Here is a 72,089-nt window from a genome sequence, read left to right on the forward strand (position 1 = left end):
CTTTGTTAACCCTATAACAAAAAAATTTCTTTAAAATCCCAAAATTGTCCTTAACAACAATTATTAACAGAAAACAATGAAAATGAGAAATCAATTTTTTTTTTAATTAAAACTTTACCCAACAGACATCCTAATTATTAATTATCATAACAACTTTCTATACCAAAAAAAAAAAATTATCATCTAAGCGTAGTAAAAAGAAACTAGTAGGCATGGGGTTGATAGTGTGCTAATTTTCTTTTTCTTTTTTCTTTTCCGATTTCACATTTTCAATGGTAATATCTTTTTTTCTTTTTAAAATTATTTGAGGGTGAAATTGGAAATTTCATATAAAAATTTTGGTAGGGTGGAAATAGCCTCACCCTTCTTTATTTATTTATGGGATCTTGAGTCTTCCAAGTTTGTTCGTTTTGGAATAATGTACGTATCCTTCCTAAACTTTAGAGTTGTCATTCTCTAAAGTCTAAACACTAATGTGTATATCATGTTTTTCAGAGCTTCGGGCCACGCATCTTCTAAGCCTGCTAAACATAATTGAGCTCGGCGCGTATAACCGCATGTTAGCAGTTATATAGGACCTATTTTGTTAGATGCCACACATCCGTTGTAGTCTAGTTGGTCAGGATACTCTGCTCTCTCCCGAAAGACCCGCGTTCAAGTCCCGGCTTGTGATAAGCTTATTGATAAATTACAATGCTCCATTCTATACCTTGCAGGGTGTTGTTGATCCTGGCTGCAAGCAAACAAGAACAACAATTATCAATGTTGTTATCTTCATGAACATACTTTTGCTCACCAAAAACTCAATTAGGCCAGATGATGAAATGGAATATATGATGAAGAATCATATTTCATAGCTTACCACACATGCATGGACATCGTTACATCCACATATGAGTTCTCCATTGAGAGTGTCTGTAGGTTGAAACGATCCCCCTTCTCCACTCCTCTACATCACAAAACCAACAGAAATGTAATTAATTCCAATTACATTGTCGATTTTCCAGTGGTTAATTACTAAACCAAGAGAAGAAGTATGTGCATTACCATGTAAAAATCAACCGCAACAAAATTTGCCCATCGGTTTCCAGTAGCACCATAGCAAGTGTTAAGCATGCTAACCAAATCCTCATAATTGAATTGACATGAGAGCTGCTTAATGGGAACTGACCCAAAATAGTTAACCAACACCAATGATTTAGTCTTGTCATTTAGAGGCGACGATTCAACTTTGTTTGAACAGCTTCCCGCTTTCATTCCATCATTTCCATCTGCAAAATTGTGTGCTCTCCAATAATTAAGAGACAAAAATAACACAACATTTCTGAAACAACGAAAAAAAAAATCCAATGTTGCTTAATTTAGTTGGTTCTTTGCACTGGTTTTCAACCATGTAGTTCCACTGGTATGCAATCCCTTCGGATTGTTCCTTCTCTTGTTTTGAAGTGAATACAAGTAGCCTTTGGTTCTTAGTGACCATATCGCTAACCAACGGCCAATCCTGACCACCTTTGGGCATGTTTGATACCGGAAACTAGTATTTCATCAATCCAGCAGCTTTGAAAACATTTGTCAATCCGTTTGGAGCTTCAACATAGTCCTCTAATATCAATGTCACAATTTCTCCTGGGTTTGCTGATAAAAATGCTTGGATTTCATTCAATGTATCTATAGCTGGCTCCTGCAATTTTGAGGTAATAGGCAACATATTTTGGCAACATCTGTAATGAAAAGAAGTGAAATAGGGAAGTTGGTTTGCTTACAAATGCAGTGTAGTCATGGCATTTTCCTTTGAAGGAATGGCACAACCAGACATCTCCTTTAAAATCGTAGGTATCGAGCATTAGGGCTCTAACTCCATTGTTAAGTTGTTGAGTGACAGTGTCTTCTTGATTCATGAAGGTAACATGAGGGACTCCGGTATGAGATGGCTCTCCTTCAATAGCAAAAGCATTGTGTGGGTTGTCAAAAATGCATATTTGTTGAATGGTAGAGAATTATTCTGTAGAACCACAAATAAGCAAATCTTACTTAAATCGCATTTGAGATTAGCAATGCTACTGGAAAAAAAGTACCAAGTTTGTGTAGCAAGTGATGAGGTGACATTCCATGTCTTCATATCTCACAAATCAATTTCAACAACGAAGTTAGATCGTATACACTATCATATCATTTGACAAACAAATTCTTATCTCTATTTGATAAATCATATAAAAGTACAAGTTCAACTCAAACGTCACCATGTGATGAAACAAAACAAGTGACTGCGAAATCCATAGTTTTTATTTTAAAGTTTAAGGACTATATAAACAAAAAAAAAAAAAACACATGTATTAACATTTGAATGCATTGATGCAATGACACATCACCTTAACCCATATATATTGGCCGGAGCCAATGAATAGTCTGTCCGAAGGTCTAACCTCACTGACCAGAAAGTCAGAAACTCTTCAATCAGGGTGGCCTAACAAAGATGCTTGTATGTGATTGACAATTCTACCCATATAGTGTTCACGATTTCAAAGGATAAGAGACTGAGAGAGTATCTTAGGTGTATGGCACGACAAACATGAGGTAGTTTAATTGTTAAACTTTATGCTTATAAAATCTAATTGGTAATTTTGACGTGTGAAAGAGTGAAATAGTGGCTCACCCAAGATTTTGAGTCCTACTGAAGTAACAGAGATGACTACGAGTCCATTTCCATCAAGGCCTATATGACGAGAAGTCGTTATGACTTATGACTCTAAGCCCTGACAGCAGTTAGCCCCTTTAAAATTACTGGTGGACACTTTCCCCGAAAAATTGCTGTTTCGTCATGGAGAGTTGGAAACTTCACATAGTAAAGTGCGTGACTCACTGATCGTCGTGTGTCTGTATCTGTGGAGAGAGAGAGAGAGAGAGAGAGAGGGTAACGTACCAAAAGCTGGAATTGGTTGGTGGTGGTTGATCTCACACATCTGGAGCCAGAAAACTCCAAAGGGCAACCGAAACAGTAAAGCCCCGCCTCACAATCTCCGTCCGTCGAGCACTGATCTAAGAGCTACGTACACCACATTCGAACCAAGTTATATCCTTCGAAAAATTATCATTACATATGATTGACACCAAGAAGAATAAGAAGATCGATTAGCTAGGGAGGCGCAAACCTTGCACTGTCCATCGGAGCAAGCTATGACGACACATGAAAACACAGCAAGAGCCATAACCAGAACTAGAACCAGAAGGAAGCCGTGCCGAGTCGTCTTCATGTTAGAAGGGAAATGACAGGGAGTGGCTGCTGGCCGGGTTTTGATTTTTGAAGCGGCCAATTAATTAACTTGGGTTTCTCAGTTTTTGATATGGCTGAGAAAACGAAGGAGCTAACCGTACTGGTCTGCAGATGTTCATTTGAAGTTGACAAATATAAAGTGCGAGCTAGCTAGAGAGAATCCATATAAAGTTTATGGATAGAAATGCTGTAAGCTAAAGGAGGAGTCAAAATTCAAATACATTGACAACAAAAGTGTCGAAGACGTTTGGAAGACGAAGGAGATGAAATTTTATGATTAAATTAGAATGTTAATTAATAGGTTTTGATTTTGGCCATGAGGGGTATTACCAAAAATCAAATGGAATCGTTACGGAACATTCATCGCTCCTATAGCACATCATTGTTTGTTTTTGATTTTTAAAGTAGGAATTGGATTCATGAATCCAAATTTTAGAGGATATGCAATTTATGAAGATGTCCTCTGTTTTTTTTTTTTTTTTTTCAAATAGGGCTGGTATATTCTCTTTAGCATTTGTAAATGGATAATCAAACCAACTCTTGCAATCAAACATGTATATAAGCAACTAGCAAAAGTCCCCGTGCGATGCTGCGGGATTTGTTATGGTTACCAATTTTGTATGTAAAGCTATGTTGATGTGAACAATTGGGACAATTACAATCACGCATATATGGTTAATAAAACCATTCAATTCTTAAGAAATAAAATAAAAAAGGACCAATTCAGGTATCATATTTAGTTGTTCACTACTTGAAGAAAAAGAAGAATAATCAAATGGTGCTTAAAATTGATTTGTCAATACGTCAACCAATCTAAAATTGAAATTAGCACCAAGTAAATAATTGTTTAGCTTTCTTTGGAGAATCTCGAATAACGCATATCAATCTTTGAAGTCTTCTTACCCACTTGAAGATCTCAGTTATCTGCAAGACCAAGAGAAAAGGCTGAATTATTACAGTGCTTTAAACTGTACATGTATACAAACAATTGGGACTTCATAGTCATACTACTATGTTACATTAAAGTGTACATGTTAACCTGTATTATAAAGTATTATACTATATTAGGGGTTGTCAACGGGCCGGGCCGGGCCCGGCCCATTCATAGCGGGCTTGGGCCGGGCAGGGCCGGGCCTTGCTATATTTTTAAATAATTGCGGGCCGGGCTTTATTAAAAATCAAAGGATCCAAGCCCGTCCATATAAAGCGGGCCTTGTGGACTTTTTCGGGCAGGGCCGGGCTTGGCCTTGCGGGCTTTTTTGGGCCGGGCCTTACGGGTTTTATTTATAAATAAATATTTAAAGACACAAGTATTTTTTTTTTTTTAATCAAGCTTTGGAAATTCAATGGATAATGAACAAATACAACCAAAGATAATAGATTTATATAACTATATTGTACCAAAAAAAATCTATATTTATATATAGATACTAATTTATTGATAAATAAATTTTTAAAGACACTAATTTTTTATAAATCTATATTTATAATTTTATACATCATACACTCCAAAGAGCAACATATAGCAATTCAAAGAAAACGAGAAACCGACCGTTGGATGAGTTTATTACATTAAATTATGAGTGTGGTAAAAAATTTAGCCAATTTCACCATATTTTCGAATCCGATCGGATTGGTCAACCGTAGTCACTTATATGTTTTATTGGTTGACCGATGCCGTGACAACTGCGAAACGTGCTTATTTTTTCACATCACGTTTGTATATATTCCATCAATGGATGTGCGTGGACATAAGATTAAAAAAATTAATTTTAATTATAAACACATTGGTCTATACCAATTTTATTCCTAAAGTTGTATGACTTATACATTGCATTTAAATTGTTTAGGTTCATTCTAAAGCAACCATGAAGTAGAAAATGAATTCGGAGAAACCAACCGCTCGATGGAGAGATTGTAATGTTTTATGGTGGTTGTAGAAAATCCAGCCAATTTGGTTCTCGTTTCGAATTCGATCAACTAGGTCAAACGTAGTTACTCTTATAAACCTATATTTATATATCATACACTCCAAAGAGCAACCCCCTATCAATTCAAAGAAAATGTAAAAAGGGACCGTTGGATGAGTTTATTACAATAAATTATGAGTGTGGTAAAAAATTTAGCCAATTTCACCATATTTTCGAATCCGATCGGATTGGTCAACCGCAGTCACTTATATGTTTTATTGGTTGACCGATGGCGTGGCAAAGGCGAAACGTGCTTATTTTTTCACATCACGTTTGTATATATTCAATCGATGGATGTGCGTGGACATAAGATTAAAAAAATTAATTTTAATTACAAACACATTGGACTATACCTATTTTATTCCTAAAGTTGTATGACTTATACATTGCATTTAAATTGTTTAAGTTCATTCTAAAGCAACCATGAAGTGGAAAATGAATTCGGAGAAACCAACCGCTCGATGGAGAGATTGTAATGTTTTATGGTGGTTGTAGAAAATCCAGCCAATTTGGTTCTCGTTTCGAATTCGATCAACTAGATCAAACGTAGTTACTCTTATAAACCTATATTTATATATCATACACTCCAAAGAGCAACCCCTATCAATTCAAAGAAAATGGAAAAACGACCGTTGGATGAGTTTATTACAATAAATTATGAGTGTGGTAAAAAATTTAGCCAATTTCATCATATTTTCGAATCCGTTCAGATTGGTCAACCGTAGTCACTTATATGTTTTATTGGTTGACCGATGGCGTGACAACCGCAAAACGTGCTTATTTTTTCACATCACGTTTGTATATTTTCCATCGATGGATGTGCGTGGACATAAGATAAAAAAAATTAATTTTAATTACAAACACATTGGACTATACCAATTTTATTCCTAAATTTGTATGACTTATACATTGCATTTAAATTGTTTAAGTTCATTCTAAAGCAACCATGAAGTGGAAAATGAATTCAGACAAACCAACCGCTCGATGGAGAGATTGTAATGTTTTATGGTGGTTGTAGAAAATCCAGCCAATTTGGTTCTCGTTTCGAATTCGATCAACTAGGTCAAACGTAGTTACTCTTATAAACCTATATTTATATATCAAACACTCCAAAGAGAAACCCCTATCAATTCAAAGAAAATGGAAAAACCGACCGTTGGATGAGTTTATTACAATAAATTATAAGTGTGGTAAAAAATTTAGCCAATTTCACCATATTTTCGAATCCGATCGGATTGGTAAACCGATATTTAGAATATATATATGCACATATTTTATATAGAAGTATAATAGTATAAGAACTTCCACACACACACACACACACATATATATAAACACACACACACACACACAGATATATATATAAACACACACACACATATATGATATATTGATATATATATATATATATATCTCTATAAACACACACACAAATATATATCTATATGTGTCTATATATATATATATTTATAAACACACACACACACACACACACATATATATATATAATATTTTGCGGGCTTTTACGGGCCGGGCCGGGTTTTTGCGGGCTTTTTTTGCCGGCCTCCATCGGCCCACTTGATCCGCAGGCTTTTTGATGAGGCCTATACTATATAACAATGCCAGTGTAATGAATTTTGCTCATTTGTTTATGTCTGTGCGAATTATAAAGTATATGTACTAATCTGTACATTTCTCTCTTTGATTTGATAAATGATGAAGTTTCCTTTTCTGATTTGATATGCATTGTTGTGGATAAATTTATATGACCATGCTGTAAAATATTGAATCTTTGTGAATGTGAACGATTTGGTGCTTCAATCAGTGGTCTTTGTAATGAGGAAGTTCTGGCCATTGACATAATATTATTTCTAATATAAAGGCAGCTAGCACACATAAATTTTTATATTCCTAAATAACTCTAGCTTCCATGATTTTTCTTCTGCTTAGGAATGAACGTGTTCTTCAGTATGTGTGAAATGAGGAAATGCAATAAACAAAAGTTTTCAGCTTCTCTTTCCTTATAACTTTTGCTCCAAATCTTCAAATGAGAGATAAAAATGTTGTTTGTTGATAAAAACCACCCCTAGCCATATCATAAATTCTCACTCCACAGTAGTATCTTTCATGCAGTATGGTTTTCTAAAAATTGCAAGTAGATATAAGACAGAAAGAATTGATAAGAAACTCTGGGTATGTGCTTCATAAGTAGTAATGTTGGATCCAGTAAGCTTATTTCATAAGAAATCTGTTTCAAAGGAAAGACGCATTTAGTATCCTATTATTCTTAATTTGGTTTGGTCTAATAAAAAGGACATTGTAAGGCTCCACAACACCTCAGAGCTGAACAACCAAAGTCCACAGAAAACTCAACCAAATCAGACTAAGAGACGAAGAAATATACCTAAAAGTTAATGATAAACTAAAATTGCATAGGGTTTTCATCAAACCATAAAACAGGACAGCAATAATACAATCAGTACATCTACTGGCCAATTAGTCATTCATCAACTTATATATATATCAAACACAACTACATCCTCTGGCTCTACAATTTTGATCAAGTTTCAAAAAGCAATTTGTAATAAAAAGAAGACAGCCGTAACTAATTTATTGGAAACTCAAGCTACAAAAATAGGAGATACAGAGAAAGTTATAAAAGGGAGAATCCGTCAAAACCGAGCCATCAAAAACATTTGCTATAGCTTTCTTTTTCAATCACGCAATAGTCTAATAATCACAATTCACACAACCCTAATTCCTAATTTGAAAAAAATAGATATAGCATAGTGTAGAGAATACCTTGGGATGATCAGTTGACTGAATTCATGCACAAATCACTTGAATGACACTGATTCAGCAAAAGTCCCAACTGGTTCATTCTTGCATGCGCTTGATCGATCTCTCCAAGGCGTTCTAATCAGATGGTTAAATCTTACCTTTGAAGTTATTGAATGGGAGTGGACTCCCTGAGATGCGACTCGTGCCGGTCACCTGGCGGCGTCGCTTACCATGCACCACGTTCCTCTGGTTCCGTTTTTCTCCAGTCTAATGGGTATTGGATTGGAGAGATCATGTCGGGAACCTCCAATGTTTTCCTCTCTCGCCGTTGAGTCCGCTCACTGCGTGCAGGCGACTTTCACTTGAGCTATTGTGGTAGAACTAAAAGAGACTCTTCGCTCTTACAATCTCTTTCGACCTCTGTCACCGTCATTGTTTTTGATGGAAGCAAGCATGGACTGCCACGACTTAAAAAGCCACAGAAATTTAACGGCAGAAGATGCACACCTGTCTGGGTAAAGTAGGTAAAACAGAAGATGCTTCAAGGGCAAAACCAGAACAACACTGTTACTAAGAGAGCTACTGTTCATCTCCTACTTTGTTTTAGTATATAGTAAATTTTGATACCCCTGGCTTCCTCCTGGAATTCGAGTCCCTCAATGAGTCCCGTTTGATCTAAACACATGTTTAATCACTACCCCAAAAAAAAAAAAAAACCAAAACAAAAACAAAAGGCCATTGACTACGAATTTGATTCATGGATATTGGCCCACTTAGCCACAATTATTCGTAGGGCTGGGCACGGGCCGAGACTGGCCGGTTACTGACTGATACCGATCCTGGTACCGAAAATATTATTCGGGACGGGACGGGACAATGTTTTTCAAAGTTGGTACCGAAGGTACTGAAACCGATCTGGATCGGGTCGGAACCGGGCCCAATTCGGGATACCCGATTCCTTTTTTCTTTGTTTTCCCCACGCTTAAAAGCTTAACAGCTATGCAAAATTTCCAGATTTCAATCATTCCAGCAAATTACAAATTATGACAGGAAACAAATGCAATGTGCAACACAGCAAATAGCCAATTCAATAGACCAACAATAAGTTCAATAAATGAATAAACACATAAACCAATTCATGAATTCAACAATAAGTTCAGTAGGTCTTAAACAAGAAATTTAAAGTCTGAAATAAGAAATTTTGAAGTATGAACAACAGTAAAAGCTAAAAGCCTAAAATTGAAGAAGAAAAAAGACCAAATGTCCATGAACTTGCCGAGCGGCGAGTAGTAGATCTTGTCGAGGGCCACCATGAGGAACAAGAACTGGACAGTCTGGATAGGCAGGGTCAGGTCGAAGTTGAAGAGCGCCGCCTTCTCGATCTCGGCGGCAAGGGACAGCGGGGCGACGGGAGGGAGGTAGCGGCGATTAGGGAGAGGGATTCGAGGGATTAGAGGGGGTGAGTTTTGGTGAGCTTGGGGATGGAGATTTGGACGCGGCGAGCTTGGGCTTGGAAATGGGGGAAGGGGCTGAGGAGGAGATTGGGACTTTGGAGGAGGCCATTATCATGTTGGCCATGGCGAGATGATCTTCTTCTTCTTCTTCTTCTTCTTCAATAGAGGGGATTAGATTTGGCTTAGTTTGTTTTGATATTATGGATTTTTTTGAGGGTGTGTGTAATCTGCATGAGTGGAAATGTTGGAGAGGGAGAAATGGTTTCTATAGAGAAATAGAAAATTGGGGATAATGGAGAGAATCAGAGAATGACTGAATGAGAGAGAATGGGGGAGATCGGGTTTAGGTGTTTAGGGCTGAAAGATCAAGTGTGGTAGAGTATATGTGAAACCTTAGACTTGACTACATGGACCAATTACACTCAGCCACATTGAATAAATAATGCAAGATTTTATTTATGTAATAATTCGGTACGGGCCGGGCCCTAAAGGGATTTCTTGGGCTGGTACCGATCCGGGCCCGTTTCTCTCTGGACGGTACGGGACGGGCCCAAACAGGAAATTTTTTATTTTAATCCCGGCCCTTCCCGACATTTTTCGGGACTGTTTCGGTACGGTATCGGGCTTTCGGTTTTGGGTACCCAGCCCTAATTATTCGTGTGCAACTGTGCATTGCGTTCAACGATGGTGCAGAGACAATTAAAGATTACGTGCCCATAGGTGCAGTGACTATCGGCCCCTTGCTCACGCTCCGTTATGTGTCCCCACCATCATACAAACATCTCACAAATAGACCTGACAAAATACGTGTTGTGTTATGTTCGTATCGTGTTAAGTTCGTTTTGTATATCTTATCATGGAACATGATAATGAACCGTTAAACTAACTTGTGTAGGATGCTAAAATCAAAACCGAACTATTAAATTTCTTGTCAATCGTTAAAACCATTAAGAAAATAACTAAATCTTTACTCACAACATTTTTTAGACTTAGAGTAACATAAGAAACACACGTAAATCTTATACAGTCAAGGTACCTTTTCCTTTTTGAAAATTGAGAGTTAAGGTTATTGTCATGAAAATTGAGAAAGAGATTACGATGAATTAGAGAGATGCATTAGAGATTCTAATGTATATTAGACAGAGAAACTCAAAATTTACAAGAATACTCTTATGTTAATGATTTTTATCGTGTTAACAGATTAACACTAAACTGAACCATTAAAATTCGTGTTCTTATCGTGGTGACCCTATATGGAACCAAACCAATAAACTTCAAACCAAATCCTTATAATTCCATTCGTGTTCATGTCGTATTATCATATCGTGTGCAATTTGCCAGGTCTACTCACGATTTAGTCTGTTTGTGAATGACCAACATATATAAATAAATAAAAAACCATTGAAATTCTTTTTATATTAAATTCCTTACAAATTATTACTTTTACTCTGCTGTGCTATATCAAAATTCCCGCCCAGAACCCAGTAGTCGTGCTATTTTAAAGAGACACTAACCAAATAAGGAATTGGGTCATTGACCCAAAGCACAAAAATAAGCAAAAATTATCTCACTTGCCTCAACAACAGATTTTTGTTCCCACATACACAATTTAACATCAAATAACTATTTTGTCCTTAACTCAATTAAAGAATTACAACCACTGCCACTCAAAATCTCTCTCTCTCTCTCTCTCTCTCTCTCTCTCTCTCTCTCTCTCTCTCTCTCTCTCTCTCTCTCTCTCGATCATCCATCTCACTGGAGCCACCACTCTCATCGGACCCTTCCTTGGAGGATCCAACAAGCCCCCGATTCTGATTCCCACCAGCTCCACGTCTGAGGCTCCTAGACGGATTCCAACGAATTGGAGGCTCCCTGAATCGGAGTCCAACGCCTCTGATTCCAGCTCGAAGACTGAAGCCGAGATTGGGAAGATCGCTGGCGACGGCGTCGTTCAAGTCACAGGTTAAAATCCATCTTTGGACAAGAGAATTAATAATCATCTCTATGTTATCTCTTACATCACAGGTCGCTAGGCATCCAGTGAGCCTCATTCTGTTCATTAATTGTAGCACGCGCGAACTTGCCGGAATTGAGAAGTTTGTGGTATGGTCTCTTCGTTGTTAGTCCTCTCACCTATTTTGAATCCATTAACTTTTGTTCCATCCTTTCATGAGTTTTACGCTGGATGTTGGTGTACTTGTATAACTGTGGTTTTACAACTTCAATTCGTCAATGAACTTTCTATCTTTGTGATAAGTTTTGGATGTTAATTACAAAATTCACATTTCTGTTGTTATATTTCTGCAAAAATGAGTTTCATATAAGCTAGCTGATCTTTTTATGCTGTACATTTATTTATTGGAATCTAAAAACTACGGTTGTTTTATCTACAAAGTCCAGAAGTAGGGTGACAGGACCCACCTCGAATTTTACCACGAAATCTGAAGTGGCCTTGTGGGGTTCACCTTAGAAGAAATTCTACAAAAAATTTGGCAGAACTTCCCCTACGAGTGGACTACCCAAGACCTGTAGAAAGACATTTACACTTCTAAACAATCCATCATTATTCTCCTGGAGCCACCATGCTCCTTAAATCTCAACATCTCCCATTTCACATTACACGAATCTCAACTTAATAACATTAATCTCACATGTTATTAGAACAATTCTAAAACAAAAGGTATGCCAGAATAAAAAGTAAAGAGGGTAAAGGATTGATGGATCCTACAATGCGGAAGCAATGACAATTATACCTCAACTCCATATATGCCTGACTTCAACTAATCTAGTGTACAAACTGGGCATTTGAAACCGAAGGTCCCAGGGGAAAGTAATTGGAAAACGTGTTAGTGTGAGTGGACACAAATAAATAATCTAGATAATTTAAATGAAGAAAACTTTAATACTTTCCTACGTACTTAAACTTATAAAACCTCGATGCATGTAACGTTTATAAAACATATTTCTTTAAACTCAAAATCCCCGTTGGTTAAGAGAAATCGGACTAGCCCTGCTAGTTAAGTAACAGTAGGATATGAGGAAGAAGAAATCACCGTACAACAAAGGAGCCTCCCAGACTCTATCCTCGACTTCGACCCACAAACACAAAGTAAGTGAGGAGGAGCCTCGACAGCAACTCACGTGAGGAGGAGAACTAAAAATAAAGCTACCTAAGTATGATGAAGGAAACATTCGAAAACCAGTAAATACATAAAGCTTCCCCAAATCTCGGAATAGAAAACACGAGTACGATTCCCAACCGTACTCGGTAAATCTCAAGAAAAAAATAAAGTAAATCAACGATGTGCCCCACACGTCAAAAGCTAGTATTTCCAAATCGATACCAAATAGTCGGGATTAAAGTAGATTCATAAACAATAACCCAAAACCGAAATCATCGCTAAAGCATTCCCAAAGCCAAAACCTAAACCCGATAAATAATCAAGAAATATAATTCCATCGAAAATCTTTCAGAAATGTCAATAACACCACATATAATCAATTCCGAAAATCACATCGGAAACTAAATCGTCGAAAATCAATAAAAATCGTAAATTCAAATTCGAACGTAGAAAACTCTCATTCGAAAATCATGATGGAAAATCCGATCAATATTTCAAATATATATTCCATTTCATTCCATGCATGGAGGTCTTGCAAGGAGCCTCTAGACATTAATTTTTTATTTATTTAAATAACAAAAATTGATTGAACTTCCTGGGTAATTTTGGTTTGGGCCAACTAATGGAGGTGGAGAATTTTCATGGCCATTTAATGTGACGAGAAGAGATTAGGTGCTTGCAACCCATTTAAATGTGGACAAGATGAGATTAGGTTGGTTTTGTTGCGTAAAATATCATAATGGGTTCCTAATCAAGAAATGGGTGATCAGAGGAGAAGCAACTCGATTTATTCAAGAAATTTTCACAAGGACGAATCTACTGAGTAAGAAAGAATTGGTCAGCTCAAGGTGAAATCTCTTTGAGGTGGATTTCGATAAGGCGGAATTGAATTTTAATCAAGAAACAGATAGAGAGAGGTGGCCCAACCTATTTGAGAAATTGCTGATACGCTCGAAATGAGTGTCAATTTAACCCTGTAAAATGTAGTTGTCAGTATAGAATAAGTACGGATCGTTCAAGCCGGGATTGAGAGTACACATGTAATTGCATAACAAATAAAGAAATTAAACAATAAGAAGTACTATTTATGAAAATAAAACAAAGAAAAGAAATATATACAAGTAAATACAAATAAATACAACACAAACACAATGGGGTTTGGAATGAAAATTTCAGAAAAAAAAAAACAAAAGAAAATGTTGAAGATGAATGGAATCATGAACGGAAACTTTTGGTAACAATTCATCCACCACAATTCAAGATCAATTTGTTACATGCATCCTTAATCCTTTACTAATGCCATGAAAAGTTATCAACCAAGAAACAAAGTTAAAAGCAAACAATATCTCTTATTTTACTTCCCTTTACACAATTGATCAAGCAAAGCACCTAACCAATATATTTCGAAAACAGGTTTCACACAATCAAAGCAATAATGCAAACTCAAGTTTCAAATCATTAAGTTCATGTGAAAGTTTAATTTGGTTAATAATTATGCAAATCCAAGTACACAAAGCATGTCAATTCAATGCATAAACAATCTGATTTCGACTTATGTCCTAAGCCTTTACTACTTATTTGAATTAGGATTACAAAGCATAAACCTAATTACTAGCTCCAATTACATGCAATCACTCTATGTTTCGAACCAAAGAACAAAAACATGTAAACGTTTTCTTTAAAACAAAATCAGATTATCTTTTCATATAAATGAAGCACACAAAGATCAAGAGCACATAAAATAATATTACACGAAAAGAGAATCAAATTTGTTCCAAAAATAAGATTATGAACTCATAATTTCAGTTTACACAAAGAAAATAAAAAGCAAAATTTTCTATCTACAATTACACAAAACCGTGAAGATATGATAATAAGATGGTATGAACAACCCTTGATTACATCCCAAAGATCCAAAGCAGCTCCAAGGTGGCGGTACAAGGTGGTGATCACAGCTAGGAGGGTGGATGGCACGGCTAAGCTCCTTGAAGATATGAACACTGCTATGCAAGAAGACTAGAGAATGGGAAGAAAATGGAGAGACAAAGAAGATTAAATGGATGAAGGAATGTGTTGTTACTTCTTTGTAGCCTCTATATATAGGCTACCAAGCCATAGTGGTTGGCCTTAAACAAATAATGATGGAGCACTATTAGGATTATGGTGGGTTAAGCACTTAAGTTTTGGAGTGGCTTTGAGTCACTTTCTGCCCCTTTATTCCTTCAATTAATTCTCCACCAAGACTTTAGAATGGGCCTCCTATTTATTCATATCAAATGTTCCTCTATGAGTGTAGATCATCATGATAAAATTTCAGAGTTAAATTCAATGTGGTTGGTCCGTAAATGCTTGTGAAATACGTACAGGTCAGGTTTTCCAGTTTTCGTCTTTCAGAACATTGGACTGATTGTTTGAAGGCTTTCCACTCAAAACTATCTCTGGCAGTCTTCAGAATAAATGATCCTTGGGATGTATAGAATGAAAATGGAAAGTTTCAACTCATTCGGAGTTCGTTTGGTCAGGCGGATACCCCTCCTTTCTTGTCTAGCTCACTTTCTCCTAGTCGGAATAGGAAAATGTGTAAAGTTGACCTTTTTAGAGCATTTCCATTTTTCTCCATCATTTCTAGGTAATTATGGACCTAACACTCATTTCTTCTTCATCTATTCTAATGTACCTAAAAATAGAAATTCAGTTAAAAATCGATTCGGTTAAGGAATTAACTAAGCAAAATATGAGGAATTAACTACTAAAATATTATATTAAAATGCTCCTATCAATTGCTCAAGGCGAAATCCCTTCGAAGTGGATCTAGATAACGCAGAATCGGTCAGCTCGATTGAATCCGTAGCAAGAGGAAAATACTCCCCAACGTCATCTTAAGAGTGGTGTCATGGACCCACAAACGCGTGACTTGCGGAAGTTACACACCACTACGCGCACTAACCATGATATCTGCTTAGGCTATGTTATAAATACTTAGTAAGGTGATTAGGTGAACACTCGAGGTAAGCAATGAATAACCTAGATAGACACTCGAGCTACATTGCTATTGTGGAGGTGTGACAGTATCTCGTAGGGAGGTTACCCTTCCATACTCTTCAAAATTCTTCAAGGCTAAAAATTCTACTCTACATATGCCACATTGAAAGCATGTAATAGAGAGGAGACTTCCCTTATCTATAATGGAGAGTAGGCTTCCCTTATCTATAAAAGAGACTTTCTCTCCCTTTCATCTAGCTAGGGGGGCTTGATCCATGATCTCCCCACACTTCAAGTACCATAATGGCTACTTAGACACTCTTATAGTGAAACATTCTAAGTGGACATAACCTCCCTACAAGAATGAGGTGAACCACTATACATCTTACTTAATCTCCGTCTTACGACAAAAACATTCGGCACCATTTATGGAAATACCATACATGAAGTCATCTTACTTGCCCAAGCTCTCTTCATCACCTTACTGTGATATCATGGCACCTCTGCATGATCTCAAGGCCTTTTTTGCGAGATCGATCTCAATGCCTATCAAATGAGATTCAAGGCCTCTGTCCGATCTCAAGCCCTCCTTTGCGGGATCTCAGTAGCTCTTGTATAGAATTCAGGTTTCCTCTGCATGATCTCACGACCTCCTAGATTTCATGGCTTTCCCGGTGAGATTCATTACCTCCCGGGCTAGATTCATGGCCTCATAGGCACATTTACATGATCTCATTATCTTTTATGATCGAGATTTTATGGCTTCTTAGTCAAGATTTAAGGCATCTTTGGCATGATCTCAGAGCTTCCTTGTCAATATTCATGGTCTCATGACCACCTTTTGCAAAATACTTAATAAGATGATTAGTTGAACAGTCGAGGTGAGTAATGAATTACCTAAATAAGTAATTAGACACTCGAGCTACATCGCCATGGTGGACATTGGATGATATCTAGCTAACATGGAGGCTATCTTCCCATGCTCTCTAAAAGTCTTCAAGATAAGCAATTCTACTATACATATCCCACATCGGAAATATGTAATGGTGAGGAGACTTCTCTTATCTATGAAAGATATCCTCTCCCTCTTATCTAGGGGGCTTGATCTAGGATCTCCCCATGGCTACTTAGACATTCTTATATTGAAACATTCTAAGTGGACGTAACCTCTATTCAGGAGCGAGGTGAACCATTATGGATTTTGTGTCTCATGCATCTTACTTAATTTTCATGTTATAACAGAAATATTTGGTGCCATCTGTGAGAATCCCATACATGAAGTCATCTTACATTCTTACTTACCCAAGCTCTCTTCGTCACCTTACCATGACACCATGGCACCTCTGCATGATCTTAAGGCCTCCTTGTGAGATCTCAGTGCCAACCATACGGGATTCAAGGCCTCTGTTTGATCTCAAGCCCTCCTTTTTGAGATCTCAGTGCCTCTCATATAGAATTCAAGTCTCCTCTACATGATCTCACGACCTCCTAGATCTCATTGTCTTCCTGGAGAGATTCATTGCCTCCCGATGAGATTCATGGCCTCATAGCCACCCTTACATGATTTCATTGCCTTTTTGATCGAGATTTCATGACTTCTCGGTCAAGATTTAAGGCCTCCTCGGCATGATCTTAGAGCTTCCTTTTCAAGATTCATGATCACATGATCACCCTTTGCAAAATCTCATTGCCTTCTTTGCGAGATTGGCCTCCCAGTCAAGATTCATTCCCTCATGGCCACCTTTACATGATTCATGTGTTTGGCTACAGCCTAATTTAGCTAGCAAACAATCTCTTTTACTTGTGATGATGTGCGGCGTGCCACTACCGTGGGGTGCGAGTTATCCGAAAAGTCCCTGATCTGACTTTTTCTTCAAGCCTATGGACGAGGAGAGCACCAACCTCGTCACAAGGTTCTTCTCTATGCCTTAATAGAATAAGGACTTTTGGTGTGATCTTTAGCGTCACAGTATTGATACTCAATGTTGTAGGTTGAGGAAAGGAAACACTGGGAATGAGGAGAAAACACGAGTTTTGCTAAGCGTCACTTTAGTTTCGCTGATTGTTGCTAAGGCGTAACCCTAGCTTCGCTGGTTTCAACTTGGCTGAAGGTTGCTCTGGAGAAACTTTGATGATTTGTGTGATTAGTTGATTGAGAAGTTGGTTCTTGTTTTTCCCTTGAAACCTGGTATATATACCTAGTTTCGGTAGTTTCTTGATGTAGAAGGATTATTGAATGATAGATTCCTAATTGGTCTTCGCTACTTAAATCACATAAGGGCTCGTTTTCCTTATAAGTTTCGGAATGGGTGAAGCTGTAACCTAAAACTGTAGTAAACTTATTTTTGGGCCACAAGTATCGACCTGGCACACTAAATCCTCTTAAGGATCCAGCCAAAATAACTTGTAGGCTCAAACACTATGGTCTTTGGTGCGAGATTCATTGTCTCCTGGTTGAGATTCAATGGCCTCTCAACGAGATTCATGGCCTCCCGAGTGAGATTTTTGGCCTCATGGCCATTTTTACATGATCTTATTGACTTCCCAGTAGATTCGTTGCCTCTCAGTCGAGATGCAAGGCCTCTTTTGCATGATCTCTATCATGTCCTGATCTTCAAGCACAATAATAAATAATTAACAAAAATACCCTGGGCGTGATGGTTCAGACATCAACACTAAATACCTGTGAAACTTTTTCTTTTTAAAACAAGTATGCAGTTTCAACGAAATTTGAAACCTTGATCTTACTTGCCCAAGCTCTCTTCGTCACCTTACCGTGACACCATGGCACCTTTGCATGATCTCAAGGCCTCCTTGTGAGATCTCAGTGCCAACCATACGAGATTCAAGGCCTCCGTCTAATCTCAAGCCCTCCTTTGCGAGATCTCGGTGCCTGTAATTCAGGTCTCATCTACATGATCTCATGACCTCCTAGATCTCATTGCCTTCCTGGCAAGATTCATATATTGCCTCCCGAGCGAGATTTATGGCCAATTAACCACCTTTACATGATCTCATTGCCTTTTCGGTCTAGATTTATGGCGTCTCGGTCAAGATTTAAGGCTTCTTTGGCATGATCTCAGAGCTTACTTGTCAAGATTCATGCATGGTCTCATGACCACCCTTTGAAAAATCGCATTGCCTTCTTGGCGAAATTGCCTGTTCGGCAGGAATGTGATGGTAGTGATGAGGACCTTCATGTGCCTCCTGGTCTTGGTTAATGTCGTTGTCATGTAGGGGCAGAATCAGGATTTGAACATAGAGAATAATAACCTTAAATTTAGCAAGTCCAACTCACCTTATTAAGTTTTATAAAATATAATAATTGAATAAACTAGATATCAATGATAATTACTTGCAAAATATTTTAAATCTAAGTAACATCTCAATATTTCTTATTATAAATTAGGTAATTAGTACACACCAATTACTATTAATTCATATCCTCTGTGGAAATTAGGGTTTAAGTGAGGGGTATAGATAATGGCGTGGTGTAGGCAGCAATTTTTTGCAATGTTGGAAGGTTTTGCAACCAGAAAAGCAGCGGCCGCTGCTGCTACGTCAATGTTAGCAAGCAACTGGAAGAATGAGACGAAGAAAATTAGCATGTTTTCAGAATTCATAAGAAGAAATTCTTCTACTTTAGCACCACTTAAGGCAGCGGAGAAGAAGAAAGAAATCATGGAAGAAGAAAGCTTAAGTATAAGTCTCTCTACTTATGTTTCCAGGAGTGCAATGATGACAATGTTCATGTTATTCAATCCATCAGATTAAGCAATATGTTAGCACCACCAGTACATGGCGGCGATGATTTGAAATTACAGAGAGTTGCTTATAGATGTGGACTGAAAACAGTTGTTCCTATTGATATGAGCACCGGCATCGTTGGCTCCAAAATTATTTTCTCTAGTGGTAATTAAGGTTGAACTGGAGGAAAAAGACACTACTTCTCATATTTTTCAATATTCACTAAGTAAAGAAGTTTGTGTGTTTGAGACAGGTCCAAGCATAGATCCAAACCCAAAATTGCAGCCTTCCCAAGTTTTTAAGATTAGTAGACCTGAACCTGTTTTAGTAGAGGTGGACGACAAACTTTATCGCTTCGGTGGTCTATGTGACTGTGAGTCATTCGAGGTATTTGAACCCATACAGGATGGCTGGTTGCCTCTGGATGTGCCTACTCGGAAGTATCCCGGTGGCTTCACTCATGCAATTGCAGGCACCAAAATCCTACTCTGGGGTAGAAATCAGACCGGAGTGTACATGTTTGACACGACCCATACGGAAAAAGGATGGACATAATTGGACCCTTGTTTGGGAAGCTATATTCCCTTTATTGATGGTTATGATCAACTATTTATCATGGTGATGGTGAGGGTTTCCTAATGTTCTCCATTAATTTGGAACAACCTCATACAGTACTAGCCTTCCACATGTCTTATACATGTGATTCCTTGAAATCTATGGAACCTCTGCAGCTGCCAGAATGGCCTCCAAAATTTCATAGTCCAGCTGCATGTCTGTTTTTTCACCTAGGAGGGCAAAAAGTAGGCCTTGTTTTCAGTGAAACATTATGTGATGACTATTATGATCATTATGAATTCCCTTCGGATTATGACGACGACGATAATGAAGACAACGAGGGTGATGATGAAGACAACAAAGACGATGGCCGTAATAATGATAATCACGACGCCTGTGATAATGTTAATTATGATGGCCTTGATGATAGTGACAAGGTGAGAGCTCTTGTCATAATCTTTGAATACGAAATTGTTGAGGAATCCATGGACATCAAATACAAGTTGCTTAGTACTCGCTGCCTGCTTGAATACTCTTCCAAGAATGCCGAAGAAGAATCTTGGACTGGTACTTCACACCTTATAGGTGCCTATGTGATGTAAACTTAACTATAAGTTTTGTTGATTGATATATTGTTTTTGTCTCTAAAAAAACAAGTACTATTAATTTCAAATTATTCTCTTTATTTTTTCTTTACTTGTTGCTGCCATTGGTTGGGGGGGTGATTGAATCAAGACCAAGTTTCATAAAATATACAATAAATAGTGATTAAGTAAAATAAGATAAACATTTTTTTTTCCCCTTTCATGCTATAGGGTAGTTCCGCCCCTATCATGCAATTCAGTTTGTCAGTGTTACTATGCAGCTATCGAATTTCAGGTACAATGCAATTAAAGATGCTTATATGGCAACTGATGAAACTTATATTGATTTCTTGCAATGGAAAATTTTCTTTCCAATTACCTTTATACTGATTGAGATGATCAATGGTACTGATATTTTGTGTCATGAGGGCATGTGGATCTGTGTATTGTGGTGTTAAAAACGGAAAAGCATCCTTAAAACTGTATGTAGGCATGCCAGCATTAACAAAGGAGCTTGACAACATTTAGAACATTACTAGCAAATTGACCCGCGCAATGCTGCGGTTTTTTTCTTCTTCTAAGTTTCATATGTAATAAATGAATACTCGCAATCTAAAAAATATTAACGTTACTTAGAATATGATTTGTTTAGTTGTTGATAATAAATTAACAACAAATGAGATACAACAAAAAATAAACTTTTTCCATGATTTGTAGAAATTTACAAATACAAAATAGAATTGTTTTTCCTTAAAAAAAAAAAATTAAAGGATGTGGCAGAATTGTAAAAAAAAAAAAAAAAAAAAACTATTATGGCAAGATTGTAATTTCAGTCAAAAGCAAGAGGAAAAACTGTATTTTCAATGAACAGTGCTCTAGCGGCTTTAGTATATGTATAACTAGCAATGGCGCCCGCGCTTTGCCGCGGAATTTGTTGTTGCTAACAAATTACAACCATGAAAAACATAATTGAAATTGACTTCATTTTTTATGAAAGTGACAAATACAGAAAGACAAAGTTGGCTATTCTCAAAAAGCATTGAAGGTTACTGATATATAATGCAGGCTTGGTTCAAAGCACTGTCGAAATTGAACTGAAAGTCATGAATCTTAATGACAGTTAAGTATTCTACTTTTGAAAATTATGAATGTTGTTTGGAGAAGCGCAAACAGCTTATCAGTCTATGAAGCCTTCTCAACACTCTGAGGATATAATCTGCAAAACCAATAGGAAAAGCTACATTAACCCAGACATATGCACACAACTCAGCGATAAAAGAAGATGTAAAAAAAGAATGGAGTGTGGTCTACAATGTTCAGAGCAGAAGCTGGGAAAAAGGGATAAATCACTATTGTCATTCAAATAATTCAAAAGGCTCCTGGTCCTTTTTGCATTCAAGCACTTAATGATGTCTTACAGTTTCTTAACTCGAAATCCATCTCCATCAATCTAGGTCTTATAGATATGAGAAGATATAACAATCTAAAGTCTCGTGACAATTCAGTAAGGGCAATGGCAGCTTGTTAAAACTGTTTCCAATTAGATTTTTCTTAAACTAAACATATACAGACTATCAGGATCTGATGTGTCTCCCCAAAATCAGAACATCAATCGTTGAAAATAAATCAGAAAACAACTTACAAAACAAAGCAAACCTAAACATTGCTCAGAATCTAAAAACAATAGACCACACCAAGTCTTTTCCATGCAGTTTACTTCTCAAGTTCAGTATGTTGATAAGTTGCTCTACTTCCTGCATAACATGAGAGACTAAAACCTTTATGCACTGTACAGATTTTGAATATATGTGGGAGAACACACCAAATTCTCGACCGAAATTGAAGAAAAGAGAATCAGAGGAAATAGTTGGAAAAAGGGGAGAAGTGTTGTACATAATAGTCACCCTTTCTCATAAAGCTTTATCCATGTCAAGATTTTTAAATTTAAAATAAGTTCAAACAAAATCTGAGATTGGCAAAACTTGCTGAAATGACTTAGGTGTATTTTACTTTTAGAGATAACTAATGAAGATGTTTAATTTTTCAGCCCAGATGTTGCATGTTTAGGCAGATACTTGAGTAATATTATCAATGGAGTTAGAATATAATGCATAACAGAATGCTTCTTGCACTTAAGTTGTTTCTTAACTTTTCTATATGCATATATACTAAAGGGAAAAATTAAACAACAGGTATGAATAAAATTGAAAACTGGGTTTGTAAGCTGTCCCTTGCTCCAGCAGACATATCCTAGTATGAAATTGAAAAATCATTAAAAAAAAAAACGCAAAGGAGAACTGTTTAGTAGCGATAATTAGTCATAAAGAAAAGCAAACATCAAAACAACATTGAAGTTGTGACCATTGTTTGGAAGTTTTTATATCAGTAGCAGCAGCTCTTTAGTTTTCATGGGGGATTTAACAAAGTTAACTTTTGTTATTGTGGAAATCTGATCTTGAATTCATTGTTATTAAATGAATACTATGTAAATGAAGTTCTTATTGAGTATTTGAATTTGAATTCATTTCGTCATCAGCAAATTATTGAGACAAAGCTGTTTGCAAATTTGCAGTACTTTACTTTTTTATTCTTATTCAGATACAAACCATAAATTCGTTACCTGATTTTGATACAGAGCTAATGTTTATGTTCTGCTAATTCACCCTTTTGTTCTACTAAATATGCATACCAAAACCATGATCACTATGAAACCGAAACTTAAATCCAAAGTGTTTTTCATTCAAATCTTCGTATGAATTTCATATGGAGAGGACCAATCATGCATGCTCTTCTGCAGCAAGCAAGTGAAATTTCAACAGTATTCGTTGGGAAAGGTTGCTCTGTCAAACAAAATTTTCAGAAACAATTTTCCAATATAAAAGATACGTCAACAGAAAATATTAGTGTAGGGCTTTATATACTTTTTAATATTTGTCAGCTTTGTTTGATTTACCTAAAACAGAAAAATCTAGTAAGGAACTTGATTATAACACTACAGAGACTTGAAAGACAAAAGTTAATGGAGAAAGGTTATCTGTCATACTAGATTACACATACGACAAATTTATTGTTCACATTACTCGTAAGTGAAGCATACATCAGACAGAATGCATATCAATGCACCGTAATTGGAATTACTTAAGTGGACAATACCTTGAACCAGAACTAGAAGCCCAGAACAAAATTCTTGAGGTGCTCTCATTGCAAACAACTTTCTCCACCTTTTACTTGCTGCTGCCCTGCAAAATGCAAAACAAGATTCATGAGCAATTCATAGATAAGATTGATCGGATTGCTAAGCCAGTAAGGGTTAACATCCAGCCAGGCCACCAGAGGCCTCGAAGCTCCAAGGCAAGAAAGTGCCAGCTTGGTGTAAGGGAAGAGATTTGAAGTGGTATGAGCCAGTACCTTAATCCAGCATTAGAAGGGTGCGTGGATCAAGACTCTTGAGCTGGTCCATTGCTCAACCCTGTACTTCTTGCTGCTCTATAGTCTGCAAAACATTCACAAACAGAAACGGATAACTTAAGAGTAAGGATTGAAAATAGTGTTAGGGTTCAAGGTCTTCAATTGGCAATCAGTGCAAGAAGCATAATGAGACATAAGCACAATAGAAATCGGAAAATAGGTAAACATAATTCTTTTTTGACAATTAAAACAACATATATAAACAGGGTAGTAGAATGAATCAAGGTTTTGTTTTTCGGTTAAAGTTGACGTACTTGATTTCTATGCCCAGCGGTCGGCTTTGGCTTCTTCACCGTGGTCTCCAACAAAAACAAGTTGTGAGTTTGCTGTGGCACAATAGAAGTATAATGAGACACAATAGAAGTCGGAAAATGGGTAAAGGTTTTGTTTTTCGGTCGGAAAATGGTTGACATACCTGATTCAAAGCCCGCGGTCGGCTTTGGCTTCGTCCTCCCAGTCTCCAAAATAAACGTATGGGATGTGGGCTATTTCTTTGGGCCAGTGTCGTCCTTTACCTGGTTGGTATTTCTTTCTGAGCAGCGGACACTCGTCATAGATGCGAAGCTGTGTAAGTGAAAGAGGCAAATGATCCTCTTTTTCTGGAATAATAGATGCTAGCTTTGGGCAATCCCAAATGTTAAGGGATTCAAGAGAGGAGAGTGATTGAAAAGATGATGACAGGCGCTTCAGATTTGGGAAGTCTGCAATGGCGAGTTTAATGAGAGATTTTGGGAGCAGCACCTCCTTTGGCGGAAAGGACACCAGATCTGGATCTGCACCAACGATCCACAATTCTTTAAGAGAGGTGAGTCTGTCCAAGTGGTGAAGCCCCCACTCTGAGAGAGGCTTGCAGCTTTTGGGAGTCCAAATATGAAGATTAATTAGGTTGGGTGGGAAACCCTCTTCTATAATGGAAGCAAAACCTCCACATTCTACCAACAACAAAGTCTGAAGAGAGCTGAGGTTGTCCATGCCTCTGGGAGGGCTTCCAATTGATCACAATTGTCGATACGAAAGTCTATCAGGTTGGATGGCAACCCTCCTCTTGGGAAGGAAACGAGACTTCCACAATTGCGTATAATTAAAATGCGAAGAGCGGAGAGATGGCATAGCCGCTCTGGTAAGGATTTCAGATTTGCACACCTGCATATCCTAAGATCTTCAAGACACGTGTCCTCGTGGAATGTTTTTATTATCGACTCCAATCGTTCACAGTCACTTATCCTAAGATATTTGAGCCGTCGGCCTCCTTTGTCAGCATCCTTCACTAATAGTTTCAAATTTTGACATTTTTCTATCTCTATTGTTCTTATGCTTGACGATAGGATGCGTCAAAGAATTACACGACACCATCTTTACAAATTCAAGACAAGGTGGCCAACTAGCTTCTGGAAAAGAAATTAGATTTGAGCATCCAGTTAACACAAGGTGCTTGAGTGCTCTTAGCTCTTGAATAAAGTGAGAGGGGGAGTCAGAGATGTTGCCTCCAATAATATTAGAAATCCGACGCTGCAGCCATCTATCCTCATTCTCCCATAAACATCTTAACTCTTCACAACCAGAAATCCACAATGTTTGAAGCTTTGGTAATCCTCTGATGAACCCATCTATTTCGAGTCTGAACTCTGAAATATCATGAAGCTCCATAACCTCCAGTAACTCAAACTTAACTCCGCTTCTGTGCACCACCCTTTTACAACCTGTTATGACCAACACAGTTAAATGTTTATAATTGGCAATTGAAACCACCAACTCTTCACATTCATCAATATACAGCTCTGATAATGAATCCATGCTCTTGGATAGCAAACACTTCAATTTCGAGCATCTAGATTCTAGAGATGGAAACCTGTCGCAGGCAAGGGAAAACTCGAATTTCTTCATTTGTTTTGCAAGGAAGCCACTCCTTCCAATTTTCCAACACTGGAAAAGGCAAGCTGCACTCTCCATAAAACTCAGCACCCACACTTTTAACATTGGCCAGTCCTTGTATCCAAAGTTTTTTCAGAAAAGGTAATTGGCCAAGAGGAGGTAAGAATCGACAATTTTTACAATTCTCTAACTTCACATGCGTCATATCAGAGAATGAAGGATGTCCAATCCATTTTGAAAATTCGAAACCATTGTAGCCCTTGATGGTGAGGTCTAGAAGCTTTTTATGAGGTTCTAAACTGCAGAGCACCTCCGACTCCTTCTCACTTGTGCCACTCCATTCCAATTGCAATGTATTTAGCCCTTCCTTATTCATTATTTTGGCCCTCTTCACATCCCCAACATCGATCACATTTTCCAATCTTCCAAGGCTTATGGTCCACGAAGATACAATGACCCTATCTCTCCAAGCCCTGATGCACTACCTTTCCCCACCACAAAATTAAGCACAGTTTGCAGATGAGTCAACCGACTTACTTGGGGAGGCATTTCTTCCAATGAAGGCGTGTTTGAATTGTTGAGATGACATAAATTAGATAAATTGCTCATGTTTTTTTTTTTTGGCAACTATAAATTGCTCATGTTTGAAGGTAGTGTCTTCAATTTTGAACAGTTCTCTAATATTAACGTCTATAAGTTGTAAAGCTTGCATATTGACTCCGGCAAACTCATTATTAATGTGTGAGAAAGATCAAGGTACCGTAGATGTCTCAGATTACATACGGAATCTGGCAACTCCGTCAGTTTATAGCCATTGAAGGAGAGCACCCGCAAGTACTTCAACTGTGGCAATAGATCAGAAGTAGCATAATGAGTTAGATAATTCCCATAACCACTGGAAACAGGAAGTGGTAGGAAAGTCCGCAAGCGTTTTGCTTCAGAAAATGTCTCAAATTTTTTTACCCCATCGAACTTGCCAGAAATGTAAGCCAGATGACGAGTCTTTGGAGAACATCTACCATGCGGTTTATCCTCTAATCTGCAAAATGTGTCTCCAGCAGCCCATCGTGCTAAATCACCAACAAGGTCATGCATTACATAATGTCAACTGTTTTTGCCCGAATTTTGAAATAATGACAGAGACAATAGCTCCTCAAAATATTCGTCACCAATATCTTCCATTGCTTTAGCCCCTTCTGGTTGCTCAAGGAAACCCTCTGCCATCCACAGAAGGATTAATTGGGTTTTCTCAAATTTGTAGTCATTGGGAAGTATTGAGCAATAAGCAAAGCACCTCTTCAAAGTTGAAGGGAGATAATGATAACTCAATCTCAGTACTGGGAGTATATCACTCCTATCTGATGTACTCCATAATTTGTCATTCAGTATTTCCTCCCACTTGTCAGTTTCTTTACAACGTAAAACACCACCAAGAGTTTTTGCAGCCAATGGCAATCCATTGCAGTTCGTAACAACTAGAAATGACCCGCGCGTTGCTGCGGGGTGTTCAATGTTTAACTACAGTAAACATGAAAATTTGAAACATGCTATAAGTAACCAAAGTATTTCTTACAGTTACAGATTTGAAGACATACATATTGAAACAAAATAGTTAGGCTTAGAATAAACTATTTTACGTCAAAGTACGCACCAAACCTCAGATCACTATGTAGATACCTCAAGAAAGAATTCAGTATATTCTAGGGGCTGTGACCACTTACCCAATTTCAGCATGAACATTGCCCACTTACTCCACCAAGAGTTTATTAACCTCATTTACCCAATCTAACCTATAGTGACAGTATTGCCCCCTATTAAACTCTATCCTCTCAGACTCCCCTTCTCCTCCCAGACTCTCTCTCTCTCTCTTCCTTCCCCTACCAAGCCTACTCAACGACCACTACAAGCCACGAAGATGCCGAGTCCACCAACCACCATCGGTCTCGAAGATGTGAGTTCACCACCATCTGCGCCGGACGACGAATGGACGTTGATCGATAAGGCGGTCGATTGGGGATGGAGATCTCGGCGTCATGGAGATCTCCGTGATGCAGGAAATCGCTGCTCCCTTCTGGACGAAGACGACAACGATGATGAAGAAGAGAGGCGGCGACGAAAAGCTTCAGAGGTCTCACCGGCGCTGCCTTTGTCGGTGATGTCGTTCTTATCAGCTATTCCGGCGCCTAGGAACTCGGCGACTGGGTCTGTTCAACGGCGTCGGTGTGGATCCGGAGACGTGGGTGATCCGGTATGGTAGTGGAGCTGTCGTGCGTTGCTGGGTTTGCAGGGGCCGCGCAGGGATGGGCTGCTGTGTCAGTGCTCGGTGCAGCAGCAGGTGGTGGACGTGGGGGTAGTGGGCTGTCTTGGATGAGTTGGGTGCCCAAGCGACTGGGTGCCCTTAGCAAATCGATGCTGGAGTCGCCGGAGGAGTGACATTACTCCGGTTGCTGCGTTATTTTTTTTTTTTTAAGAATTGTTGTTCAGTTCTTTTTTTTGGCAAGGAACAGCATTTTTTTTTTGAATGTCTATTGGATTGGAGGCCAATGATCTACTATCTGTTCAACAATGTGAGTAATCTGACATTGCAATGTAATTGTGGGGTTTGTTTGATGGTCTACTGGGGGGCAGTAGACACATTATTGGCCACCAGTAGACTTTGATACGAGGGACAGGGATCACTATAGTGTGGCGTTTTGATAAATTACCTGTTGTTTTCTGTGTATTAAAGTCAAATTATCTGTGAATCTTACAAAATGGTGCATTTTTGGTGGTCTATTGGGGGGCAGTAGAGACGTTGGACTTTGTATTGGGGGGCAATAATATGATTACTGGGGGCAGTAATATGATTATAAATTGATCAATTGTGCCTGTAGTGTATTCATTTTGGTTTTGGGAGTTCATACAATTCACTGGACGACAATAATATGATTTTTGGAAGGCAATAATATGATTACTGGGGGCAGTAATATGATTACTGGGGGGCAATAATAGCCGGATTCCGGTCATCGGTCGCCGGAATCCGGTTACCGTTCGCCGGAGTCCGGTCACCTGTCGCCGGAGTCCGGTCGCCGGAGACCGCGCCGGCCTCTGGTCACCGGAGCACAGCAAGGTGGAAGGTGACTTCTCTCTCTAAGTGAGAAAGAAGGAGAGGGCAAAAAAGTCTCAAAAAAAAAGAAAAAAGAATTAATTGGGTAAAGGGGAAATAATCCCTTAGAGTGTTTTGGGTAAATGGGGTTAAAAAACAGTTGGTGGAGCAAGTGGGCAATTTTTAGCCTAAAATCGGGTAAATGATCATTTCCCCTATATTCTATTAACGAAAGATAAGCAACTGCATGTATGCAACTTACTTCCCTTAGCTCCCCTACGAAAGGGAGCTTGCAGTTTTATCCATGAAACATAATCACACGTGCTCCAGACATCATCTAAAACAATCAAAAACCTTTTACCATCCAGCGCCTTGCTCAGATCATCTTGAAGTTTACTGAAATCATCAATATCACATGGCCCAGATGTAACTTTCTTAAAAATAGTTCTCGTCACCGTTTCAAGATTGAAGTCATCGGACACTGAAACCCAGATCTTGATATCAAACTGTTCCTTTGCAGCAGCATTGAAGACTTGTCCCGCAATCGTTGTCTTGCCGACTCCTCCCATACCAACAATGGGAACAACTTGATAATTGGTGGTAGAAGAAGGATCAACATCTCTGGACAACATTTCAACAATCTTTCTTGCGTCTTCATCTCTCCCAACCACAGGTCCATCCAACACATACGAACCTGGTGGCCTTTGCCATGAGGATGTTGAAGTAGAGTTAAGCCCAGTCACTTTCAAACCAAGATTCCTCTTCAGCTCATATATCTCTTGCAAGCGATTAGAAATCTGGTCTATTTCGGAGTTCATATTGAAATTGAACTTGACTTTGTGAGGAAGTTTTGTAAAGAAGCCTCGTACCTTGCTTGTGCCAGTTTGGTGAAGCTTGAGCTGCTCGCGTTCTAACTTCTCATTAGAAAAGGTGTTGAGTAGATCGTCGATATCGTAAGCCAAGTGTTTGAGTTCGTTCAGCCAGAGCTTCACTGCCTTGGCCGTCAGCTGCTTCTCCTCCGCATCGGAAAGCACCGCTGCAATTGCCAACAGTGTTTCCTTCCATTTCCGCAGCTTTTTGCGAACTCCTCCCAAGCATCCGAAGTACTCCACGATCTCCTGAGGCGTTATCCTGTCCAGCAGCAACTGGAGGAATGCCGCAAGAAAGACCTCTCCCAATGCCATATTAGTCTCGTCTCTCTCTCTCTCTCTCTCGTTGAAAAAATTCAGTGAAGGTGAGGATGGTATGATATTTTTCTAACAAGAGGCTTGAAGATTTGTCCACTTGTAAGTTGGGAATCATGTTTTCTCGGCTATGAAGTAATGAAGATGTGTCGACTTTTATGTGGAATCATGCTTTCTCGGCTATGAAGTAATGATGATAGAACTTGTTCCCTGGGAAAATATATGGATGATTGTGGCACAAGCAATGGGCTGGTGACACCAGCGTCTCTTCCGAGTGCAGACTCCAGTAGTTGGCCCTTTGTGGCATCAACTATTTTTATTCTTATGTTGTTGGTCCCAACGGCTGAGACGACGCAGTTTAGGTGTGTCGTGTATGGAAGCACCTTTGTGAAGACAATCTGGAAGCATCTTTGTGGGGAACTGGGGATAAAGTGGAAAGATTGCCAAAATTGGTTTTGCCACTTTGGCTACGTTAATGTGCATAATTGAGAGTATAATTGATATGAGAAAATCATGTGTATTAAATACAAAAAATCAGATTAATTTAATCTCATGAACTATGTATATGTGAATGTAATCTATATAGACATACAAAATTACGTACAATATTTTGGGTGGAATAATAAATTTTAGCAATGAAACTACCTAATTTAATTTGTCCCAGATCAGGTAATGGCAGAGAGCTAGAACAAAAGCTCCCTCTTGTTCTTCAGTGCAGTGAAAGTGAACTTCTTTTCCCCATTTCTGGTTGTATTCGTTACTGTTGGCTTCAGTTTTCCTGCCACATTTTCAATACAATTGAAACACAACTGATATCAGAAAGTAAAACAACTTTTTTGGAAAATAAATCTTTAATGATTATAGAACAAAAAGAGATGCCAAAAGATAAATTTTTATATGTATATCGACTGAAAAATTGAAGAATTTAACCAAACAGAACTTTAGAGTTTGCTGTGATCAGGGACTAAATTTTTGTAATTTTTATAAACTTAAAAGGACCATATATGATTTTCACTCCATGTTTAAATAAAATAATAACAATTAAAAAAAAAAAAACACCAATTCCCTTCCTGGTCCTACTGTGGCTCCCGCACTGGCTTGGCTTCAAATTGGCATCTGTAAAATAGCTGTAAATCTTATGTAATTATGATTCTTATTTATTTAGGTTATCATGTAATTATAGGAATGATTGTTTCCTATTAGGGTTAGACTGCTCCTCTTGTCCTTGTATATATACCCCTTTGTGGGATGAATAGTATTATTATTGAAAACCCTAAAATCAAAGTATTCTTTTCTACTTGGTATCAGAGCAGGTTCAATCCTTTGAACTTGCCTGCTTCCTTTGAATCCTGAATCCCAAAGCACACCACAAACCGCTGCGTACCACCACCATTAAAATCAAGCCATCCCTGAATTTTTTGAAACCCTAGAAAAACCAAACCTAAAAAAAAAAACAAACAAACCCTAAATTCCTCAATGGCCGGACCTGCAATTGAAGGCGAACAGTCAAATCCCGAGAAGACAATGGTGTCATCCTCACCGATCATCCATCACCACTACACCACCCAACAAGACAACTCTGCTTTCCCCACAAGTGTTGTCTTGAATGAATCCAACTACACCATATGGGCTCCTCTTATGAGAATGCGCATTGGAGCACGAGGGAAAGTTGGTTATCTGACCGGAGTAAAGGCTGAACCCGCCATGAATTCTGCAGAGTATGAAGCTTGGGCCACGGACAATGAAAAGGTGAAAAGTTGGCTAATTGACTCCATGGAATCCTCTCTCATGAACCGGTATATTTGTCTCCCTACTGCGAAAGATATTTGGGAAGCTGTAGAGAAAACCTTTTATGATGATTCTGATGAAACCCGAATCTTTGAGTTGAATAAAAAGTGTTTTGAAGCAAAGCAGAATGGAAGTCCCATTCCGACCTACTACAATGAGTTAGTGGCAATGTTCCAGGAGATTGATCAAAGGGTGGCCTCTCAACATGATAATGTTGCAGCTGTCGTTCAAGAAACTTCAGCAATGTCCCGGATGCGTGTTCACTTGTTTTTGAGTGGACTTGACCCAGAGTATGATCAGGTGCGTGGAGAAATCCTACGCAAGGAGCCTAAATTCTCCTTGGAGCAGAGCTATGCTTACATTCGCAAGGTGCAATCAGAGAAACAAGCTATGGGGCGTTCGGTACCTACCGAATCTTCTGTTATGGCCGTTCAACGCCGACCAGGTCCTCCTCCAGGCTTCCCAGGTCCTTCTCCACGCCGTCCTCATGACAAACCAAACCCATAAGCAAACAAAAAATGTGCTGTCTGTGGGGAAGTAGGTCATACCAAGGAGCGGTGCTATGAAGTGATTGGCTACCCTGATTGGTGGGACTTCACCAGGAAACCGCGAAAGAATCTGGGCAAGGCGGCTATTGCTACTACAGAGGAAGAGCATCTCGACAATGCCTCCGCTAATGTAGCGCAGTCAGGTATGAAGGGTAAGGCTACTTTGAATAATACATGGATAATTGATATAGGTGCATCTGATCATATGACCAATGACCCTAGTCTTGTGAAAAACCTTAGACGTTCCTCTCAAAATATTGTCTCTACTGCTGATGGTACTCCAACTCCGGTCACCGAAGAAGGTTCTATTGTTGTATCTGATACCTTAACCCTTGAATCTGTCCTAGTTGTTCCCTCACTAGCTTATAATCTCCTATCTGTTGGTCAGATTATTTTAGCACTTGCATGTATTGTGACCTTCTATCCATCTTTCTGTGTGTTTCAGGACATTCTGACTCGGCGGATTCTTGGTTATGGTGTTAGAAGGGGAAAATTATACTACCTGGATCTGACAGAGACTGGAGAAAACCAGAAACATCTTTTGGGGCAAGCTAATCAGATTAATGGGGTAGAGAATGCAAAGGAAGCAGTATGGTTATGGCATCGCCGTTTAGGTCATCTATCTTTTAGTTATCTTAAGAAGCTGCAACCTCATTTGTTTTAGGTTGTTAGTGATTTGGATTTCCATTGTGACATTTGTGAACTGGCCAAGAGCCACCGTATTTCATATTCACCAAGTCTTAATAAAAGTCCTGTTCCTTTTATGAAAATTCACTCTGATGCCTGGGGTCCTGCAAAGATTCCTTCTCTTTCTGGAGCTCGGTATTTTGTAACGTTTATTGATGATTGCACTCGCATGACATGGGTGTCATTACTGAAGAATAAGAGTGATGTATTTGGAATGTTTATTGAATTTCACAAAATGGTGGCAACTCAGTATCAACAATCCATCAGAGTGTTTCAGTCTGACAATGGTGGAGAGTTTGTGAATGGCCTTATGATTGAGTTTTGCCGGTCACATGGAACTCGTCATCAAACCTCCAATTCTTATACTCCTCAACAGAATGGGTTAGCAGAACGGAAGAACAGGCTGTTGATGGAAGTTGTTCGTGCTTCCTTATTTGGCATGAATGTACCTCGGTCCTATTGGGGAGAAGCAGCAAAATCTGCAGCATATCTTATCAACCGTACTCCTTCACAGGTGATTGAGTTTCAGAATTCTCATTAGAAGCTTCTTACATTTTTGACCATCCCTTCTATGCCTAATTTGGATCCCCGGGTGTTTGGGTGCACAGCTTATGTTCATATTCCCAAGCCTCAAAGCAACAAGCTTGATCCCCGTGCCCGTAAGTGTATCTTTGTTGGTTATGCTGACTTCCAGAAGGGTTATCGATGTTATGATCCCCTTACTGGCACTTTACATGTCTCTCTTGATGTTGCTTTTCGTGAATCCGAGACTTATTACTCAGGGGGAGCTTCTCAGTCTTCCCTTCAGGGGGAGAGAGGTTGTGAAGGGAATCCTCGTTCTATTATTGATTTTGATGTCTTTGAAAGACTTGGAAAATTTGGAGGATACATTTGAGGGTAGAAATTTAGAAACAGAAAATGCAGTTGCCGAATAGAGCATTGTGAATTCCGAAATAGACAATGCGACTGCCGAACGAAGTGTTGCGAATTCCGAAACAGAAAATGCGATTCTTGAACAGAGTGTTGTGAATTCCGAAACAGAAAATGTAACTGCCGAACAGAGTGTTGTGAATTCCGAGACAAAAGAGACGACTTTTCTGGATAGTTTGAATCAAAATCAAGACTTATCTGAAGCTCACACACAAGATATTCCCCCTTCTACATCACCAACTGAAGATCCCAGTCAGAATGATCCTCCTCAAATACCCCTAAACTTTAATGAATCTTCTGGGTTAGAAAGTGTCAAACCTAGGAAATCACAAAGGGTTACCACGGGAATTCCTAAGAAACAATATGAACCAGATATCAAAGCCAAAGCTAAATACCCTATAGCTAATTTTATGTCTAACCATAGGATTTCTGGGTCACATGCACTTGTTATTGATCAATTATCTACTGTATCTATTCCTAGTAACGTGCAGGATGCATTGACGGATCCAAAATGGACAAAGGCGATGAATGAAGAATTGGAAGCTCTTCAAAAGAATGCAACATGGGAACTAGTACTTATGCCGGTTGGAAAGAAGACTGTAGGGTGTCGTTGGGTATTTACTGTGAAGCTTAATGCAAATGGAACTATTAATAGATACAAGGCGAGGTTGGTTGCCAAAGGATACACACAACGTTATGGGATTGATTATGAGGAGACTTTTGCACCTGTGGCAAAGATCAATACTGTTCGGATTCTAATCTCACTTGCAGCAAACAAAGATTGGCCCTTACACCAGTTTGATGTGAAGAATGCGTTTCTTAATGGGAATTTGGAAGAAGAAGTGTACATGGATGTGCCCCCAGGTGTTAAGAATTACCCAAGTGAAGTTGGCAAGGTGTGTAAATTGAAGAAGTCTTTGTATGGCCTGAAGCAATCTCCAAGAGCCTGGTTTGGGAGATTTTCAAAGTCCATGAGAGCCTTTGGGTACAGACAGAGCAATTCTGACCATACCTTGTTTATCAAGCGCAAGAATGGTAAGATTACAGCTCTTATTGTGTATGTTGATGACATGATTGTTACAGGGGATGATCCGAAAGAGATGAATGAGTTACAAAAGTATCTGTCAAAGGAGTTTGAAATGAAGGATCTGGGGCAACTGAAGTATTTTCTGGGTATTGAAGTTGCGAGGTCTAAGAAGGGAATTTCACTGTCACAGAGGAAGTATGTTCTTGACTTACTTACTGAAACGGGGATGCTGGACTGCAGTCCAATTGAGACACCCATTCAGATGAATCACAGACTTGCCATTTATCCTGATCAAATTCCAACTGATAAAGGAAGGTATCAACGTCTTGTAGGAAGGTTGATTTATCTTTCACATACTAGACCTGATATTGCTTATGCTGTGAGTGTTGTCAGTCAGTTTATGCATTGTCCTAGTGAAGAACATATGGATGCAGTTTTTCGGATTTTGAGGTATTTGAAGATGGCTCCAGGTAAAGGATTACTGTTTGAGAAAAAGGATGAATTGGAAGTTGGGGGATACACAGATGCAGATTGGGCTGGTGATAAAACTGACAGGCGTTCTACATTTGGGTACTTCACTTTTGTAGGAGGGAACCTTGTCACTTGGCGTAGCAAGAAACAGAAAGTTGTGGCCAGATCAAGTGCAGAAGCTGAATTTTGAGGTATGGCACATGGAGTCTGTGAAATGTTATGGATTCGTAATGTCCCGAAAGATCTAGGTTACAAGCTTAGACAACCTATGGATTTGCATTGTGATAATAAAGCTGCAATTGAGATTGCACATAATCCAGTTCAGCATGATAAGACAAAGCATGTGGAGGTTGACCGTCATTTTATTAAAGAAAATCTTGACAGAAAGATTATTCGTTTTCCATTTGTAAACTCAGAAGAGCAGTTAGCTGATGTTCTTACTAAAGGAGTGTCCAGGAAGATATTTGACAGCTCAGTTGACAAGTTGGGCATGATAGATATCTATGCACCAACTTGAGGGGGAGTGTAGAATAGCTGTAAATCTTATGTAATTATGATTCTTATTTATTTAGGTTATCATGTAATTATAGGAATGCTTGTTTCCTATTAGGGTTAGACTACTCTTCTTGTCCTTGTATATATACCCCTTTGTGGGATGAATAGTATTATTATTGAAAACCCTAAAATCAAAGTATTCTTTTCTACTGCATCATAACACTAGGTAAAACAATTCAGCTAGCCAATTTAGTCTTAATTTTATCAATCAATTAGTTATACAAAGTTGTTGCGCTTCAGTGTACCATTTATACTATACAATCCAGAGTATCTTTTACCATGTGGCAACAAAAAATATAGATGGCTTTCATATGCATAATTTGTTTTAATTTCTATGGCATTGAAAACATACGTGCAACTTCATAGTCGTATGACAAATAACCATGTTTCTGGAACTAATATTAATCACTGAAAGCCCTCAACATTGGGTCTCTGATTTGGTTCTCTATGAGTAAAAGATTCCAATCTAGAAGTTTTGAAGTATCTCAAGTTCTTCTCATCAACTGGATTCAAGAAATTCAGTAAATTCACTAGTATCTATGAGATTGCCAACCTATAGTAAGTAAGAATACAGATCCTAACAGTATATAGGCCAATCCTAAAACTGATGTTTGAACATTTTTCCTTCTGATTATATTTGGCAAAATTGATAATCTGCTTTATAAATTGATAGCTGATTATCAATTTTGTCGAGCTGCCAGTTCTGTCGGGTGAACCCAAACAGCAGCTACCATTCCTCCAGAGTTCTTCTCACTCTCCGACATGTGGACAGGTAAAAACCATAAAAAGGATATCTCTACATGCACTTCAACTCGATATGAATTCAATGAAGATCCAGTAGGACGCCACCAGTGTTCCTGTCATTAGAAGGCTCACGGTGTAAACCTGCCAAAACAACCAAGGTTGGACAGACATCCTGCCAATAACAATAACAATAATAGTTAGAATCATAGTTGACAATTACAAAACTACTCCCAAGCAGGTTACCATGATTGTGAAGCGATACATCTCTTATACCAGTCCCACTAAAGATTTTTATAGTTCGAAATGTGATCAAGAAAAGCTACACAAAAACATAATAATAATAAAATAAATAAATAAATAAATAAAACAGCCAAATAAAATGAGATGGTACAGCGGCAGGTCTAACCTCTTTTTTTGTATGTACATCAAAATTCCAAGAAGGCACTACCAAAAGAAAGTTAAGTAGACACACTATCACAATCAAGTTTTAACTTTACTTCATCAAGGCAGGCTTTAAGATGTTGAAGTTCTTCCATGTCTGAGAAACTCCCCTCCTGACATGTCCCAAATGTATCTTATTTAGTCACAAAAATAGTTATACATCTATAAGAATTAAAGATATTTCAAATGATAGAAAATATTGTGTTATAGTCAATATCATATGTCAAACAAACAATGGCAGCAACAAATTCCAATGTTAACTTTCTGAAATGCCAAGTCTTGCCTGTTTCATTATGTTCCATAGGTGCCGATCAGCTGAGAGAAGTTCATCACGGCTGCCAGTAGATGAAGAAATCTCCATATACACCTTGCAGAGTTCCAAGGAGGATTTCACAAACTTTTTAAACTGATCTCTATCTTTCCACAAATCAGATCCCTGAAAATACTCCATGTGATTATAGCATTCTGAAGAATATGTGATTGAAATTATAACTGGTTTTGAGGGTTTAAAGACAAAAAGTAACCATGAACCAAACAAAAGGAGACATAATCAAGCTAATAAATAGAAAACGCATCATTGTGTATATTCATCACAATATGCAATACGCTTTCTACACTGAACGACTGATGAGGACGATCACATTTTTAGTATGATTTTTCCTACTTACTGTGTATTTTGTTGCTAAGCATGTGTTCTACTTGCGTTCAAACACAAATTCTTTCTGGGAAAACTACAATATCTAGACATGAGAATGAGATCTATGTGCCTCACACTTCGAAGAAGCATAGTGTAGGGGAATGGTTTCATCTGGGTATATGAGAGATTAGTTTTCAATAGTCGAGTTATAGATATTATAATCCAGTTGGGAGCTTAAGAACTTCCCCGCTCAAGTAGAGAAAACACATTCCTAACAAGCTTCTCCTATTTGTGCATAATTTGTTTTGAAGAAGTAAAGAAAAATTGAAAAAAAGACAAACAAAAAAAGTGACCCTGCAGTAGATACCTGGTATGATCTGACTTGCTTTAACCAAGCTTCTCTGCACATTGAGAGGTCTCCTTTCAGTTTAATCTAGCACATTGGTATACCTCATCTAGCATACAAGCCCCAAATATCTGTTCCATTTCCACTCCGAACTATCTACATACACAGAGAAAACCATAACATCCGTTGCCAGTGTAATCTGCTAACCACCCAATGTCTTTAACCAAGATAAACAGTTCGAAATAGCTAAAACTATGAGACCATCATTTATAACTCCAGATTAGCTTAACTTTAGGGCCCGGTGTTAGGACAGATTTGAGGGAAAAGTTGGAAAACTTGTAGCAGCGCTTTCATATTTGCACCTGTTTGCTTCGAAGTGAAGATACGTATTCTTCGCTCTTAAGTTTATTTTGACAACATGCAACTAGCCGACTACTACTTTTTTCTATTGTATAAATGCTCATCAAAAAAGCTGTGAAAATAGATCTTGCACGAATGTTCAAAACTATTTGATTGCCCCATCCCATTCAACAAAGGAAGAGAAAAAATAGCAAAATAGACAGAGAGATAAGAAATGGTGACGTGTGTGTGTCTATATGTATTATTTATATACGAGAGATTTAGGATTCATATACAAGAAATTTTAATACCATAGTCGCTTTTTATTTTAACAAAAGAAAAAAAAAAGTTGAACTTAATAGTAGTAAATGTACAAGGTCTTGGAATCCAAGCAGATCTTGAGATGAAGTCTCATTAATTGAAACCTCCTAGTTGAATCTTCATGTTGGACCCTTTAGTTATGCAGAGGACCCATATATCACTGGATCAATCAGAATATAAAATAATTATTGCTGACATCCTAACAACTAAGCTTTTAAAGTAGTTGTAAACAAAAAAAATTATAAATGAACAGAAGCAACAGTGTATTAGGGCTGGGAAATGATAAATTAGTGCAACCGTCATGACTGCTTAATACCAGATAGTTTGCATTGTTTTTAGTAGAAAAGTATACACATATTTGAGTTACAGAAGCACAAGTAAAAGTGAAATGCACCTGTTGTATAACTTTTCCAAGGAACTCTACTAAGTGCTCAGCTTCCCGAGATTTTCCCACCTCAGATGCTGCATTTGTGGTCCCACTAACGAGAAAGTTATCTTCATCATCAGTCATTGATGAATTAGTGGGTGAAGCCATGCTTTCCACCTCTGTCATAATTCTTTCCAATAACTCAGCATCAATTCTCTTATTATTAGTAAGATCCAACACCTTCCGTGCAGCTTCTAGAGCCTATAAGAAATAATCGACAATAAAAAAGCTTACAAATGATGAAAGAATGGCATGGACTGCCTACGACGATCTTGAGCGGTGAGGTGAACAGCATCTAGACATTATGGACCTTATACATGAAGATTTGCTTGATTACTTTCTAACTACCACTTTTTCAAATTTCTTTTATCTTTTTAAGTTTTTTTTTTCTTTTTTCTTTCTACAGTTCATACAGTATCCTATGCGATCATCGAGAAAAGCTAAGACTTGCACACACCACCAAGCATATATCTCATGTGAAAATCTATATATGCCACTTCTTTGGAGGAAAGCACTTGACTGAGCAACATTGCCAACATCTAAAGCAACTTGGCTGTAGTTCTCCCACAGTTGATAGCTGTTTCGTCTGTCACCAAGCATAGAAAGTGTCAATAAATAAAATGAAGTAATGACCCGGAGGGGGGGAAGAACACGCGCGTATGAGGGGAGAGAGAGAGTGAGTCACAGTTTTATTAATGGAGAAGGAACGAGCTTGAACTTCAGTGCTTCTCTAAATGCAATGAAAGCTTCCTTACTCTTCCCTTTTATCATATGCCTGCATAATTGGTACAGCAAAAGTTAAAAAATTGTTGAAATGAGCTGCTAGAATATAAACTATCAACTACAGTGTATCATCATGTATAATCAGATAATAAACACAATCAAAATGACATGGAACCATTCTTCTTAATCACTTATAACGCATGGACTGTGTAGAACAACCCAACTCTAGTTCTATTATTACTTTTTATATAAGTAAATATAGAATTAATTACTCAATTGTAATGCATGGACTACACAGAATAACCTAACTCCAGTTCTATTGTCACTTTCTATATAATTGAACATGCCTATTACAAAGTGATGATTAACTCGTTAACAAAGAAGAGATCTTTCTGGGTACAAATCACTTAAACCTTGAGTCTGAAATTTTAACAAGGAAAAATGTGAGTCTAGTGGACAGTGGACGACATAGTGTAGACCCAAATTTATCAAATATATTCTGAAAAATAAAATAAAATAATAAATAAATAAAATAAAGCGAGATACTCTCCCTGCTAAAAGAATACAACAAAAACTTTCAATCAATACTTTCTATTTCTAGACATAGCTGATCACCCCACTAATTATCAAACATCTAATTTCAGATAAAGAATGTATGTCAGAGCATATAAATATTGTTAAAATATTAACAATAAGCGGACCGAATAAAAAAGAATGCTTAGAAATGCTTAGAAGGAGAAGAACACATACAAACAGGCAATATTATTCCGTGCCTCCCCATTTTCTGGATCAAGCTGAACAGCCCCTGTAAAGCCATCTAGTGCCTTCTCAATATCCCTATCCTGTAATAATATTGAATAGCCACTCAGCAAAAAGTTCAAAAACTTGCAAGATAAGACAAAGGTAAAACGGCACATGATGCGATATCACTCTTACCGTTGTGATACATGATTGTGTGTGTGTGTGTGTGTGTGTGTTGTGTGTAATCAAAAAATTAAAATAATAACTGAACATAACAATATAACGTTTTATGGATCAAATAAGTTACCTTTAATGCAGCAGCCCCTAGGGCAAACCAGCCATCAGGATACAGAGAATTCAAGGCCATTGCAGACTCCCTGAAATATGACATACAGAATATCATTGTCCATTAATATCGTTAATGAGTTATAAAGTTTTATTTAAAAAAAAAAAAAACGAGAACAAGACTACTAAACAAGAGTTGTGAAGATTATCAACCAAACAAAATCATATCTAGGAAGCAGGAAGGATTAGGAAGGCTTCAAAGATAAAATACCATAGAAGTTTTGATGTTCTATATTGCCCCCTGTTGTATGCACTGCGTGCAAGAGACCTCTGTCACGTAGAACAAGCAATATTAGGAAAACTCTATAGAAGTGAACTGAGAAAGATTTATGAGGAAATAGTAGGATGGGATCACCTTAGCCTGAGCCGACCTATCGTTTGAAACTTCTAGGGCTTTTTCAAAGCAGGCATCATCATTAGTAATGTCACCCAATGAACACCTACAAAACTTTTTCAAGTAAGTGATATGGTTTGCTCTAAATTTTTTCATGCACATATTATAGACTTGTAGGTGAATGAACCTAGAAAAGAGATACGAAGAAAATCACTATTCATACACAGTGATGCGTCTATAGACACAAGAATGATGGATGTAAATAAAATAGCAACCCATACTAAACTAGAGATTAAAGAAAAACAAAACTTTTTCAAACACAAATAATTCTTTTGCGTACAAAGGTTGAAAGGAAACCCAATACATACCATATTGATCAGTTCAACAGCTGCTGCTTTTTTCTCCAATAGGCTGTTTTTAATATGATATCTCACATGACTCAATTTAGAAGGGAAGCATGAAAATAAAAAATAATACATAAAAGAGAAATTGAGTTTTCATTATGTTGCTTCATACCTATAGCAGAATATTAGATTATCCCATAATTCCAAGTCCTCAAAAATTTTGACTGCCTCTCCTATCAGACCACAGTGGACACAAAGTTCACCGTATTCCCTAAAATGGAACGAGAAAAAATAACAAGAAGCACTGCCAATAAGAAACAACAAGAGAATTAAAAAAAAGACATTTGTAGAGCAAAACAAACCCACTATATAAATCAAAAGTCAACAAAAGATGAAGATATACTTCCGCAAGGCTGAAACTGTAGGGATATAAATCCCATAGCAGAAAGGAATCCTGTCTGCCACTCCTGGAGAGGGCTCCTTGATACCCTGAACCTGAAATAACAATTTATTCTGAGTTTCTACTATAAAATAAACTTCCAACAACTAATTGAGAATTTTGAACCACTAGAGCTGGAACAATATCACCCCAAGCACTGATAGTTAAAGTCAAATACACATTAAGAGAAGCAGATATCAGAAGAGTGCTCAATCCATCAAACAACTTAAAAGTACGTTTCTTTAATAATACTTAATTTATGTGTGTTTTATGTATATGAATACAGTGCTTAGCTAACTGCACAGCTGGTAATTATGATTTAGCATATATAAGCCATACCAAAAGGAATGTAAATCGAGTAGGTGAGTAGGAATAATTCAGGAAATATAGATTCAAGTTTGCCTGACATTTGCCAAAAAGAAAGAGCATCTTAAGCACTTAGGAGAGCTTGCCTCAAACCCTGTGTTGTTGCCTTCTAACATTTCTAAGCTACTAATTAAAATGGAATTCTTAGACTTAAATAATTCACCCAAGCTGGATATATTTAGAAATAAGAAAGATAAGCACTGAATGAAAAGCAGAAAATATCCATGATACTGCTTCATATATTCAATAAAGATGCCAGACCCTACCAATGTTTCCATCATCATCAACGCACGTTCCTTTGTGTGACTACGTGTCGACTCCCACCTAATATATAGGACATCACAGCATCATCGTATCTGTTGAAGAGAAAAAAAAAATTATGTGAATTAAAATTGATAAAAATTTAACAAAAGCAATAAACCAATTAAGGATAAGTTCTAGTCACACACCTTGCAGTTCATGATTAAAGATATCATGAAGCAACCATATTTCAGCATGAGTCATTAAACGTATGCATATCTACATAGGGTATATGCTCATTTCAGATTATCCATGTTTCCATGCCTTGTACTTGTAAAACACTACAACTTACATGATCTATACTCCATAGTGAGTCAGCGACTAAATCTATGTCCAACAAATCAGAGCAGAACTAAAGTCACTTTGTCAAGAACTCTGTTTGGCAACCAATACTACCACTCAATGCATTATGTTGCAGCAACATACAGCTTAAGAGACATTCCAAGTAGTCTTTTCATACCTACTATAACTAGTTATTTCAAGTTTCAAACCCTAGCTATACTTATTGATCTGAGAATGATAAAACATATCGGAACTAACTTAAATGAACAATTCATAAAAGAACATAGATACATTTTTGTAACAGCTCCATTGTCCTACCCACCACAAAAGCTCCTTCCTATCCAGATTCAAACTTTTACAATATGAACCAACATTTATTACCGTCATCAGAAAGAATCTAAAATTGACAAAATATAGGGAAGTTTAAATATTATACATACATTAAAATATATTCAAGGAAATCAATACTTACAATAAAATATGATGATAGCTGAGAATCAATTGCCTCGATGTATGGAGCCATTTCCCATCCTGAAAAATAAAAATTTGGGTTGTTGAATAATCAAACGTAGAAACTCAAATATATTCGTATGAAAAATCAATGTGCTCGAAGAACAAAGTAACAAAATTATTTTAAATGATAGTTAAGTTCAATCTAGAATGTTATACCAATGTGGCCAACATATCATTTTCATAACTTTACAAGGTATACAACACATTTCTAGAGAAAGGATCCTCAAGAATATGAAGCCGAATAAGTTTTACAAATCCACTTATATTCCTAGATACAAGGTCACCTTCTCAATGGTAGATGTCAGTGGTTCCTTGCACCACCAAAATCTATACTTTGCATTTAAGTGAATTTGTATTTCTGTCAAAGGTAGAATCTAGAGCAAAATGCCCTATTCAGAAACGTGATGACAAATCAAATACAACTACTGCAGTGAACTCTTCTGCTCACACGCACTCATACAAATGCAAAAATATATCAAAATAACTTACTCTGCATGTCATCATGTCGCGTGCTCTTCTCAATTAGAAGGCATTTAGCCAGGATCACTGCCTGATGGATTGCACTCAAAGGGTCAGCAGCAGTGCCACCAACTTGAATGCCGTCTGATATACCTCCAGAATAAAATAAACTAGAGATCAATGATAATTAATTGTAAAATATTCTAAACCTAAGTAACATTTCACTATTTCTTTGTAGATACCTCTACTAGTGACACTAGTTTGCCATCTCACCAAGCAGAAGTAACACCCTCTTTGGGACACCCACAAGCTATGGTGAGTCCCAACCGAGACATGCATCTTGTAGCCTTATGTTCAAGCTACGCTACGGTATCCGGAAGTCGCAAATCCGTCGCCGGGAAGCCACCTTCCCGGCCTTGCCAAGTTGCCTCTACAATATGCTTCTCTAGACTAGAATAGTAACTTTGAGTCCCACATCTAAGAAAATGTAAATGAGGGAGCCTCCTTCCCCTATAAAAGGAGACTCCTCCCACAACTCAAGAGATCCGCATTACATCTTTTGTAATCCCCTTGAGCCGCAAGGCTCAACACACTAGTATAGCATTCAAATGGATGTAGTTTCCCGCTAAGGCGGGAGACGAACCACTATATATCTTGTTTCATTCTCTCTCTCTCTCTCTCTCTCTCTCTCTCTCTCTCTCTCTAAAGCTAACTAGAGATCCCACGGATCACTAACGTTAACATTCTTATTATAAATTAGGTAAGTAGGTAGTACACATTAATTACTATGAATTTCAAATTATTCTCTTTATTTGTTCTTTACTTGTTGCTGCCATTGGTTGGGGGCACATTGATTGAATCACGACCAAGTTTCATGAAATCGTATAAGGTATATATAGTCATTAAGTAAAATAAGACAAACGTTTGGGGGGGGGGGGGGGTCAACCTTTGTCTGAGTCAGATTAGTTGTTTGCTGTCTTTAAATGGATAGATATTTAATAACCGTATATAGAGGTTATTTGGTTATTTGAATTGGGAAAAACTACCCATTTGTAATAGAATAAAACTGCAAAACTGCAGCAGTTTGTGTGTGTGTGAGAAAACAGAGAGAGTTGAGAGAAAAATGAGTGTTCTTCTCTGTTGAGATTGTGTGAGAGAAATTGTACAAAATCCTTCTATTTGATAGTGAAATTGAGTGGTTCCGTCTACTCCCCAGATGTAGGCAAATTGCTGAATTGGGTAAACACTTTGTTGTCTTATTTTCTCCATTCTTGCATTTTAGTTTATCTGATACTACTTTGGATTGTGGTTGGGTTGTTCTGTATCTATTTGTTGGTGTTATTTTATGAATTTTCTGCTACTGGTTTGTCTTCTTGGTGTCTATTTGGCACAACAATTGGTATCAGAGCTTCGGCTCTCGATCCGGTTGGTATAGATGGAAGACAATCAAGATGTCCAAGTCAATCCATTTGGTGGAGGTGGAGCACGAGTTGCAGGAACAACTATGCAAAATGCAAAGTTTGAAGTGGAGAAATTTGATGGAACAAACAACTTTGGTATGAGGCAATGTGAAGTTAGAGATGTCTTGGCTCAACAGGACTTGGATATGACTCTGACTTTGGAGAATATGCCTGAAGATATGGAAGAATGGAAAAGGCTGAATCGGGTAGCTTGCTCGTCGATAAGGTTGTGTCTCGCTAAAGCCCAAAAGTATTTTGTGATGCAGGAGACATCGGCGAAGATGTTATGGCAGAAATTGGAAGACAAGTATATGATGAAGAGCATAGAGAATCGTCTACACTTGAAGAAGAAGTTATACCGGTTCCAATTCAGAGGTACAAAGATGATTCAACACCTTGATGCCTTTAACAAGTTAATTGCTGATTTGTTAAATTTGGATGAAGAAATTAAGGATGAAGATAAAGCCTTATTGTTGTTAAATTCTCTACCTGATGCATATGATCATTTAGCTACTACCTTGCTATATGGTAAAGACACTATTAAATTTGATGAAGTGTTTAATGCATTGATGAATTATGAAGTTAGGCACAAGGATAAATATGATAGTACTTCCAGTACTTCAGAGGCTTTGATTGTGAGAGGTAGATCACGTGAAAGAAAGAAATTTGGGGGCAAGAAGAAGTTCTTTTCTGGTCCAAGAGGAGTTTCAAAGGATAGGAAGAGCTTGGGTAGAAATGAGTGTGCCTTTTGCCATAATAAAGGCCATTGGAAGAAAGATTGTCTGAAACTACAAAACAAGGGTGCAAGCTCTAGTGCTAATGTAGTCCTTGCTGAGAAGGAACCTGATTATGTTTTGTGTGTGTCTCCCATCAATGACAAAGAAAAGTGGATAATGGATTGTGCTTGTACTGAGCATATGACTCCGAGAAAGGAATAGTTTTCTACTTTGGATACAAATGTGAGTGGTGATGTTATCACTTGTGATGATTATGGCTTGGAGAGGAAAGGAGTTGGAACTGTCAAATTGAAGTTCCATGATGGAGTAGTTAGAACTTTAACTAATGTGTGGTATGTTCCTAAACTCTCTAAGAATCTGATTTCTGTTGGTACTTTGGAAGAAAAGGGCTACCATGCTCACTTAGGAGAACATGATGAAGGTCACCAAGGGGTCGATGGTTGTGATGAAAGCTCCCCGTGTACAAAAACTGTATTTCCTTGAAGCAAAAACCATCGTAGGTATAGCTGCAGTTACTTGTGTTGATGACGATGTTGATAACACCAAATTGTGGCACATGAGACTTGGGCATGCTGGTGAGAAAGTTTTGCAAGGGCTTGCAAAACAAAGGTTACTGAAAGGTGTTAAATCTGGTAAGCTTAGTTTTTGTGAGCATTGTGTTTTGGGGAAGCAAACAAGAGTGAGTTTTGGTGCCGCAATACATCAAACCAGAGGTATTCTTAACTATGTGCATTCCAATGTTTGGGGTCCAACACAAACAGCCTCAATGAGTGGTAGGCATTGGTTTGTTACTTTTGTTGATGATTACTCTAGAAGAGTTTGGGTTTACACAATGAAGCATAAGACTGAAGTGCTGGGTATTTTATCTAATTGGAAGAGAATGGTTGAGAATGAAACTGAAAGGAAGATTAAAGTTTTGAGGTCAGACAATGGAGGAGAATATACTTCTACAGATTTCCTGAAATTTTGTAAAGATGAAGGCATAAAGAGGCATTTCACAGTTGCAAGAACACCACCACAAATGGCATTGCAAAGAGGTTGAACAGAACTTTGCTTGATAAAGTGAGATGCATGTTGGCTCAATCCGGGATTAGTAAAGCATTTTGGGCAGAAGCACTCAATTATGCTTGTCATCTTGTCAACCGACTACTTTCAGCCGCTATTAATGGAAAAACACCATATGAGGTACACCATATGAGGTATGGACCGGGAAACCTGCATTTGATCGATTATGATAATTTGCATATTTTTGGTTGCCCAGCATACTTTCATGTCAATGAAAGTAAGCTTGATTCAAGAGCCAAGAAGGCTCTATTTGTTGGTTTGAACAGTGAAGGCTCTATTTGTTGGCTATAGGTTGTGGTGTCCATAACTAAAGAGGCTTGTTATTAGTAGCGATGTGACTTTTGATGAAGCTTATATGTTATTGAAAAAGTCTAGTACTGGTGAAGTTCAGAGAAAAGAAAAAGTTGTTGAACAGGTGGAGTTTGAAGTCTCTTCTATTATTCCAAAACCTATTCAAGTTGAAGCTGATATAAACAGTGAGGAAGAGGAAGAAGTAGCAGAAGATGAAATTGTTGAAGAAGTTGAAGAAGCTCCTACTAGAAGATCTGATCCTCAAAGGTCGATAGCTCTGAATAGACAAAGAAGAGTAATCCGAAAGCCAAATTGGCAAAAGAACTTTGTTGCTTTTGCCTTTCACACCATGAGTGTTGGTATTCCATCAAATTTCGAGGAGGCAAGTAGTAGTCCTGAAAGGGAAGGTTGGAGCAATGCTATGGGTGAAGAGATGAAGTCTTTAATGAAAAATAACACATGGGAGTTAATTCAATTACCCAAGGGTAAGAGAACTATTGGCTGCAAATGGGTGTATACTAAGAAAGAAGGCTTTCCTAAACAAAGTGGAGTGAGATTTAAAGCAAGACTAGTTGCTAAAGGCTATGCACAAAAGGAAGGCATTGATTACAATGAGATTTTCTCCCTTGTAGTGAAGCATTGTTCAGTTCGTATAATGTTGGCTATGGTTGCTCAGTTTGATCTTGAATTGGTGCAACTTGATGTGAAAACAGCATTCCTCCATGGTGATTTGAATAATGAGATTTATATGTCTCAACCTGATGGATATCATGTGGAAGGGAAGGAAGATTGTGTTTGTAGATTGAATAAATCTTTGTATGGTTTGAAGCAATCTCCAAGACAATGGTATTTGAAGTTTGATGAGTTTATGAGAGGCCAAAAGTATCAAAGAAGCAATTATGATCATTGTATATACTTTCGGAAGCTACATGATGGGTCTTTTATATATTTGTTGTTATATGTTGATGATATGCTCATTGCTTCAAATAATATGAGGGAGATTGAGAAGATGAAAGCACAAATGAGTATGGAGTTTGAAATGAAGGATCTTGGTGAAGCCAAGAAGATTCTTGGAATGGAGATTACAAGAAACAGAGATCAAGGCATGGTGTGCTTAACTGAAAAGCAATATTTGGATAAATTGCTGCAGAAATTTGATGTAAATGTTGATACCAGATCTGTAAGTACACCTTTAGCTTCTCATTTCAAACTTAGTGCCATTCAATGTCCTGAAACTGAAGAAGAGGTAAGGGATATGTCTAACATTCCATATTATAGTCTGGTGGGTTCTTTGATGTATGCTATGGTTTGTTCAAGAACGGATATTGCACATGCTGTTAGTCGATATATGCATAATCCAGGTATGGAGTATTGGAAAGCTGCTAGGTGGATTTTGAGATATTTACATGGGACTAGAGATGTTGGTTTGTGTTTTCAGAAAATTAATTCTGGAAATTTTGCTGTAGGATATGTGGATTCTGACTATGGTGGTGATTTGGATGATGGGAAGTCTATAACAGGTTATTTGTTCACTATGGCACAAGCACCTATTTGTTGGAGATCAATTCTGCAGGATACGCTAGCTTTATTAACAACTGAAGCTGAGTATATGGCCGCTGCGGAAGCTATAAAGGAAGCTTTATGGTTACATGGGTTAGTGAATGAGTTGGGGATTTCTCAGAATTAGGTGGAGGTTCATTGTGAAGTCAAAGTGCCATTCATTTGGCAAAGTATCAGGTTTATCATGCTAGAACCAAACATATTAATGTTCGTTATCACAAGATTCGTGATGAAGTTGAGAAGGGAAGGATTGCTCTTGTGAAGATTTGTACTGAGAATAACCCTGCTGATATGTTGACAAAAGTTGTTATAGCTACCAAGTTCATTCATTGTTTGAACTTGGTTCATGTTGGGAGTGTTTGATAGCTGTTGGAAGAGCAGATGGAATTGTTCGATGTTGGCTTAGCAAGAATGATTCTTGTTAAGGTTTGGAGGGTTGTAAATTGCTATTTTGCTGTTGGTTCTCTTCTGGTTTCGCACAGGTCTCCCCAAGGTGGAGATTGTTGGTTTTGGCTCAACCTTTGTCTAAGTCAGATTAGTTGTTTGCTGTCTTTAAATGGATAGATATGTAATAACCGTATATAGAGGTTATTTGGTTATTTGAATTGGGAAAAACTACCCATTTGTAATAGAATAAAACTGCAAAACTGCAGCAGTTTGTGTGTGTGAGAAAATAGAGAGAGAGTTAAGAGAAAAATGAGTGTTCTTCTCTGTTGAGATTGTGTGAGAGAAATTGTACAAAATCCTTCTCTTTGATAGTGAAATCGAGTGGTTCCGTCTGCTCTCCAGATGTAGGCAAATTGCTGAACTGGGTAAACACTTTGTTGTCTTATTTTCTCCATTCTTGCATTTTAGTTTATCTGATACTACTTTGGATTGTGGTTGGGTTGTTCTGTATCTATTTGTTGGTGTTATTTTGTGAATTTTCTGCTACTGGTTTGTCTTCTTGGTGTCTATTTGGCACAACATGGACCCCTTCATGCTATAGGGTAGTTCCTCCCCTTGTCAGTGTTACTATGCAGTTATCGAATTTCAGGTACAATGCAATTAAAGATGCTTATATGGCAACCGATGAAGCTTATATTGATTTCTTGCAATGGAAAAATTTCTTTCCAATTACCTTTATACTGATTGAGATGATCAATACTACTGATATTTTGTGTCATGAGGGCATCTGGATCATATATAGGTGTTAAAAATGGTAAAGCATCCTTAAAACTGTAAGTAGGCATGCCAGCATTAACAAAGGAGCTTGACAACATTTAGAACATTTGTCATTGTCAAAAAGGATTAATTTCTCCACAGATCTTTATTATTTACTAACAGTGTGCAAAAAAAGGTACGGGACAAGGTCATCCTAGTTTTTGTTAAGTGATCAGATTTCTATCAGTAATTTTTGTAACCAAAAAGTTAATTCAGACATAAAGTTTAAGTTAGACGTGAGAAAGTGGGTTGTGTTATTGAATTACCCTTTGCGTTTTAGTCTTGGGAGATATAACACACATATATCTCCTCTTACTAGAACCAGCTGTTTTTATCATATTTCATATTCATCTTCGTTTTTTTTTTCCTCTCTTTTAGTTATCCTTCATCTCCCTGGTACCTTGTTTTGCATAGAGTCTAAGTTGTATCCATTAAGAAATTAACCATATATTATTGAAAACGTAAAGAAATGAGTAGGTACACATAAGTAATCATACATAGCACCATGAAGTCTGGCCGGTGACACTGCAAATCACTGCAAGCCCAATATACGACATGCATCTCACTGAAATAAAATAGACACTGATACCCATACCTTAAGATCGAACTGTTCTAGGGCAATATTGTTGTCCTTGAATACCGATTTAGCAAGTTTTGTCTTCCCAACTCCAGGCCAACAATTGCAACTACATGGAAATTGACAGCACTAGGCTCATCTCTTGACAACAATGCAAAACAGTCTTCCTTTTGTCTTCATACCTTCCAACCACAGGTTCATCAAGCAAGCATGAGCTTGTTCACCTTTGGGATGCCGCACGTACTAGATCTAGCTCCGCTATTATTTAAACCGAGCATTGTGGGAGTGATCAATATTTCGAGCCTTAAACAGGGCAATTAAAGAGAAGTGATGGTGGCGATAAATGTAGTTGTTATTACAGCCATAAATGCAGGAGTCAATGCAGCATTCAAACACGACAATCATTGCCGCCAATAAATAGTGGTTATTGCAGGTGTGAATACGGCCTTAATGGTGGCTTGCCACTCAAGTCACTGCAAACTTGCTGTGCAAGTTTACTTGCAATCCACGCCAAATTGCACCTATAAATAGGCGGCTTGACATCGAGGTAAGGCATCGAATTCAAATTCTCTCTACTCCACTACTAAGAAACGTACTGACTTAGGCATTATAGAGTTTTCTGCAGGTACCCCCCTTCTCCTCGAGCCGACGGTCAAACTTCAGGTCAACGCTCGAAAGAAGCTTCTAGATCATTCCCGGTCAGCTCCTGCTCCAATCCGCATTCATTGGTGAGTCAAATTCCTCTATGAAATTTTTCGTCACCAACAAGTGGCGCCGTCTGTGGGAACACTTTTCCCTAAAGGGTGATGGCGGGAGCTGCCCCTGACGGGATTCCATTTCTATCACTGAGGACTGGTAGTGAAGAAATTCCCTTCCACCAACCGTCGAATGGGTCCATCACGAGCCCCATTGGCGACCTGAACTTGCCTCCAGCTGACGAGATGCAAAGGCTGAGGCAGGAACTCGAGCAACTTCGGAAGGAAAAACATGATCGCGAGGCTTGTTGTCAATGAAAGCTTGAAGAGATCCTACAACTTGATAGTGATTCGTCAGACGAGGACGCCATTGGCGATCTCCATCAAACTAACAACGTAATAGCAAACGCAGGTGCCAGCGGCGTCAGTGGGGGAATCTTTGATGGACCCCTCGTCGAAGGGATGAGAGGCACGTTGAATGGGGGGCAAAACGGTGGAGCCGGATTGGGCCAATCCAAAAGAGCGTGCAACGAATCATGGCGCAAGAAGATGAAAAAAATGATTGATACATGCAAGCAAGAGACGTCGGTAAGTCTCCATTTACCGATGACTTTTCGAATGTGGTAAAACCTCGGCCGTGTTCCAAAAATATGACAGAATGACCGACCCGGTGAACCACATCAAGGGGTACAGACAACAGATGTCCATCGAGACTACCGATGAGAAATTAATGTGCAAGATCTTCCCTTCAAGTCTCACGGGGCCAGCGTCAATGTGGTTCCAAGACCTTAAACCGCATTCCATACCAGATTTCGACACATTAAGCCGCACTTTCATTTCACAATACTTATGCAATCGCAAACAAAAGAAGGACTTGGCGACTCTGTTCGGCACTGAGCAGAAGCCAGGGGAAAAGGTAGGAATTTTTTTTTGAAAGGTTTAAAGCTGAAATGAGCCATGTTAATTGTGATCCCCAATTCGCCGCAATCGCGTTCTGAGAAGGATTGCTTTTGGGAACACCATTATATGAAAGTTTGTTGCGCGATCCGCCAAAGGACATGGACGACATCATTACAAGGGTTGATGGGGAGATCAGAATTGAAAAGGCCAAAGAAGCATGTGAAACCCGACTCACTGCCATTGTCACCTCGAGAGAAGTTGAATGAAATACACAAAGAATGACATTCAGAGTGATAGAGGAGGGAAACCTGAAGATTATCCCCTTAAATAATGGCTTACGATTCGCCCCGTGACCATATACAAAAGACATAGTCATGAAGGAATATTTGAGAAGCCGCCCCCCCCCAACCGAAGGCTAGTGACGAGGATGAGAGAAGTCGATATTACCCTCTCCACGAGACAAGGGGGCACAGAATATATAAGTGTCAGGGAGTGCGACCAGCAATGAAGGCTGGTAAACACCTTCAGTATAAAATGATATAAATTAAGGCAATTAGAGGGTTCATGGAAAAGTCCACGCGCCGAAATTTATCTCAAGTAATTGAGAAGGTACGATAATATGGTGACTTCGTTTTGATAAAAAGATGGCACAACTCGTAAAAGTCAGGTAAGAAAAATAAAAGAGTTTAAGTGATTTTTGGTGTGTTAGTATCTCATTTGAGAGACTATTGAAATTATGTATTTTGTATTTCTCGCATGAATAATATCATTGGGACTGGTTCCTCGAGTAAGACAGTCCCATTAATCAGTATGACTGGTTCCTCGAGTAGGACAGTTGAATTCAATTTGTAGAACTGATTCCTCGAGTAGGACAGTTGTTTTGATTCATAGGAGCTAGTTCCTCGAGCAAGACAGTTGCCTTAATGGTTTGGGACTGGTTCCTCGAGTAGGACAGTTTCCTTAATGGTTTAAAACTGGTTCCTCGAGTAGGATAGTTGATTTGATTCTGTATGACTGGTTCCTCGAGTAGGATAGTTGTTTTGATTCGTAGGAGCTGGTTCCTCGAGCAGGACAGTTGCCTTAATGGTTCGGGACTGGTTCCTTGAGTAGGACAGTTGCCTTAATGGTTCGGAACTGGTTCCTCGAGTAGGACAGTTAATTTGATTATGCATGACTGGTTCCTCAAGTAGGACAGTTGTTTTGATTTGTAGAAGCTGGTTTCTCGAGCAGGACAATTGCCTTAAAGGTTCGGGACTGGTTCCTCAAGTAGGACAATTGTCGTAATGGTTTGAAACTGGTTCCTCGAGTAGGATAGTTGCCTTAATGGTTCGGAACTAGTTCCTTGAGTAGGACAGTTGCATTTTATTCATAGGAGATGGTTCCTCTAGTAGTACAGATACCTTAATGCTTCCGGTGGGATGGCGTACCTCACCCCTTGGCGCGGGCGGGGGTGGGATGATAGACCACACCCTCACCGCAGGTGGGGGTAGGATGGTGTGATGGATTTTAAACTTGCAGGATGTGGAGGTTATGCACTTGGTACTACATCCGACCCCCACGGGGAATGGGGGCAATCCTAACCCCGGAAGATGTGAAGAAGCAGTGCGTGGAGGGAAGACCCTCCAATACGACAAGAAAAACAAGGGGGAAAATAGGGGAATGGAATACACATCCAAGCCATGGAAACGCCGGTGGTGGTCATTGCCACCATCATCGTCATCATCCAGACCGACGTCGGGGTTGATGATAAGGTTATTGAGAGGACGTCTACGTCAACGACTCTAGATTGGCCCCCTCTTCAAGGTCGACACCGTCGAGGTTGACACCGACGTCTAGGTCGGCGTTGAGGTGAGGTTATTGAGAGAGACGCCTATGCCGACATCGAGGTTGACACCGCTGTCAAGGTTAGCGCCGAGATTATTGAGAAAGACATCACCGAAGACGAGGTTGGCGCCGACACCGACGTCGAGGTTGATGCCTAGGTTATTGAGAAAGAAGTCACTGATGTCGAGGTTGGCGCCGACATTGACGTCGAGGTTGACACAGAGGTTATTGAGAAAAACGTCACTGACGTCGAGGTTGGCGCCGACGTCGAGGTTGACACCGACGTGGAGGTTAACGCTGAGGTTATTGAGAGCGACATCATCAATGTCGAGGCTGGCATCGTAATTATTGAGAAGGACGTCACCGAAGTCGAGGATGATGTCGAGGTTATTGAGAAAAAGTCACCGACATCGAGGTTGATGCCACATACATTAAAGAAGATGTCATCGATGCCTACGTCGACGTCGACGTCATGGTCATTGTGAAGGAGACGTCACGATGTCGAGGTCAACATCACAGAATGTTAGGTGACTAAGAAGGGAGAAGAGGAAGAGTTTCGCAGCAGGGTACCTTAGGTTCGGAGTCTGGTTTGATCTACGCTGGGGCACAGCTTAGGGATGAGGCAGCTTAGCGAGGACTCCAAGAGCAGGCGAGACTAGAAACTAGGCTTCGGCATTGTGGGCAAGGAACCAGAAACGCCTGCAGATGAGTCTGCGACATGAAGACCCGACACCAGAATGGCTGCAAGACAAAGGCAGATCTGAGTCCTGATTTGGGCGCTTCGGCGACGAGATGAGATGCCGACTCTAAACAAGGAACGAGGATCTTCTTATACGGGCATCTACATTTCAACACGAGGAAGGCGTAGATGAAATTCAAAGAAGGGTGCCCAAAGAGAAGTATAAAGATGTGGAGCCCATAGAGAAATTTGAGCTTTGGAAATTTTCTCTTGGGATGAATTCCCAAAAACAAAATTTGGGGGCATTGTGGGAATGATCAATATTTCGAGCTTAAACAGGGCAATCAAAGAAAAGTGATGGCGGCGGTAAATGCAATTGTTATTACAGCCGTAAATGCAGGAGTCAATGCAGCATTCAAACACGATAATCATTGCCGCCAATAAATGGTGGTTATTGTAGGTGTGAATACGACGTTAATGGTGGCTTGCCACTCAAGTCACTGCAAACTTGCTGTGCAAGTTTACTTGTAGCCCACGCCAAAATGCACCTATAAATAGGCTGCTTGACATTGAGGTAAGGCATCGAATTCCAATTCTCTCTACTCCACTACTAAGAAACTTACTGACTTAGGTATTAGATGGTTTTCTGCAGGTACCCCCCCTTCTCCTCGAGCCGACGGTCAAACTCCAGGTCAACTCTCGAAGGAAGCTTCTAGATCATTCCCAGTCAGCTCCCGCTCCAGTCCGTATTCATTGGTGAGTCAAACTCCTCTATGGAATTTTTCGACACCAACAAGCATGTTTTTTCATTGAGATATTTTATGCAATCGTTCAGAAATCTTTTCCATTTCAAAGTTCATATTGAAGTTGCATGTAACTATAGGAAAGAGGCATCGTACCTTGCTTGTACCAGCCAGATTTTGCTCCTTGGCCTTGCATCGTAACATGTCAGTAGAAAACCTGTCCAAGATGTCCTCCACATCATAAGCTAAGTCTTTGAGATCATCGAGCGACTCCTTCACTGACATGCCTATCAGTGGCTTCTCCTCGGTGTCATACAACACGGCTCGAATTGCAGACAATGTTTCACTCCATTTTTCAAGCTTCTCGCCAATGCCTTTCTGCCGTGCAAATTTGAGGAAGTCACGAGAGGCTAGCTTGTCGGATAACACCTGAAGGAACGCAGTAGGAAAGATCTCTCCTACTACCACAGCCTACTACCATAGTTAGTTTCAAGAAGGAACCAATATCAAAGTTGTGATTTGTGAGAGTGATGAAGAAGATGACAGAGGAACAAGCAAAGCAATCAAAACGAGTGTAGAGTTGTTTTGTGAAAGCATTTCGACTATAATCACACCCTGTTTTGTGAAAGCATTGAAGATTCAAGAATGAGTTGTTTCCAAAAGTCACACCAATTTTAATTAAGTGATTTGAACAAGATACAGTAGTCTAAAAGTCTCTCTTGGATGGTTGCGTATCTAGGTCCTGATTAAATTAGTCTTGATGACGTTTAGATTGGCCGGATTTAGATTTTTTTTTTTTTTACATTATCCCGCCCTCCTCTACCTGTGATAGAACACGAACATATGACCTTCCAAATGAAAATTCATTCTCTTACCACCCCACTAAACACCTGCACCCTCAAAATAAAGCCGGGTTTAGATAAATGTTAAGAATATTTGTTTAATTAAATACTTAAAGATAACTTTATTAGTAAGTAGTCGTTATACTTCTCATATTTTCAATCAATTACTATTGAGTATAATTTTTTTATTTTAATTAAACACTTATTTATTTAATTTTTTTGATAAAATAGAACACTTAATTTTTTTATTTTGATAAAATAGAACATACCAACAGTATGTCCCGATTTATAGATTAAGAATAGTACAGAAGACTACTCCAATAACACATTTATGCTCAGAGTAGTCTATGCCACACAAAAACACCTCGCCTTGCAAGCAATCTATTCTACTTAACCTTACACGCCGAGCACGTAATTGTTGTACACTAAAGCTAAGCACTTTCACAAGACTCATAGAGATATTCTTACAATCATAGACAGTAACTTCTAGGAAAAACCTACTAAGCAACTATTGGTTCCTCACCCTTAGACAAGTTGGAACCATTGACCTCCTCCGGCCACAATGGTGAATTCTGGTAAGCCATTCACCAATTTCTCCTCCTTCCTTGGAGTCTTGAGCTTTTTTGACGGGGACTTCTTCATGGGTGAAACATGCACAACCTTGAGTTCCTTTGCTTTATTCTTGGCATCTTTCGGCCTCCCTAGTCATGGCATCTAAGTTTCTAAGTTTTTCCTACCAACTGCAAAGCTCAATCTCATCTTCTTTGGAGAAATTTCATCCTCTTCCACACGCTTTTGACGCATGCCACAGCTAGGAGCTATCTCAACATTGCTCCTTTGCTGCTAAACTATCATGCCCACTCAAACCCTGCTCTAAACCTCCTGACTGTGGCTTACTACCACTCTCCATTCCCTCATGTACATACATGTACATTTGCAAACATAATTAGCTATAATGGGCCACGCTCATTGTACCGCCGAAGGTACTAATTCCAACTAAAGGAATGACATGCAGACACCCCGCCAGGCAGGCTACAGCCTCAGCGTCGGACCATCTCCAGATCACCGTCGACGCGCCGCCACGCACCACGCCAAGATGGCATCAGAAGCTTCTGAAACCGGGAACTGAAGCATATCAGTCCCACATCGAAAACAAAGAGAAGATTAACCTCTTCCTCACCTATAAAAGGTTCTCTCCTCTCTCCTCATTAATGACGTATTCAATACTCATCTACTGTTACTCTGTCAACACAAGTACATTGACTAACTTAGGCATCGGAGAGCAGAAGACCGCCCGGCGCGGTCTCCCTCTGACGTCCGTTGTATTTCACTTGACAGGTAACGGGAGCTTCGAGAACAACACAGGTACCGATCCGCCCACTGGATCAACGTTAGTTAGGGTCCAGCTACCGCTGGACTTTCAGATATCAACATTGGCGCCGTCTGTGGGAACCCTTGAACAAAAGGTCATCCCACTACAATCACCATGACTAACGGTAGCGGGGGAAACGCGGAGGAGCAAGCAGAACAGCCCGCCATCCCCCAACCCTCCGACCCCGCGATCGGCGTTAACCGCGCACTATTCACAACCCCGGCCAACCCCGGCGGTGAGGCAAATCCAGGCAGCAGCCGCCCATCAGGCCAAGATCTCGTCACCATGTACGAGCTAACACTGGCGGATCTTCACAAGGCAAACAGAGAACGTGAGGAGGAGCACAGGGAAAAGGCTGAAGCCCAAAGGCAGGTGGCTACACTAATGACACGTTTTGAGGAACTAAAGAAGACGCTGGCGGCCACCGACCGCCCAGCACAGAGCGAGCAGTCACGTAGCACCAGGCGCAGTCGACCCAGCACCGGAACATTGGTACCAGGGCCGGTCGTACAGATGCAGGTACCGCTGAACCCACCTGAGTTGTTGGGAATAGGACCACCGCCCATACCTCAGCTAATGTTAGAGCAGGAGGCGGAATCACTCCCGCACACCAACCGCTCAGAAACCAGGGCGAGGACAGAGGGTAATCCGCCTGTGCCGAGGTGCAGGCCAGCCCAGCGGATCATTCAGACCGATTCCGCCGACGAGGCGACGGGCCAGCTATTGGAAAGGATGCACCAACTGGAGCAGAGATTGATTCGGGCGGAGTTGGGCGTCCCAGCGCCAACTCGGAATCCGCTCTTCACTTCCAGACCCGGGCCCTTTTCCGCTGCAATTCTGCAGGCTGTCAGACCAGCATATGCAAAAACCCCAAAGATGCCGCACTACGGCGGAATGTCCGATCCCTTCGTCCACATGGACACCTTCAAGAAGGTCACCAACAACAAGGGTTTCGATGACGCCACCTTATGCCATTTGTTCAGCGAAACACTGGATGGCGAGGCAATGAACTGGTTCTTTGAATGTCCGCCTGGTTCTGTCGGCTCATTACATGCACTATCACACGCTTTCCTCTCTCGTTTCATCTTATTGTCCGCCGGGCATCACAACACAAGTCAGCTGTTCAGCGTTAAGCAGGGGGAGGACGAATCACTGAAGGCCTTCGTCACAAGGTGGCGGACGGCAGCGTCTCAGTGCCGCGACCTAGACAAAACTATGGCATCAGCGGCCTTCAGGAAGGGACTTCTCAAGGGACCGTTCCTCTATCACCTCAATTACAGTCATCCCAATGCGACGTATGACCACGTCATGAGTGAGGCGGTCATTCACGCCCAGGCGGAATTCATAACATATGGAGAAACCCCACCACCACCAGCAACGCCAACAAAGTCAACACAACCATCCTCCAGTCACCAGGAAACCGATAACAAACCCCCCCCCCCCCCCCCCAGCACCACCAACTGACAAGAAAAGGGAGTGGCAGCAGGGCCACCACCAGAACAAGCGGCAGAAGGACCAACCTTACAACAGGGGAAACCGCCCAACCCATGGAGATAACCGCAACAAGCAGGCGGAGTCCTCGCAGCGGTATGCAGTTTTCACGGTCTTAACGGCCTCATATGAAGATATCTATAATCAGTGCAAGGATCAGATTCCACCGCCACCCCCTCCAAAGTACCCAAAAACGGGTAAACCCAGGAACACCGGCAAGTGGTGCAAATACCACGAGGACAGCGGCCACAATACCAATAGCTGCAATGCTCTCAAAACAGCCGTTGAGACCTTGTACCGTGACGGCAAGATGGAGCAGTTCAGGGTGCGCCAACCACCACTAGTAATTGCCAACGTCGAGACCTTAGGCCGCATCAACACCATCGATGGCGGTGCTCCAATCACCAACATGTCCCACAGGGCAAGAAAGCGCTATGCACGCGCTAATCATCCGAAGGAAGTCTGTAACATCTGCTACGAAAGATCCTCCAAACTCCCAAGATCAGGTTGGGAACCTATTACCTTCTCAGAGGAGGAGGAACGCGGAGTGCATTTACCCCACGATGACCCATTCTTGGTCGATGCCATTCTTGGCAAATTCTCAGTGGGGAGAATCTTAGTGGATAGCGGATCTGCTGTCAACGTTATCTTCAGCGGTTGCTACGACCATCTCAAGCGAAACAAAAAACTACTCCAGGATCACGAGCCACTGCTCAGCTTTTCCGGCGACGTCACACAACCGCTAGGGTCGGATTACATGCGCTTGGTTATTGGCACTAGTCCGTGCATGGCGGAGGTGCATACGGAGTTCATTATCGTCGACTGTGTCAGTTCATACAATGCCATCATTGGTCGACCAGCACTTAACAAGCTCAAGTGCATCATTGCCGGGTACATGCTTCTCATGAAGTTCCCCACAACCAACGGCAAGGGCTGTGTGAGGGGAAGCCAGCAGCTGGCATGAGAATGTTATTCAACTACTATAATGCGGTCAACGCGCCGCCATGAAATTCTGACAGTGGGTAATGAGGCACCGCCACCAAACATCTTTGAGGATCCTAGGGATGAGGAGGAGAAATATGTAAGGAAGGAGCCGGTCAACCCGGGCACGTCGTTAAAGGTTGTCTGCATCTCAGACGAACACCCTGAGTGGATAGTCCGCATAGGTGCCCAACTGGATCCAGAGGTGGAGGCAGAGCTCACTCAATTCCTGCGTGACAACGCCGCCGTCTTTGCATGGTCCTACGCGGACATGCCAGGTATCTCCCCTGAAATTATCACTCATAAGCTGACCATCAAACCCTCCTTTTACCCTATCAAGCAGAAGCGGAGGGCCTTTGATGAGGAAAAGTACCGGGCACTCGGAGAGGAGGTCGCCAAACTACGGGACATTGGGTTCATCCGCCAAGTCATCTATCCCCAGTGGATCTCAAATTTGGTAATGGTAAAAAAGTCCAGCGGCAAGTGGCGGATGTGCGTCGACTTCAAAAATCTCAACAAGGCATGCCCAAAGGATAGTTTCCCGCTACCTCGTATCGATCAATTAGTCGATTCAATTGCCGGATACGAGCTCCTCAGCATGATGGACGCTTTCTCCGGATACAATCAGATCAGGATGCACCCCAGCGACCAGGAATGCACCACCTTCACCACCGATAAGGGCCTCTACTGCTACAATGTCATGCCTTTCGGTCTGAAGAACGCCGGTGCAACTTACCAGCGGTTGATGAACGCCATGTTCGCTGAGCATCTGGGCAAAATCATCGAGGTCTACGTGGACGACATGCTAGTTAAGAGCATAAAGGCCAGTGGACATGTGGCAAACCTCAGGATCACAGTAACCATCCTCCTGGCCTATGATATGCGCCTCAATCCAGAAAAATGTTTCTTTGCAGTCACCGCTAGCAAATTTCTCGGTTACATCGTCAGCGAGCGAGGTATCGAGGCTAACCCGGATAAGGTACAGGCCATCCTTAACCTGGCGAACCCCGAGTATAAGGTGGACGTCCAGTGCCTCCAGGGCAAGTTAACCGCCCTTTCTCGATTCATCTCTCGACTAACTGATAGGTGTGCCCCATTCTTCAAACTCCTCAAAACAACTCACAAGAAGGTCATTGACTGGAACCCAGAGTGTTAGGCGGCGTTCCAGGGCCTAAAGGAATACCTGGCGGCAGTCCCTCTCCTTTCTGTCCCTGTGCAAGGAGAAACACTGTTCATCTATCTAGCGGTCTCGGCAATGGCGATAAGTTGCACCATTGTCCGGCGGGAGGGCCAGGATGAGCTCCCAGTGTTCTACGCCGGCAGAGGCATGAACGGAGCAGAAACAAGATATTCACCGTTGGAGCAACTGGCCCTCGCACTTATCGTTGCCGCCAGACGCCTCCTGCAGTACTTCCAGGCTCACACGATCCATGTGTTAACCAATCAACCGCTGAGGCAAGTGATGCAGAACCCTGAACACTCGGGGCGCCTCAGTAAGTGGGCCATTGAGCTCAGCGAATTCGACATAGAGTACAAGCCAAGAACCGCCATGAAGGGCCAGGCAGTGGCGGACTTCATCGCTGAACTTACTGAGCGTCAGCCGGAACCCGGTACCCAAACAGAGCCCGAAACAGAAATAGTAAACGGTAAGGAGGCAACTCCCCTACAGTCAGATTGGAACCTGCATGTGGACGGCTCCGCTTGCGCCAAGGCCAGCGGCGCCGGAGTCATCTTAACAGGACCCGGGGGACTGAACGCGGAGTACGCGTTGAAATTCAACTTCAAAGCTTCAAACAATATGGCGAAATACGAGGCACTTGTCGCTGGTCTACTCCTCGCAACTAGTCGTTAACCAGGTCAACGACAGCTTCCAGGCCAAGGACCAGCAGTTAGCGGCATATTTGGGGTACGTCAAAACCTTGCTAAAAAAGTTCAAATTTCACTCCATCACACAAATCCCCAGGGAAAAGAACGCTAAGGCTGATTCACTGGCGAGACTGGCAACCGCCCAACCACATCAGAGTCCAGCAGACACAAGGGTGGAATACCTTGACAAGCCAAGTATCACAAAGACCCTGGCGGAGATTTTCAACATTCAGGTCAATCCCAGCTGGATGGACGAAATCATTGCATACAAGCGCAGCGGCACATTGCCAGAAGATAAAGTCCACGCAAGACAGCTCAAGCTCAGGGCAACCCGCTACAACATCCAGGACGGCAAGCTTTACCGCCAGGGATTCACCCATCCCAACCTCCGCTGTCTAACCCCAGAGGAGGGAAAGGTCGTCCTAGCAGAAATCCATGGCGGGGAATGCGGAAACCACTCGGGCGCCAGATCCTTGGCTAACCGCACAATGCGACAAGGTTACTTCTAGCCCACGCTTGGTGATGACGCCCGGCGGATTTCGCGGTCTTGCCACAAATGCCAACAGTTTGCAGATCTCCCACACGCGCCGGCGGAACCATTGTCAGTCATCATCAGCCCATGGATTCATTCCACGTGGGGCCTTGATTTGATGGGAAAGTTCCAAACCGCCAAGGGCCAGTTCAAGTACATCATTGTCGCCATCGACTACAACAGTAAGTGGGTAGAAGCGGAGCCACTGACGGCAATAACTACCGCAAAGGTAATTCGCTTCCTTTGGAAGAATATCTACTGCCACTATGGCGTCCCACATACAATCATTACAGACAACGGCACACAGTTCAACAATAAGGAACTCATCTCATTTGCCGCCAACCTGGGCACCAAGTTAAGTTTTGCATCTGTCGCCCATCCCCAAACCAACGGCCAGGTCGAAGCAGCAAACAAGATAATCAAGAAGCTGCTAAAAAAGAAGCTCGACGACGCCAAGGGTTTGTGGGAGGAAAAACTTCCAGAGGTCCTATGGGCCATCCGGACAACTCCAACTACCGCCACCGGCGAAACTCCTTTTTGTATGATGTTCGGCACAGAAGTTGTCCTTCCTATTGAGGTAACTCAGCCCACCGCTAGGGTCAACGGCTACTGCCCAGAGACCAACAGCAACGGCGTCAACTTGGACAGGGACCTCCTAGAGGAAAAAAGACACAAGGCCCATTTACACAATTTACAAAACAAACAACGGGTATCGCGTTTCTACAACGCCAGGGTCAAGGCCCGGAACCTCCAATTGGGGGACTCGGTCATGAAGGAAGTCATCCCGCCACCAACGAAACTCCGCCCAACATGGGAAGGCCCGTACAAAATTGTGGAAGTCGTTAGCCCAGGCACCTTCTACTTAATGGACAAAGACGGCGTCACATCGACCCACCCTTGGAATACTGAACACCTTCGGTATTACTACAAATAGTCAAACCGCTACCCAAGAGCATCTTGAGTTAGCTAAATTTTTGTTCAAATATTTAGCTAAGGGAAGCTACCCAACGGGTACTACCCCACTTTTGTACACTGATCCGTCAGCTGTCAATGAAACGAGGAATTATTCAAACCATTGTTACCAAGTCTAGCACTGAGGGCAACTGGCAACGCCAGCAATCGTCGGCGGACTTCGTCCGCTACGTGGTGCACTTGGACCAATCTTAATTCCTTTAATGTTTCATTGATCGACAGAAGAAATATATATAACTCAAAACACTCACACTTGCAAACACATCATGGCAAACCAATTCAGAAATTTATTTCACTTTCAATATTCTTTACAAGCTGTCGTGACTCAGCGGCCACAAAACAAAACAAAAAAAAAAAACAAGTAGGAAGGTCTCCAGCGGCCTCGGCCGGCTTCAGGGGTTGCCTTCGACATTTTCTGCTTCGGCGGGCGGCGGCACGATCGATCGACTCGCTTGGTCGGACCCTCGCGCCGTCGGACTGGGGGTCTCCATGGTACCATCCGCCCGGGTGTGTGCCTCCAGGAATCCAGCACGTGACACCTCCGACGGGGTGGGGTGGGGAGTCTGCTGGGACCCTTCCGCCGGATGAGCGCCACTTTCTCCGCTGCCCGAGCAGGCACCTCCGGCTGGGGCAGGCACGTCTGTCTCCGGCGGGATACTCTCAGCCGGCGGCGCATCAGGCTGTGACGCTTTGGCGAGGTCAATGGCGCCCTTCCGCTTCAGCATGTCTATATTTGCTCGGGCCCCAGCCTTCGCCGACTCGGTCATTGCCTTCTTAAACTCCGCCGACTGCTTGAACGCCTCAACGGCGGCGGCCGCAGCGGTACTCCCTTTAGCCCTCAGCCGGGTAACCTCACCCCCCAGCCGCTTCACTTCAGCCATTCTGTCGGCGGACTCCCGCTGCACAATAATGAGTTTTTTATCCTTGGCGGCTATCCGCTCCTGCAGCAGGACGATGTCTTGCTCCAACTTGGAGACATATTCATTCCTCTCCAAGTCCCGCTCAATGGCTACGTTGAGCTTACCGCGGACGTCGGCATAGTCACATTCCGCCTTGGCAAACCCCCGCTCCGCCTCCGCCAGCTTCTCATTCGCCTCCGCCAACTCCCTCTGGAGACCTTGGATTTCATCCCTGAGCTCCCCCTCAATCAGGGGCCGCTTCGACGCCGCCACGAACATGTCGTGCAGTCCTGCCGATATTTGACCAAACGCCGAGCTGAAGGGCGATTGGTCAATTGCCGTGGGACGCGAGATACCCGCTAGGCCGCCGAACCCTAGCCGTTCGCATAGATGGAAGAGGAACTCCCGCTCACCATCTGTCATGAACGCAGCGTACTCGGCAAACGAGTCCAGATCACTAACGGCGGGCGCCTCTCCCTCCACAGAAACAGTTTTCGAAGGAGCTTGGCGAGCCTTCTTCTGTCGACGGGCCCCGATTACCTCAACCTCCTCTTCCTCGTCAGGAGAATCAACCTGCCGGGGTTTTCTCTCCAGTGCCCTTTGGTTCCCGGCGGCGGTCCTCGTCACCCTCACTGGCGGCTCCGCCGGTTGCACCACCTTCCCCTTTTGAGGGCCACGCCTCTGAGCAAGCATCCGCTCCTTCTGTTGCCCAGCCGCAAATCTTCCCCTCTCCCCGCCAGCCGCTTGGGTCCCCGTCTGCACTACCGGCAGACCATCCTCACCAAGATGGGAGTGATGCGGCATAGGCAGCACCACAGGAACCTCGGACTGACTCAGTGCCAGTGTCTCGGGGTTCACCAGCGTCTGCTGAGCTGCCAGCCCCTCGGCGTACATGGCCTCCAGATAGTCGTCTATCTCCGCGCGGTCCATGGCCTTTTCGAAAGCGTCGCGACTTGATTTATTACCCTGCGGAGTTTCTAAAAAAAAAAAAAAAAACAAAGAAAAAGAAAAAAAATTTAGTCAGTCCAGATCACACTTACAAAAAAAGAGGAGAAAACGGTCAGGCGGAGATTTCTCACCAATGGAACGCGTTAGCCGCTGGTCGACCAGCAACTCCCAACCGGTCAGAAGTCGGAAATCTAGCAAGTTGCGGTTCCGCCAGCAACCTCTGATCCTCGCTACGCGGCACTCTTCTTTGCGCGTTAGCGTGTACCGCAGTCCCGCTGCACAAAAATGGTAATCGTTAGTGACAATACAAATGCAAATACGTAAACCCACCAACTACGTTCAGCGGAAACCGGTTACCAACCTCGAATGGGTTGGAACTCCGACTTAATCCTAAATGTCGGCCCTTCCTCGTTCGACCTGGCGTGATACTCCCAACCCTCTGTGGCGACGCAGAAGGTCCCCCGCCAGTAGGACATTGAGTCCCTTAGATTCTCGATTAGCTTGGGCGCTCCCTGCCGGCGGCTCAAGTTCACTTGCCCTTTGCAACCTCGGCGCTTCACGTACACCAGCTCGTAGAAGTGAAGCACTTCCGCCACAGTAGGCCCCTCGCACCCGGACAACCGCCAGAGTGAGTTCATGGCCAACATCAACCGCCACATGTTGGGGCAAATCTGACCAAAGGCAAGGCCAAATTCGCACACCAGGATTTGGAGATTTGGCACCAGCGGGAATGTCACTCCTTGGCGGAATATCGCCTCGTGAAAGGCAGCAAGTCCCGCCGGGAGAATCGAGGCCTTCTCATCCGCTGTCGGTGGGCGCAGGTTCACGGAGCCCGGCAACCGAAACGTCTGCTTCATTCGGTTAACACCGGCGGCGTCCATCCGCCCTCCTGCCTCGTCGACGGCGGTGCCATCCGAGAGGAACCACTCCGACTCAGCATTTTGCCCTGCTACTTCCCCTTCTCCAGCGGAGTCGCTAGCAGCACTGTTGCTCGCCAAACGCTCTTCGCGCCTAGCTTTGGCAGCAGCGGCCTCACCCGCCATTGAGCTTTCTGGACGCGAACCACGACCCATAGCTACTTCCCAGGGGATAGTCTGGAGTGGCTCAACTTCTAGCGGTTCTGGCAGTGAGGTTCCTGCATGGGCAGACGGACGCAACGAATCAATAAAAATCCTATCCGCCGCGCTGAACGACACGTCAGACTCGGAATCCTCACTGCTCGAAATCTCTATGACTTTAGCCATCCCAAACCCTAAAACCCACATCAGTTAGCACAAACACAGATCTAGCCTATTCTCACATCAGTTATAGCCAAGGACATCAAGAACAAAAACCCAGAAAATGCCAAAATACGAACAAACGCACTAAACCCAGTTTCGGCCATCTAAATCCCTAAGCACTAACGCTTTGCCAACCGCAATTCAACCCCCCCCCCCCCCCCCCCCCCAAAAATCTCATTTTACACCTCAGAACACGCCCAACAAAACCAGCAATCATTCCAAAAACAAGACCCAGAAAATAGCAAACCCACTGAAACAAAAATAAAAGAGGAGGAATCCAGGTACCAACCTCGGTGATGAAGTCTACGACACGGTGGTGCACGGTAATCTTAGGGGGCTGCGATCGTCGTCTCTCCGGGAACGGTATCCCCAAGCTTCGGCAAACTCTTTCTTCGGTCTCGGACAAACGGAGCTTCAAGACGATGACTAGGTTTTCAAATTTTCAGAATGGTGAAATCTCTCAAGGTTCCCCCCCCTTTATGTCAACATCAATGCGTCCTAAGCCGTCCGCTCCATAACGACATCACATACCAGCCATACACGTGTCGTAACCCTCTACTCACTCTCCGGAGTACCCGAGGCGTCACCTCGGTTATGAAACCCACATTTACTGTCATTAAATGCAAGAAGACGGACAGGCTTAGGAGACAAGCCTACGCACGCTAACCCTCTATGGGTTCGACGCGTGTTAACCACAACGGGGACGACTTCACAGTACCGTCTGAAGTCTCCACTGAGCGAAACCCCGCCAGCGGAACTTCTTACTGATGATCTTCCAAGTGATGAAGTCTCCGCTGAGCGAAACCCCGCCAGCGGAACTTCTCACTGGTCATCTTTCGAGTGATGAAGTCTCCGCTGAGCGAAACCCCACCAGCGGAACTTCTCACTGCTTATCTTCCGAGTGATGAAGTCTTCAATGAGCGAAACGCCGCCAGCGGAACTTCTCACTGGTCATCTTCCCAGTGATGAAGTCTCCGCTGAGCGAAACCCCGCCAGCGGAACTTCTCACTGGTGATCTTCCCAGTGATGAAGTCTCCGCTGAGCGAAACCCCGCCAGCGGAACTTCTCACTGCTCATCTTCCGAGTGATGAAGTCTCCGCTGAGCGAAACGCCGCCAGCGGAACTTCTCACTGCTTATCTTCCGAGTGATGAAGTCTCCGCTGAGCGAAACGCCGCCAGCGGAACTTCTCACTGGTCATCTTCCGAGTGATGAAGTCTCCGCTGAGCGAAACGCCGCCAGCGGAACTTCTCACTGGTCATCTTCCGAGTGATGAAGTCTCCGCTGAGCGAAACCCCGCCAGCGGAATTTCTCCCTATACCGTCCTGCAAGCTGGGTATCTTCCGCTGTACACCTCTGGCGGAACCCACTTTCAGCTTGCAAACTGCGTGCTTTGTTTAGACGTAGTGTCGTTCAAACAAAATACCGCCAAAACGCGTATCCCAAGGCCACGCCTCTCTGACAACGACCGCCACGCGGCGTTACCGTCAGACCGTCCCTACGGGACACGGGGACTAGTCAATAGTCTACGACGGCCCTGATCAGGCACGTTGACCCCCGTCATCTGGGTGCTAAACGTTGGGCTCGCTACCCAGCACCCTCTGCTCCGTGCAGCTCCCCCTCAACAAACAACTTGCTGACCATCCGGAAATCTATCTTCGCCGGGGAGTGGGAGACTCCCTGGGGGGCCCAGCAGGGGCCCACCCGAAAGGGTATAAAGCGTTTGCTCAGTAAAACCAACGGTTGACAACGCACTGACGCTAATTATGCTCTTGCAAGTCTAGCGGAAGAAAACGCTTCAAACCACCGAACAACTCCCCAACCAAGATTGCCCTCCTTGACTGGGGACTTGGGGGACTTGTACATACATGTACATTTGCAAACATAATTAGCTATAATGGGCCACGCTCATTGTACCGCCGAAGGTACTAATTCCAACTAAAGGAATGACACGCAGACACCCCGCCAGGCAGGCTACAGCCTCAGCGTCGGACCATCTCCAGATCACCGTCGACGCGCCGCCACGCGCCACGCCAAGATGGCATCAGAAGCTTCTGAAACCGGGAACTGAAGCATATCAGTCCCACATCGAAAACAAAGAGAAGATTAACCTCTTCCTCACCTATAAAAGGTTCTCTCCTCTCTCCTCATTAATGACGTATTCAATACTCATCTACTGTTACTCTGTCAACACAAGTACATTGACTAACTTAGGCATCGGAGAGCAGAAGACCGCCCGGTGCGGTCTCCCTCTGACGTCCGTTGTATTTCACTTGACAGGTAACGGGAGCTTCGAGAACAACACAGGTACCGATCCGCCCACCGAATCAACGTTAGCTAGGGTCCAGCTACCGCTGGACTTTCAGATATCAACACCTCACCAGTTGATGCAGTCCTAACCCGGGAACTTCCTTCTCCACTACTAGAGGCAAGTTTGTGGTGAAATCTTTTCTCCCTTTCGGTGTAGTAGCTGGCAGAAACCTCTCTTAACCTATTTGGCTCCAAAACTGTCTGGCATGCAAACAGTCTCTTTTGAGTACGCAGGCATGCCAGCACCGTGGGGTGCTGACGTTGGGGCGTCCCTTGACCTGACTTCTTGATCAAACGCTGTGGACAAGGAGAACACCAACCTCGTCACCAGGTTCTTTTCTATGCCTTTCGGAAAATGACTTCTTGCCTTACGGATAAGGGCTTGTGGTGTGATCTCTTCGAGTCACCGAGTCGATACTTAACATTGTAGGTTAAGCAGAACAATCACCAAGAAGTAGGAGAAAGCACGGGTTTGCTAAAGCGTGACTTTAGCTTCGCTGGGTTGAGAGGGTGTTACCCTTGCTTCGCTGGTTTTCAACTAGATTGAAGGTATGTTTGCTCCTAAGAGGCTTTGATAATCTGAGAGATTAGTTGATTGAGAGTTGTTTTTTGTTGTGTCCTTGAAACCTGGTATTTATACCTTAGGGTTTCGACTGTTCCTTGCCATAGAAGGATTATTGATTGAAGTTTCCTATTCAATCTCCGCTACTTGATTCCGATAAGGGCTCGTTTTCCTTTTGGATCTTGGAATGGGCGAAGCTGTAACCCAAACCCAAGTAGGCTTAATTTTGGGCCGTAGGTATCGGCCCGCTACACTGAATCCTCTCAAGGGATCTTGGAAAAAATACTTTTGGGCTCAAACATTGCCCCCCAGGCCTCGAGATCAAGCCCGCGAAAATGTAACTGATCGAAGGGGACTTAAGCGACACGACTTATGACAAAAACGAGGCCATATATGTGGGTATGCGTCTATTCGATTGCTAAATGTCTTTTCGTCGCATCGTTTCCCTCATTAAATCTCTTATTTAAATCTTGTCACCAACTCAGACCTGTCACATCAGAAACTCCACCAGTCTCTTAAACCCAGAAAAAAAAAACACTTCTTGTTCCACACTATCTTCTTCAGAGAAACCCAGAAATGACTCCACCTAAGAAAATTATCATCGATCAAGAGGACGAAATCACCGAGGAGGCCGCTCATACTTGGGGGACCGGCATCGGCGCTTGCTGCTTCGCTCATACCACCATCCAAAGACCTCTACTTCTCAGCTTTCCCAATTCCCAGGCCGGACTGGGTCCTACCCCACGAGATTCTATTCCAGAAGATGCCATCGCGTTTTATGGCTTACCCATTCGCCGACCCATTCCAGTCCTCCGAAGGACTCCTGGAGATTTTAGCAGTTGGGGCACGCCCCACTACAGAGCCAAGATAGGGTTTTGGCCTACTATTAGCGCGGCAAAACTCGCCTGGTATCGTGAAGTTCGAGTAAGGGATTTGGCTTGGTGGGACGCGGCGGGTATCACCCACGCCATCAATCTGTGTTTCCACCTTTCCAGCGGTGGTAATCGTGCGCTGCTGGCCACCATTCTTTGTTTCTGGAATACTGCCAGCAACACCTTCAATTTCCTGTTCGGCCAGATGAGCATAACATTGCTGGAAATTCTCACTATCACGGGCTTACCCATTGACGACGAGCCTTACGTGCATGGCCAATTCGACGCCATCGCATTCGCCTCACAGATGACTCAACCCGGTTGCAGCCGCCACAGCCGCTCCTATCCTCTATGGCGAGCCCACTACTGCGGAGAACGCAATGCGAATGGTGGCATTTCCTTCTTGGAATATTGGCTCTACAAATTCATCTTCTGCACCTCCTCTAACAAGCCCACTGGTCCCTGGACTTCTTTGGCTACGGCCCTTTACAATGGCCGCCTCGTAGGCCTCGGACAAGCTGTACTAGGCTCGCTATATAGTACCTTTTACCAAGCCACGATGCATCCCTTCTAGATTGGCATCTCTGGCCCCTTCTAGATCTTAGACTTCTGGATACAAGTCTACTTCCCTCACTTCCGCCTGCAAGACATCCCAAAGTTTCCACCGGCTGACGTACTTTTGGGCCGATGGCTCTGCCGTGGAGAAAGGTACACTTCTCCTCCATACTCTGAATGTTTCTCATACTTATACCTCCTGGACGAGATACTAGACTCGGACCTGGTTCTTGGTAGAAGATTCCTGCCTCCCCTCGAACAAGGGTTCCTTCCTGGGGATCCTGAATACAGCGATTGCGCGCGCCTGGCCTTTCGCCGCATCTCCTGCTCAGATATCAGGCTCACGGTTGATGACATCATTTATGAGCTTTACGCCCCCAATCACTTCACTCTCCAACTCGGGCTGGCCCAGTTAGTGCCATTCCCTCTCTATGATTCATGGAACTACAACACCTCTTGGTGCAGAATTAGCCCTGCAACTGGGCCTCCACCAGCCTAAAGCATGCTCTCCCTGATCAATATTCCGAACTGGGCTGATGAACTTATCCTGGTCGACGGAGTCGTCAAGGACTACGACCATTGGTGGTCTCAAGTCTCTATTAACTGCTGGAATCAACTAGATGACGAGCTCTACACTAACTCTTCCAAGATTTGAGGTACCCCTATGATACTGATTATGAATTGCTCGCGCGC

At 41.4% G+C, this 72,089-nt stretch overlaps 2 protein-coding genes, 1 non-coding gene and 2 pseudogenes across 3 annotated transcripts; all 5 read right to left on the reverse strand.

The window, feature by feature from the left end:
• Positions 1 to 3,251, reverse strand: part of LOC112199559 — a 5,838-nt pseudogene extending 2,587 nt beyond the window's left edge.
• An 18,118-nt stretch (positions 3,252 to 21,369) lies between these two features.
• LOC112182807 lies at positions 21,370 to 25,074 on the reverse strand. Its single transcript, XR_002929556.2, has 5 exons — positions 24,350 to 25,074; positions 24,189 to 24,260; positions 23,875 to 23,959; positions 23,620 to 23,705; positions 21,370 to 21,682 (listed from the first exon to the last, which is right to left on the reverse strand). It is a non-coding gene; the product is annotated as an uncharacterized LOC112182807 (transcript).
• Positions 25,075 to 25,541: 467 nt separating this feature from the next.
• Positions 25,542 to 26,182, reverse strand: LOC121052841 (putative disease resistance RPP13-like protein 1). Its single transcript, XM_040518738.1, has 2 exons — positions 25,784 to 26,182; positions 25,542 to 25,634 (listed from the first exon to the last, which is right to left on the reverse strand). The coding sequence occupies exons 1-2, from the start codon at positions 26,180 to 26,182 to the stop codon at positions 25,542 to 25,544; spliced, it is 492 nt and encodes a 163-aa protein (XP_040374672.1).
• A 2,869-nt stretch (positions 26,183 to 29,051) lies between these two features.
• On the reverse strand, positions 29,052 to 30,075 carry LOC112199567 (putative disease resistance protein RGA4). Its single transcript, XM_024340568.2, has one exon. The coding sequence runs from the start codon at positions 30,073 to 30,075 to the stop codon at positions 29,107 to 29,109; it is 969 nt and encodes a 322-aa protein (XP_024196336.2). The 3' UTR covers positions 29,052 to 29,106.
• Positions 30,076 to 36,598: 6,523 nt separating this feature from the next.
• On the reverse strand, positions 36,599 to 44,521 carry LOC112199576 (annotated as a pseudogene).
• Between the last annotated feature and the right edge of the window lie 27,568 nt (positions 44,522 to 72,089).

This window comes from Rosa chinensis, chromosome 1 (genome assembly GCF_002994745.2).
Source record: "Rosa chinensis cultivar Old Blush chromosome 1, RchiOBHm-V2, whole genome shotgun sequence".
NCBI lineage: Eukaryota > Viridiplantae > Streptophyta > Magnoliopsida > Rosales > Rosaceae > Rosa > Rosa chinensis.

Coding starts and splice junctions, on each gene's coding strand:
- LOC121052841 (XM_040518738.1), bottom strand. CDS start 26,182: ATGAATAAGGAAGGGCTAAATACATTGCAATTGGAATGGAGTGGCACA. Junction 25,635..25,783: donor TTTTCCCTTGCCTGCGACAG/GTTTCCATCTCT, acceptor TGGTCATAACAG/GTTGTAAAAGGGTGGTGCAC.
- LOC112199567 (XM_024340568.2), bottom strand. CDS start 30,075: ATGGCATTGGGAGAGGTCTTTCTTGCGGCATTCCTCCAGTTGCTGCTG.